This window comes from Thamnophis elegans, chromosome 6 (assembly GCF_009769535.1).
Source record: "Thamnophis elegans isolate rThaEle1 chromosome 6, rThaEle1.pri, whole genome shotgun sequence".
Lineage (NCBI taxonomy): Eukaryota > Metazoa > Chordata > Lepidosauria > Squamata > Colubridae > Thamnophis > Thamnophis elegans.
The window spans coordinates 68,921,532-68,976,899 of NC_045546.1; the positions used below are offsets into that span (position 1 = coordinate 68,921,532).

Genomic DNA, 55,368 nt, shown 5'->3' on the forward strand with positions numbered 1-55,368 from the left:
TTACATGTTATGTTCAATTAGACCATGGCAACATCTAATGTTTGTGTAGTATTAATTTCAGCAGACTGTGTTTTTCTATTGTTGTGAATTAGATGAAGTTCAGAGCACATTTTATGACCAATTCATACAAAACTCCATGTAATCCCAAGGGGTTCACATACTTTTTCTTGCAACTGTATATGCAACCATCAGTCTGGAAACTCTTGAACCCAAGACCCTTCAATGCCATATTGATGTTCCAGTTTCTGGATGACTGCTTCAGCCCATAAATGGCCTTGTTCAGTTTATACACAGTGTCAGCCCTTTTTTTACTTTCGTACCTTGGTGCTTGAACCATATAAACTTCTTCCTCTAATTCTGCATTGAGGAATGCTCTGGTTATATCAAAGTGCTAAATTTTATGGCTGCTGACAAAGCTAGTGCCAACTTTTCACTTTTTACAATTGGTGCAAACACCTCATCATAGTGCTCATTTTTCTTTTGCAAAAAACTTTGTGCCACTAAACTTGCCTTATATTGGACTTCATTGTTGGGTAATAGTTTCTTTGTGTATACTCATTTACATCCTTCAGCTTTGTAACCTTTTGGCAAAGTCATAGATGTGAACACTTTATGTTCATTCATGGATTTCATTTCTTTGTCCACGGCTTCTTTCCACTTCACTTGCTCAACTTTGAGTAGTGCCAATACTTCCTGACAGTTTCTTGGCTCATATCACACATTACACACTTTTATTTTACTAGCAGAATACCTGTAAGTGGAATTCCTTTGTTCCATCGCTCTGACCTGTGTGGCGTTGACTATTCTTATGTGTCAACTCTTTATTGTTTCATATCAGAGTCATTATCTTCTTTTTCTTGTCCTTTTTCAGCTTCTCCTCCCTGAATGCTGACACTGTCACTAAGTGATTCACCATCACTAAGTGGATCATCCCTAAAATTGGCATCAATTCTGCCCCAATTTTGCTCTGCAAAGCCAGCAGACCTGGAAATTACTATCCTTCTGCTCCCATTGCTAAAGCGATAGCCCTTTGAGCCAGGCTCATAGCCCATAAACTTTCTAGCTTTTCGTTGTCTCTTTCTCCCAATTGCCTTTGGAATATGCTTCCAAACACCCTTAAATGTGCCCGAGATGGCTTTCTCCCATAGCACAGCATATGGAATATCATTAATAGATGAACTCTACAGCCTATTGATCAAATAATTAGCAGTCAACATGGCTTCACCCCAATACGACCTGCTCAAGCCAGAATCCTTCAGCAATGAATCTTTCATTGTTTGTAAGACCCCATTCCTTCTTTCAGCTACGCCATTCTCAGCTGCCGTGTATGGAGTAGTGTGTCTATATGTTCTTCCTAAACTTGCTGACATGAATTCTGGGACATGGGACATCCTTCAGGCCCAAAGAATTGCCCATGCCACCACATGATGCACCAGCTGCAGCTTCCATATTGGAAAACCTTATGAATTGTTTCCTTCCGCGAGAATTGTATGATTTTCCTTTAGGCAGTGTATTTTACATTTTATATTAATGTATTTTATAGCTTCTCACTTACCAGATTAGATTTGCTACAATTACCACACAGGACAAATACTCATATAGGAACTAAAACATATGTTAAACCAATACAAATTTCTCAGTATATTATCCTAAACCAGTGGTGGCTAATCTTTTTGTTGTTGCATGCCGAAAGTATGTGCATGTGTGCATGCCAGCAGTTTCATATGCTGGAACCCATAATGCAATGTGCAGCCCCTATGCATGCATGCAGCCCCCACACACACCCCCTGTGTGTGCATACGCCTCCCATTTTGGACCAACCTTTGCTGGCACAAATGGCCTGATTTGCAGAGGCAGCAGTGGTTCCTCCTTCTCCTGCCAGCCTCTCGCTCTGGGCAGCATCCCACCAGCCAGCCATGCCAGCGGGCAGGACCACAAAGGAGCAAACCACACAGCCTGCTGATGCTGGCGTGCTACCCTTGGAGCAAGGGCCCACACTCAGAGGAAAACAGAGCAGCTGGCCGAGCATCAGAAAGGTGGCCCACTTCCCTTTGTATCTCATGCAGTGGCAGGAAGCCGGACATTTCCGGGACTCTTGAAGAGACCCAGCAGTCTTTGCCATTCTTGAGCAGGGCCAAGTAATGGCATTGTGGCTTGCAATCTCGGAGCGCTGCAGCTTAAACCAGACTCAATCGTGTCCACACCAAACACACAGTACCACAACACGCACCCTAGTTTGCAAATGCGGCCCTTGAAAGTGCCTGAAATTTGCCATGCTGGATGCTGCCCAGAGCAAAAAGCTGGCAGGAAGAGGAGAAGCCAATCACTCGCTCCTGCCTCCCTCCCTACCCTGCTGCCCCATGAGCTTGAGCCAGCTGGTTGCTCCTGCCTTTCCCCTTGCAGCTACAGCCACTGCTGCTCTTCTGTGGCCTCACTTCCTCCCCCCCCCAACCACTTCATACTCATTCCAAATTAGGCGTAGGGAGGGGGATGGTAAAGAAGGATTCCCAACCCTTCTTTTTCTCCCTCTGGCATTGAACCCGACCAACTTGCTTCCCCCAACCACGCATGTTTACCCTGTTTGTTATCATTTAGTTGCCGCTCGAATTTGTTGAAGTCCAACATGGCTAGGGGAAGGAGCAGCAGGAGGGGTAACGGCTGCCCAGCCAGCATATGCTGCCCTGCTCCCCCGAGCACCTGAGCCGGCCAGTCATTCCGTCCCTTTCCATTGCAGCTGCTGCTGCTCTTCTGGAGTGGGGGAGCTGCGCAGGAGGAACAGTGGAGACAGTGCGCCAGCCGGCCATTGCGACAACTAGTCTTCGCATGCATGTGTGCCAGAAACCAGGAGACCGTGGCCAATGTGCATTCACGTGCTGGAAACAGAAAGATCTTCCTGGAGTGTGCATGTGCAATGGGTGGGTGCTTTTCTGGTTTCCAGCACGTGTGTCATAGGTTCTCCATCATGGCCCTAAATGAACTAGTTTTCTGGAAATTCACAGCAACGTACATTAATAGACAATCTTTTATTTTTAGAAATTAATAATTTCTTAGTTACTCAAACCATGTAGATTTATAATGTAATTATATTAATTATTCTCACCTGGGATATATGCTCTCTTTCCTCCGATTGATTAGGAAGATCCTGGCAATCATTACGAATCTGTGGATTCAGCAGAGTTTTTTGATGCTCCATAGTAAAAACAGGAAAGAAAGGCCTAAGGAATTTAAACTCACTGCTCAGAGACCCATCAGCTAAGCACACTTCATAGCTGTAGGCCTGGGAAGATGCCCCAGTATTAGGATCCACACCCTTGTCTTGCAAATTTGGTCCCCCAGGAAAATTCGATGCAGAATGAGAACTTCCTATGAACTTCCTTCGCTTCTGAAACTTGGTTGCAAAAAACACAGTGACAGAAAGCAGAAAAATGGATGAGATGGCAACCAAGCAGATAATCAAATATAGTGTTAGAGTATGATCTCCCTCCTGCGGGACTTCATCCTTAGGATTATCCATAATTTTCATGTAAGGATCAGAGAAGCCGTCCACTAGAAGAATCCTTAGGGTCGCAGAGGCAGACTGAGGAGGATGCCCATTATCCCTAACTGCCACAATAAGAGTGTGTTTGAAACTGTCTCGGATGTTCACCGGCCTCATGGTTTTCACCTCCCCATTCTGAGTCCCAACAGCGAAGAGACTCGGATCTGTGGCCTTCAGCAACTGATAGGAAAGCCAAGAATTCTGCCCTGAATCTCTGTCCACTGCCACCACTTTGGTGACTAGGTAGCCTGTCTCTGCTCCCCTGGGAACCAGATCATTTGATGCAGAAGTGCTGTTCTGAAGGGGGCAGAGGACGAAGGGGGCATTGTCATTTTCATCTGTGATAAGAACTCGGACCATCGTTTCTGAGCTCAAGGGAGGTGAGCCCTTGTCTACAGCCCTCACCATCACCTGGAAATCCTGTATATCCTCATAATCTATAGATCGAATGGCATACAAGTTCCCAGTTTCAGAGTTGATGGAGATGTAAGATGATGCAGGCTCTTCTCTGATCTCTCCAAACAAAAGAGAGTAGGTTACTTTGCCATTCTGTTCTGTGTCCACATCCACAGCATGGACTGATCCAATGAGCAGTCCTGGAATGTTGTTTTCTCGTAAGTGCAAATTGTAGAAACCTCTTTCAAACATTGGAGGGTTATCATTGACGTCTGAAAGTTGAATGCTAATAACTGTCATTGAAGTGAGTCTGGGAGAACCTTGGTCGGTGGCTGTGATGGTGATGTTATAATGTGACAGTTGTTCTCTGTCCAATGGCTGTTGAGTCACAAGCTGGTAATAATTGTTCTCAGTCCGTTTTAATATAAAAGGCAGGTTTTTCTCAGTGTTGCAGTTAGTTCTGCCATTGTCTCCGGAGTCGTGATCTCTGATGCTAAAAAGTGCCACCAGTGTTTCCGGGGGAGAATTTTCAGGTAAAGGATTAGTGATGGCTGATACAATTATTTCTGGAGCATTATCATTCTCATCTTCAATGTCAACAAGAACTTTACAGTAAGCGGACAATCCTCCTCCATCTGTGGCTTTGATGCTGAGTTCATAATTATGATTTTCTTCATAATCAATTTTCCCTACGAGCATAATTTCCCCAGTATGATTGTTTAACCTGAATGATCGGAGTACATCTGCTGGTGCTTGGCTAAAAGTGTAAATGATGTGAGCGTTGGATCCAATGTCTTTGTCGGTGGCTTCAACTTTAGCAACCAATGAACCTGGATGACTATTTTCCATTAGCTGCACTTTATACACTGCTTGTTCAAATTGGGGCACATTATCATTGTTATCCAGAATATCAATAATTATCTGCGCTGTGCCAGTTCTCCTTGGGATCCCTCCATCCACAGCTTCCAGGGTGAGGATAAACTGAGGTATCACCTCGCGGTCTAATGGTTTTGCCAAAAGCAGTTCTGCATATTTCCTACCATTGTTTTGACTTTGTACGTCCAGCTTAAAATATTCGTTTGGGCTAAGTATGTAGTTCTGGATAGCATTTTTTCCTTTGTCTAAATCTTCGGCTGTCTCCAAGGGAAAACGTGCATTTATGGGAGTCTGTTCAGGTATTTCAAAAAGGAATTGATTCTGAGGGAAAATAGGGGAATTATCATTGACATCTTCTACCTGAATTTCAATTTTGAAGAATTGAAGAGGATTTTCCAGCAGAATTTCAGAGAATAGAGTGCAAGGATCACTCAGACCACACAAAGCTTCACGGTCAATTTTATCCCTCAATATTATATTCCCAGAACGAGGATCCAGCTGGAAATCCTGCCTGGAGCTCTTAGAAATCAACTGTGCTCTGCGAGCAGAGAGCTCCTTCACATCCACTTTCAAATCTTTTAGCACATTTGCTACTATTGACCCAGCTTTCTTCTCCTCAGGCACTGAATAGCGGAATGGTTCACACAACATACCAGAGCTACACAGAGAAATAAAGAACAAGACCACTTGCCTGCTAGTACGAGATGCTTCCATTTTCTCAGCCTCTTTCAGGGAAGGTCATACATTCAATAAGATTCTTTGTAAAGCAACTGCTGTAATTTCCATTATAGTTGTGATCAGAATCCAGTAGGAGTTATTTTTTTGGTATCCACACTAGAGTATTTTCTTCGGAAATTTCTCAAGATTTAATTGAAAGCTGTTGCCTTTTGTCCTGAGATTCCTTTGTCTAATGACTGGATCACTCTGAGGTAAACGAATCTCTCTTTTTACTGTTTGGTGCAATAGCACCACCTTGTGTCTAAAGTAAAATGTAGCACTGAATTTAGGAAACTCCTTTGAAAAGGGCATTTATTGTAGTGTATAGAATAGTGTGGGCATCTTTTCAAAGGAACAAAATGTTATACAATCCTGGTGTCTTTTGTCATATCAAAAAAATATTAATAGCTTTCAATCTAGAGAAAAAGATTTCTCCCAAAATATAAGAGCTATAATTTTTGATATCGTTGTGATATGAATGTATGTATAAAGTACCATAAATACAAGGAATCAGAGGAATATAATTTTTGTGTTTTATTTTTATTTGCACCTTTTCTTGTCGTACATTTATAATGACCATGTAGGTTATATTTGGATACAATCATGATTTTCACTTCCATTAATATCTAGATATTTCATATTTCCTTTCAGAAGGAAATTAAGCAGCCAGAAATTTAAATTAAAAAGATTCAATTTGCAGAAGTTGCCACTGCATTTCTTTCTTTCTTTTTTTCTTATTACTTTCTAGAGGTTTTTACCTCTCTTGTCTATCTAATATTTTGTTTTGGATTTTTTTTTCATTTTTGTAATAAATTTGATGTAAACAGAAGGACAGAAATGAACAATTGACTATCATGTTAAACCATCTTGGAAGAGTGATGGAGACTGTATTCTTATATTTTATATCTAACATTTCAGAAATTTGCAATGTATCTTTGAAGCTAAGGTGTAGACAGACAACGACCTGTATCATTTTTGAATTTCCAGAGGTATTTATTTAATAAATTATTTAGCAAATGTTTTAGGGCAACCACCTTAATATGTAATGTTGTATATCTTTCATGGCTTAGAGTTGACTTAATCAGTTCCATGGATTGTAGGTTTTTTTATAATAATAAGCTGACTGTGTGATGAATTATAATAATAACAATTGCAAGGGGTAATTTTCTTTGAAACAGCTTACATTGTGCAATGAAATTGTTAACACCATCAAACAACATCTGCCTATTCCAGCTTCTTGGGGGGGGGGCACAATAGGTGAATAAATCCAGTCTGATAGCCTGATAGCTGATCGTGCAACCAACCATGATAATAATATCAAGAAAGGAATATTTCAAGGAGATCGTTGACTACCATGTTTCTTATTGCACTGATTCTCCTGTCAACTATAGTGAAAAGATCAGACCATCATTATCAAACATCCAAAATATCTGCCAGACTATCTCATTTCCTTTACATGGTTGATATGAAGTTGGATGGAAAAGCACTATCTGAAATAGAATCATTGTTCAATTCTGTCCATATATAAGATCAAGATATTGCAATGAAATTTGGGCTCAACCAATGTTCCACCCTCACCACCAACAGGAGAAAAATGGTGAAAACCATTTTAATTCCATAGGGAATTAAGATGTCCTTTGGAAACTGCATCAGAGTCTGGACGAAGACTATCACTATAAATACCTGGGTATTCTTCAAGCTGATAATCTTTCAAGCACACTGAAGTTAAGAAGAAGATCAGAAATGAATACATCAAGAAAGTGAAGAAGATTTTAAGTCAAAATTCAGTGTAGGAAATACCATCAAGGCAATTAACACTGCGGCAATCCCAATCATTAGATTCATAACACTTGGAATAGTGGATTCAACTCAAGCAATCATAAAATAGTTGGATCATCACTTGAAAACCATGGGCATTGAAAAAATTACCATCAGTCAAAGCAGCTGTAAGGATGGTCTCTCCTTCTAGTTTAAGAAAAAGAAGACTCTTAAAATGAAGTATTTCAAAAGGAAGCTTTTATTAAGCAGAAGTGAAAACATACAGTTCAAAGCAATCTCTGAATTCTCTGAGCAAATATTTAAAAAATCATAAATTTATCCTCAATTATGGGCAGGAATTGAATCTAGGCCCCTTGTTCATTTAAAAAAAATACTCTCTGACACTGAACTGTTCTGGTCCTTCTCTAACTTGATACTAACCATGTGCACTTAGAAACTTATATGCTATTTTCTCCAAATCCAGGCTGTCAGTGTGGAAGTTTGATTAAACTTCTACGGGAGTAGAGCATAGAGATACAAAAGCTGTGCCTTTCAAGATGGTATCAGAGGTGGTAATTTGCTGGTTTGAACTGGTTTTGGTGAACCGGTAGCAGAAATTTTGAGTAGTTTGGAGAACTGGCAAATATCACCTCTGGCTGGGCTCCCACTCCTGCCCCCGCCATTCCCTGTCCTATATTCCCTTGTTTTTTTTTAGCTCAGCTGATTTATACAGCAGAGCAGATTGCTGCCTCTCAGCTGAGATAAAAAAAAACAGTTCAGCTCACCAGCGCTTTCATCAAAGACAGTCTTAGCTGCATGCATGCACAAAGCGCTCTCTCACAGAACTGGTAAGAAAAGATTTAGAATCCCATACTGGATGGCATGCACTGTTCCAAAGGACTAATGTTAACTTATAATGGGTTTCCCACTAGGGCTTCATAGTTTTTGAAACTGGATTACAACTCAGAGAAATTTAAATGAATGTAGAAGGCAACCTTGTCTTGACAAAATGATAGTTCTATCAACATTTGCTCTGACCTGTTAGAATTAACCAAAAGACTCTGATAGAAAATATAGCCTTTTACCCTTTAAACCAAATAGTGAGTAAAAACACAAGCTGCAGAATAAAAGTTCACCAAGAAACACTTCTTCCCACCTCTCAGTCTAGGGAAAGTGCTGGACAGACTGTCAAGAACCACTTAGCAAGTGGTGATAAGGAAAACTACAGGAATGCAGCCGGAGACAGACCCTTTGCTTTCAGCTAAAGCAATCATTATTGACAGGATTAACACAAGAAAGCTAAGGCAATCAGTATTGAAAAGATTAACACAATAGGCACATCCCTACTCCCTGGCTTTACATCTCCCTCCCCTTCCAATGGCTATGATTGACCACCCTGAATGACCACGCCCAAAGAAATTATCCCATCAAAAGGCACACCATCAGACCTTATTGAAATATCTGAATCACAAAAGCTGGAAAGAGTATAAAAACTCCAATAATTGCTTCACACATCAACTGGCTGGATCGGAACCCATTGTTGATGTCACTGGCTTCCTAAAATAAACTTCTTTCCAGCAGCTTGCTTCCTTGTACATTTGCTCTCAAGCGCTGACAGCTTCATCCCAGCTCGAGGGACAAATATGAATTTTTCTTCCACCAATTTGGCGACCACAAAGGGACTCCCAGCCAACCCAGCTATAGGAGGTACAGGGCCAATACTGTGGCTGTAACAGATCTCTTTTGTCTGTGGGTAAGCCACAGGGACACAGTGGTTCAGTGGCTAAGGCGCTGAGCTTGTTGATCAAAAAGGTGACAGTTCAGCAGTTTGAATCCCTAGTGCCACGTAATGGAGTGAGCTCCTGTTACTTGTCCCAGCTTCTGCCAACCTAGCAGTTTGAAAGCACATAAAAAATACAAGTGTCAGGTTTTCAAAATATGCCCTAATTAACTTATGAGCCTCGAGCCAAGTTCAAAAGAAATCCAATCATTTATTAGGAACAACATCTCGGCAATACCCATGTGGAGTCAGATCTAACTTCAGTATAATTATGGCTGAACTTTACCCCTGTTTCTCCCCTTCCCTCAGTCTGGGTCATAAATCACATTTGCCAATGAGGTGCTGCAGCAGGTTGTAAAATTTCGTGCCTCACAAGCCTGCTGTGATAATCTGAGATCTGAGTCTAGCCGAAAATATGCCTGGAATTCTCTCCCCCCCCCCCTTTCCTCCAATGTCAACTTGATAACAGACATGGAAATGCTTTACAAGTTGATAGCAAGTAGAAAATAGCTACCACCTTTGGTGGGAAGGTAACAGCATTCCATGCACCTTCGGCATTAAGTCATGCTGGCCACATGACCAAGGAGACATCTTCAGACAGCACTGGCTCTTTGGCTCTGACTTTATTCTGCTAGGGAACCAGAGTTCTTCTGGAGCCCCTTTTGGTCCAAAAAAATGACAGGTGGGGAGGCAGGTAAGTTGCAGGGGAAGGACCGGCTAAGCCAATTGAACCCCACATCTGAAGGAGAACAGGGGAAGCTATAGTTTGAGGATTATGCCCACGTCCCTTCTAGGAGACTTGTTCATGGCATGGGATGAGAGGTGAGTGCCCATCCTAGCTGGTATGAAAAGAAAACAAGCAAGGGAGATATGTAAGGACTGGGCTTTGCTTAAGGATAACCCCAGATGACAAATTTGGCCAGAAGCAGTACTTTTGAATATTCTAGGACAACCACAAGTCAGCACTGACCACCCCTCCCCTCCCTGATGACCAAAAGCAAAAACCTATGGCCTCTCTGCTGAGCAAGTCTGTAGCTGGGTGAGGAAGGGGCTTATAAATAAGAACAGATTCTACTGACCACATAGACAGCAATCAAAAGTAGTAGAAAAGAGCTCCTGGATCACGGGACTCATGTAAACCTAGCAGTGCTGGACCATAACTCAGAACCTATGACTACATAAAAGGTGGATCTCTGTGACCCAGGAAGGACCCAGAAACTGAGGAGTGGACTGTTAAGGACTCCTTTTGAAATTGAAGGAAATGGAGGAAGGGACAGCAAAGGGAAGTAAGGCAAAATATTGTAAGCTATGTTGTATGTTTATGTTCACAATCTATGCCATCGGGTTCCTAGAACCAAGCTTTTTTTTCCAGATAAAGGGAATGTTTGGGAGTACCTAGCATGAGAGATACTCAATATCACTGATTTTTGCCTAGCAGGATGAAGGTCTATAAAAGACATTCTGACCATGTGCCTCTTGGGATAGCATCAGGGCCACAGGCCATACAACCACATATTTCAGGTTAACAAGGTGGCCCCCAAGGTCCCTAGATGTCAAAGTCTTAACAATATTCAATTGACCTGCAATCTCACCGAGACCATTCTTTTAAGGCTCTCCCCGGGATGGTTCCTTCTGTGTGGGTTAAAAGCTTACTTTTAAGCTTCAAGCATTAATCCCCAATTGCAATTCAAAGGTCAAAAAACTGAATATGTAGCATTGGCTGCTTCGCTAGTGGGAGTGCCAGGTTTGAAGTACATAACGCTATAGGTCTTGAACACCCAGGCTTTAAGAGTTTAAATTCCACCTCCCATTCCCTATCCACTCTGACAGAGAGCTAAGGCAGGTCAGAGAATTCACCCTGGAAAATCAAGCAGCCACTGATTATTACAACACAATCATGACTGTGAAAAATTTTGTAGATTTTGTTGTTTTAATTTGACCAAAGACTCAGAGTAAATAGAGGAAGATATCCAACACCTAAAATAGCTGGAATGAAACACTGTATACAACAAATCCTCCCTGGCTCTTCTGTTTCATCATTAATAAATAAATAAGCATTTAGTTCAAGAATAACTGATAGAGCAAAAGGAATAGAGGGAAAATGAATAGGAAGAGGCTGAATTAATTGCATGTTTTTCCTCACCTCTTTCTTTGCGCCATTTACTGCAACCTGCTCAGAAGTATCTTGGATGCCTGAAGAAATATTACTGTTCCCTGGGACGTTAACATCTCCCACCGAAAAGACAGGAAAGAGAGGCCTGAGAAATCGGAACTCACTACTTAAGGATCCACCAGTCAAACAAACATCATAACGGTAAGTCCTGGAAAGCGATCCATTCTGTGAATCAGCACAGTTCCCTGGAGTATCAGAACTGGCAGTTGGGAAGTGGGGATGAGTAGTAGGAAATTGGCTTTGTGGGTCCTTCTTGAAGACTTTGACCACAATAAACACAACAATGCAGACCAGGAACACAAAGGAGACTGCAGCCAAGCAGATCACCAGATACTTGGTCAAGGTTTTATCTTCTTCCGGTTCTTGCACACTGACATCCACCCTCCTCAGGAAGGGATCCGAAAAGCCATCCACAAGAAGAACATTAAGCAACGCCGTGCTGGTCTGTGGAGGAAGGCCGTTGTCTCTGACCAGTATCACCAGCCTCTGCTTACTTGGGTCTCGCTCATTCAGGACTCTCCTGGTTTTCACTTCCCCATTCTGCGCTCCTATGCTGAAAAGGGCTGGGTCTGTGGCCTTCAGCAATTCATAGGAAAGCCAGGAGTTTTGGCCAGAATCTGCGTCCACTGCAACCACCTTGGTGACCAGATAGCCGGCCTCGGCTGACTTGGGAAGCAGCTCATTGTATGGGGATGTGTTGTTCTGGAGGGGATACAGGAAGAAGGGAGCGTTGTCATTCTCATCTATGATGTGGATTCGGACAAGCACTTCTGAGCTCAGGGAAGGAGAACCACCATCAGATGCCCTCACAGTGACTCTGAAGCCTCTTATCTGCTCATAGTCCAGGGATCGGAGGGCATACATGTTTCCAGTTTCAGAGTTGATTGAGATGTAAGAAGTCACCATGCCATCACCCTTCCCAGGCAGAACTAAGTAATTCACTTTAGCATTCAGCATTGTGTCCACATCCAGAGCATGGACTGAGCCAATGAGCAAGCCTGGAATATTATTCTCCCTGATTTGCATGTCATATGAAGACTTTTCAAAAAGGGGAGAGTTATCATTGACATCGGAGATCTGAACATTAATCAATCTTGTTGAAGTGAGCCTAGGAGCTCCCCAGTCAATGGCAGTGATGGTGATGTTGTATTCAGTGACCGTCTCTCTGTCTAGGGGACTTTGGAGCACAAGCTGATAAAAGTTGTTTGTGGTGGCTTTCAGCACAAAAGGGAGATTCATCTGCACAGAGCAGACCGTTTTACTGTTGTCTCCAGAGTCTTGGTCTCTCATACTTAAGAGGGCCACCATTGTGTCTAGGGGAGAGTCTTCCTTTAAAGTGCTGATCAGAGATATGATGGACACTTCTGGGGGATTGTCATTTTCATCTTCAACCTCTATCAGTATATTGCACTGACCTGGAAGACCCCCTCCATCTGTTGCTCTGATGCTCATGCTATAGCTCTTTTCTTTCTCATAATCAATCTCTCCCCAAACAGTTATTTCACCAGTAACTTCATTTAAATAAAACAAATTGCTTATTCTTTCAGGCACCTGATGGAACGAGTAGAGGATTTGCGCATTTGAACCCAAATCCAGATCTGTAGCTTCCACCTTAATCACAAGGGTGCCCTTAGGGAGATTCTCCTTTATTCTTGCCTGGTATTCAGACTTACTAAACAGAGGAAAGTTATCATTATGATCCAGAACATTAATATTAATTTGAACTGTGCCGGTTTTCTTTGGAACTCCTCCATCAATAGCCATTAGAATCAATTCAAGGTGTGGCATCCTCTCCCTATCTAATGTTTTCTTCAAAACAAGGTATATATTGTCTTTTCTATCTTCATTCTTTTGTACTTCAAGCTGAAAATGCTCATTGGAACTGAGAATGTAATTTTGGATGCTATTATTTCCCAAGTCATCATCCTGAGCTAATTCTAAGGGAAATATCATATTTATTGGCATATTTTCAGGAATGTCCACCTTAACTTCATTTTTCCAAAATTTGGGTGCATTGTCATTCACATCTTCTATCTTGATTTCAATATTAAAGATATCTAGGGGGTTTTCCAAAACAAGCTGAGAAAGAAGTAGACAAGGAACATTCTGGCCACATAAAGCTTCTCTGTCTATTTTATCATTAATCAACAGATTCCCAGTTTGAATATCAAGGTGGAAATATTCCTGAGTGCCCTCAGCAACTAAATATGCTTTGCGTGTGGTAAGCTCCCCTGTTTTCAGTTTCAATTCCTTCAGCACATTAGCCACCAAAAAACCCTTTTTCTTTTCTTCAGGGACAGAAAAGCGAATTGAAGCACACATTACTCTAAGGAATGAGAAAGAGAGAAGGACATACAGACCTTGCCTTTTCCAAAAGCAATTCTCCATGATTCCAGTCTCTTCCTTGTAGGCTCAAATTCTGCCCAAAAATTCAGTCTTTCTTTCCTTCCTTTATGATGAATGATGAATAGGTTGAAATCGTATTTAATTGTTCAGTTTTTTGCCATCTTATAATCTACATGTGTTTCACGATAAAAGAATCACATCCCTTTCTTTTTCAATTTTTTTAACTAGGTTTCTTCTCCCAATGTTGATCAAGAGGCAGAACAGACTAATTTTCTTTGTCAATATCGCCACCATGTGGCCAACCAGGCAAAAATGTATTTTAACTTGGTCAATTGCTTTGCGGTTGTGACTTCCCAACTTAGTGTCCCAGAAAAGCAATTCTTTTGTTGCTTTATTTACTGCAATTGGGCCATCTTGGACATAAATACACTGTAAGCTTTACAAGTGCATATATTATTATAGCTATGCATAGTGAAGTCATATACCAAGTAGAAATCTCAAAACGCACCTCAACGCAGACACTTGCAACAGCTTTAATCTTAATAATCCAGTTTTTTTCTGCTCTTTTGTAGTGCAAAAGAAATTCTAAACTTTAGCTTTACTATCGTGACTAAAACAGCTGAGAAATTTGTCTTTATTCTTTATAAACTGACACTCCTCCCTTTATGACTGGAATAGCCATAAAACCAAATAATTTAATATTCTTCCCAATGTGCGCTCCATCGAATGATTTGGTCATTACATCTGCTAGATTGTCTTCTGAAGAACAGTGAAGCAAGTGGGTTAGTTTATTTTTGATAACTTCTCTGACATTACAACGTTTATTGTCCACATACTTGGTTCTATTTTTCATTGTCACCTGTTGCCATTTTAATGCAAGCAGCATTATCTTCAAACACTGTTACAGCTTCATTAACTTCTATGTTTAAATCGTTTAACATATATACATACCAAGTTACTTCTGAACAAATTTCAGATACAGCAATAAATTCTGCCTCGGCAGTACAAATGGCTACAGTAGTTTGTTTTCTAGACATCCATCTAATTAAAGCTTCCCCAAATAATATTACAATCCCAGAATTGGATTTTCTGGTTTGCACATCATTGGTATAATCACTGTCAACATAAATGTTTAACTTTAAATCTTCAGAGACCTGTATTTGAAGACCTCAATTCAGAGTTCCCTTCAAATACCTGAGAATTCTTTTTAAACCCATCTAATGCAACTGTGTTGGTGCAGCAGTAAAGTGACTTAAGATGCTTACTGCATAAACTATGTTTGGTCTGGATCACTGTGACAGATATAACAAGCTCCCTATTTCTGACTGATATATTTCTTGATCACAGGCTTCCCTTTTATCCTCACCCAAATAATTGTGAAAATGTGTGGACATAAGTGTTGGAGCAGAATTACAACCCCTCATGTTGTATCTCTCCAACAGCAGTTCAATTCTCCTTCTTTGACTGAGAACATGACCACCTTTCTCCGTTTTTTTGTATCTCTACACCAAGATAGTTTTGTATTTCATCCAAATTTTTCAATTCAAACTTTTTCCCAACTGATTAGCAAATTTCTTCATCTGTATCAGATCTTTTGCAATGAAGCAAAAGGAATCTCCGCTGTGTAACCTTGCAGTATACAGTTGCAAGAAAAAGTATGTGAACCCCTTGGGATTACATGGAGTTTTGCATGAATTGGTCATAAAATGTGCTCTCAACTTCATCTATGTCACAACAATAGACAAACACAGTCTACTGAAAATAATACTACACAAACATTAGATGTTCCCATGGTTTAATTGAACATAACATGTAAACATTCACAGTGCAGGGAGGAAAAAGTATGTGAACCATTGGACTTAATAACTGGTTGACCCTCCTTTGGCAGCAATAACCTCAACCAAACGTTTCCTGTAGTTGCAGATCAGACCTGCACAACGATCTGGAGTAATTTTGGACCACTCCTCTTCACAAAACTGTTTCCATGAAGCAATATTCTTGTCATGTCTGGTGTGAATCGCTCTCTTAAGGTCATGCCACAGCATTTCAATTGGGTTGAGGTCAGGACTCTGACTGGGCCACTCCAGAGGCGTATTCTGTGCTGTTGAAGCCATTTTTTTTGTTGAATTACTTGTATGCTTTGAGTCATTGTCCTGTTGCATCACCCAACCTCTGCAGAGCTTCAGTTGGAGGACAGGTGGTACATTTTCGTGCAAAATGTCTTGATAAACCCTGGAATTCATTTTCCCATCAATGACAACAATCCGTCCAGGCCCTGAGGCAGGAAAGCAGCCCCAAACCATAATGCTCCCTCCGCCATGTTTTGCAGTGGGGATGAGGTTTTGATGTTGGTGTGCTGTGCCTTTTTTTCTCCACACATAGTGTTGTGTGTTTTTCCCAAAGAACTCAATTTTGGTTTCATCTGTCCACAGTATATTTTGCCAGTAGTGCTGTGGAACATCCAGGTGCTCTTTTGCAAACTTCAAACGTGCTGTAATATATATTTTTTGGACAGCAATGGCTTCCTCCGTGGTGTCCTCCCATATATTCCATTCTTGTTTAATGTTATCCTTACTGTAGATGGGTCAACAAAAATGTTAGCATGTGCCAGAGGTTTCTGTAGGTCTTTAGTTGACACTCTAGGATTCTTCTTTACCTCATGAAGCATTCTGCACTGTGCTCTTGCAGTCATTTTTACAGGACGACCATACCTAGGGAGAGTAGCAACAGTGCTAAACTATCTCCATTTGTAGACAGTCTGTCTTACCGTGGACACATGAACATCAAGGCTTTGGGGGATACTTTTGTAACCCCTTCCAGCTTCATGCAAGTCAACAATTTTTGATCATAGGTCTTCTGAGAGCTCTTTTCTGCGAGGCATGGTTCACATCAGACAGTGCTTCTTGAAACCAGTAAATGCAAAACAGGTGTGTGTTTTTAAAGGGTAGGACAGCTGTCAGCAACACATCCAATATCATCACACTGATTGGAGTCAAGGATGGCTCACTCCTGGCTTAGCTCTTGGAGAAGTCATTAGGCTAGGGGCTCACATACTTTTTCTTCCCTGCACTGTGAATGTTTACATGTTATGTTCAATTAGACCATGGCAACATCTAATGTTTGTGTAGTATTAATTTCAGCAGGCTGTGTTTTTCTATTGTTGTGAATTATATGACGTTCAGAGTACATTTTATAACCAATTCATACAAAACTCCATGTAATCCCAAGGGGTTCACATACTTTTTCTTGCAACTGTATATGCAACCATCAGTCTTGAAACTCTTGAACCCAAGACCCTTCAATGCCATATTGATGTTCCAGTTCTGAATGACTGCTTCAGCCCATAAATGGCCTTGTTCAGTTTATACACAGTGTCAGCCCTTTTTTTACTTTCGTACCTTGGTGCTTGAACCATATAAACGTCTTCCTCTAATTCTGCTCTGGTTATATCAGTGCTAAATTTTATGGCTGCTGCCAAAGCTAGTACCAACTTTTCACTTTTAACAATTGGTGCAAACACCTCATCATAGTGCTCATTTTTCTTTTGCCAAAAACCTTTTGCCACTAAATTTGCCTTATATTGGACTTCATTGTTGAGTAATAGTTTCTTTTTGTATACTCATTTACATCCTTCAGCTTTGTAACCTTTTGTCAAAGTCATAGATGTGAACACTTTATGTTCATTCATGGATTTCATTTCTTTGTCCACGGCTTCTTTCCACTTCACTTGCTCAACTTTGAGTAGTGCCAATACTTCCTGACAGTTTCTTGGCTCATATCACACATTACACACCTTTATTTTACTAGCAGAATACCTGTAAGTGGAATTCCTTTGTTCCATCGCTCTGACCTGTGTGGCATTGACTATTCTTGTGTGTCAACTCTTTATTATTTCATATCAAAGTCATCATCTTCTTTTTCTTGTCCTTTTTCAGCTTCTCCTCCCTGAATGCTGACACTGTCACTAAGTGATTCACCATCACTAAGTGGATCATCCCTAACATTGGCATCAATTCTGCCCCAATTTTGCTCTTCAAAGCCAGCAGACCTGGAAATTACTATCCTTCTGCTCCCATTGCTAAAGCGATAGCCCTTTGAGCCAGGCTCATAGCCCATAAACTTTCTAGCTTTTCGTTGTCTCTTTCTCCCAATTGCCTTTGGAATATGCTTCCAAACACCCTTAAATGTGCCAGAGATGGCTTTCTCCCATAGCACAGCATATGGAATATCATTAATAGATCAAATAATTAGCAGTCAACATGGCTTCACCCCAAGACGACCCCCTTGAAAGTGCCTGAAATTTGCCATGCTGGATGCTGCCCAGAGCAAAAAGCTGGCAGGAAGAGGAGAAGCCAGTCACTCGCTCCTGCCTCCCTCCCTACCCTGCTGCCCCATGAGCTTGAGCCAGCTGGTTGCTCCTGCCTTTCCCCTTGCAGCTACTGCCTCTGCTGCTCTTCTGTGGCCTCGCTTCCTCCCCCCCCAAACCACTTCAGACTCATTCCAAATTAGGCGTAGGGGGGGGGATGGTAAAGAAGAGGTGATGGCCAGACACACAAGGAGCCCAGCCCTTTTTTTTCTCCCTCTGGCATTGAACCCGACCAACTTGCTTCCCCCAACCACACATGTTTACCCTGTTTATTATCATTTAGTTGCCGCTCGAATTTGTTGAAGTCCAACATGGCTAAGGGAAGGAGCAGCAGGAGGGGTAGCGGCTGCCCAGCCAGCATATGCTGCCCTGCTCCCCCGATCACTTGAGCCGGCCAGTCATTCTTTCCCTTTCCATTGCAGCTGCTGCTGCTCTTCTGGAGTGGGGGAGCTGCGCAGGGGGAACACTGGAGACAGTGCGCCAGCCGGCCATTGCGACAACTGGTCTTCGCACACATGTGTGCCAGAAACCAGGAGACCGTGGCCAATGTGCATTCACGTGCTGGAAACAGAAAGATCTTCCTGGAATGTGCATGTGCAATGGGTGGCTGCTTTTCTGGTTTCCAGCACGTGTGTCATAGGTTCTCCATCATGGCCCTAAATGAACTAGTTTTCTGGAAATTCACAGCAACGTACATTAATAGACAATCTTTTATTTTTAGAAATTAATAATTTCTGAGTTACTCAAACCATATAGATTTATAATGTAATTACATTAATTATTCTCACCTGGGATATATGCTCTCTTTCCTCCGATTGATTAGGAAGATCCTGGCAATCATTACGAATCTGTGGATTCAGCAGAGTTTTTTGATGCTCCATAGTAAAAACAGGAAAGAAAGGCCTAAGGAATTTAAACTCACTGCTCAGAGACCCATCAGCTAAGCACACTTCATAGCTGTAGGCCTGGGAAGATGCCCCAGTATTAGGATCCACACACTTGTCTTGCAAATTTGGTCCCCCAGGGAAATTCCCTGTGGAATGAGAACTTCCTATGAACTTCCTTCGCTTCTGAAACTTGGTTGCAATAAAAACAGTGACAGAAAACAGAAAAATGGATGAGATGGCAACCAAGCAGATAATCAAATATAGTGTTAGAGTATGATCTCCCTCCTGCGGGACTTCATCCTTAGGATTATCCATAATTTTCATGTAAGGATCAGAGAAGCCGTCCACTAGAAGAATCCTTAGGGTCGCAGAGGCAGACTGAGGAGGATGCCCATTATCCCTAACTGCCACAATAAGAGTGTGTTTGAAACTGTCTCGGATGTTCACCGGCCTCATGGTTTTCACCTCCCCATTCTGAGTCCCAACAGCGAAGAGACTCGGATCTGTGGCCTTCAGCAACTGATAGGAAAGCCAAGAATTCTGCCCTGAATCTCTGTCCATTGCCACCACTTTGGTGACTAGGTAGCCTGTCTCTGCTCCCCTGGGAACCAGATCATTTGATGGAGAAGTGTTGTTCTGAAGGGGGCAGAGGATGAAGGGGGCATTGTCATTTTCATCTATGATAAGAACTCGGACCATCGTTTCTGAGCTCAAAGGAGGTGAGCCCTTGTCTACAGCCCTCACCATCACCTGGAAATCCTGTATATCCTCATAATCTATAGATCGAATGGCATACAAACTCCCAGTTTCAGAGTTGATGGAGATGTAAGATGATGCAGGCTCTTCCCTGATCTCTCCAAACAAAAGTGAGTAGATTACTTTGCCATTCTGTTCTGTGTCCACATCCACAGCATGGACTAATCCAATGAGCAGTCCCGGAATGTTGTTTTCTCGTAAGTGCAAATTGTAGAAACCTCTTTCAAACATTGGAGGGTTATCATTGACGTCTGAAAGTTGAATGCTAATAACTGTCATTGAAGTGAGTCTGGGAGAACCTTGGTCGGTGGCTGTGATGGTGATGTTATAATGTGACATTTGTTCTCTGTCCAATGGCTGTTGAGTCACAAGCTGGTAATAATTGTTCTCAGTCAATTTTAATATAAAAGGCAGGTTTTTCTCAGTGTTGCAGTTAGTTCTGCCATTGTCTCCGGAGTCTTGATCTCTGATGCCAAAAAGTGCCACTAGTGTTTCCGGGGGAGAATTTTCTGGTAAAGGATTAGTGATGGATGATACAATTATTTCTGGAGCATTGTCATTCTCATCTTCGATGTCAACAAGAACTTTACAGTAAGCGGACAATCCTCCTCCATCTGTGGCTTTGATGCTGAATTCATAATTATGATTTTCTTCATAATCAATTTTCCCTACGAGCATAATTTCCCCAGTATGATTGTTTAATCTGAATGATCGGAGTACATCTGCTGGTGCTTGGCTAAAAGTGTAAATGATGTGAGCATAGGATCCAATGTCTTTGTCAGTGGCTTCAACTTTAGCAACCAATGAATCTGGATGACTATTTTCCATTAGCTGCACTTTATACACTGCTTGTTCAAATTGGGGCACATTATCATTGTTATCCAGAATATCAATAATTATCTGCGCTGTGCCAGTTCTCCTTGGGATCCCTCCATCCACAGCTTCCAGGGTGAGGATAAACTGAGGGATCACCTCGCGGTCTAATGGTTTTGCCAAAAGCAGTTCTGCATATTTCCTACCATTGTTTTGACTTTGTACGTCCAGCTTAAAATATTCGCTTGGGCTAAGTATGTAGTTCTGGATAGCATTTTTTCCTTTGTCTAAATCTTCGGCTGTCTCCAAGGGGAAACGTGTATTTATGGGAATCTGTTCAGGTATTTCAAAAAGGAATTGATTCTGAGGGAAAATAGGGGAATTATCATTGACATCTTCTACCTGAACTTCAATTTTGAAGAATTGAAGAGGATTTTCCAGCAGAATTTCAGAGAATAGAGTGCAAGGATCACTCAGACCACACAAAGCTTCGCGGTCAATTTTATCCCTCAATATTATATTCCCAGAATGAGGATCCAGCTGGAAATCCTGCCTGGAGCTCTTAGAAATCAACTGTGCTCTGCGAGCAGAGAGCTCCTTCACATCCACTTTCAAATCTTTTAGCACATTTGCTACTATTGACCCAGCTTTCTTCTCCTCAGGCACTGAATAGTGGAATGGTTCACACAACATACCAGAGCTACACAGAGAAATAAAGAACAAGACCACTTGCCTGCTAGTACGAGATGCTTCCATTTTCTCAGCCTCTTTCAGGGAAGGTCATACATTCAATAAGATTCTTTGTAAAGCAACTGCTGTAATTTCCATTATAGTTGTGATCAGAATCCAGTGGGAGTTATTTTTTTGGTATCCACACTAGAGTATTTTCTTCGGAAACTTCTCAAGATTTAATTGAAAGCTGTTGCCTTTTGTCCTGAGATTCCTTTGTCTAATGACTGGATCACTCTGAAGTAAACGAATCTCTCTTTTTACTGTTTGGTGCAATAGCACCACCTTGTGTCTAAAGTAAAATGTAGCACTGAATTTAGGAAACTCCTTTGAAAAGGGCATTTATTGTAGTGTATGGAATAGTGTGTGCATCTTTTCAAAGGAACAAAATGTTATACATTCTTGGTGTCTTTTATGATATCTAAGTAATGCATTAATAGCTTTCAATCTATAGAAACATCTGTGGAGATTCTGAGTCATCGTGGTCATGGTTATTTCAAAGGTGCTTTTTCAAAAAGCAACTGAACAGTTTTTTCCATAAGGAAGAAGAAGACAGTTTGCTTCTCATCCAAGAAACCTCATCAGTTATTACATTGATTCCACCTTTCTGCCAGGACCAGTATGCCAGGATTTGCATAACTAAATCTACTTTCATTTTTCAGATCAACTTTGTCCTGGGATGTCTATGGAGATTCTCAGTCATCCAGGTCATACTTGTCCCAAAGGTGGTTCCCCCCTCCCAAAAGACAACTGGACTTTCTTGATTTTTTAAAAAAAAACATTTCACTTCTCATTCAAGGTTTTTCAGTTTGTTCAGGGATAGTGAGTATTCTAGCAGATATCAAATAGTGAAGCAGATATTGAATATATGAAACTTTTTCAATCACTGGATAGAGATGTTATAGAATAATATATGGCTGGTGCATTTTGTCAATATGTCATTCTCCCATTCCTGCATCACCAATGTAGCCACTATTAGAGTTATGAGCAGAAAATAAACAAATCCAAAATTGATGTACAAACCTTTCATAGATGCCTATCTCAGCTATTCACAGGGCAAATGCACTCTGATATGTAACTGCTATGACCATCTCAGTCTACATTTTGCAACCCAGATACTATAGTTCCTTGAAATCTGCACTCAATTCAGCCAAATAAATTTATCCAGGGAGTAGAGTGGAGTGGAGTGGAGTGGAGTGGAGTGGAGTGGAGTGGAGTGGAGTGGAGTGGAGTAGAGTAGAGTAGAGTAGAGTAGAGTAGAGTAGAGTGTAGAATAGAAGAATAGAATAGAATAGTTGGAAGGGACCTAGTTCAATCCCTTGCTCAGGCAGGAAACCCTATACCATTTCAGACAAGTGGTTATCCAATCTCTTCTTTAAAACTTCCAGTGTTGGAGAATTCACAACTTCTGGACACAAGTTGTTCCACTGGTTCTTTGTTCTAATTGTCAGGAAATTTCTTCTTAGTTCTAGGTTCCTTCTCTCCTTGATTAGTTGCCACCAGGCAGGAAATGCTCCAATCTTTGCTTCCAGTTTTGAACAGGGAGAGCTCATGTGTAGCACTTCTGCACAGAGCATCCATGATAATGTCAAAGGCGGGGGGGGGGGCAGAGCCTCCCACTGCCACCACTACAGGTTTGCCTGAACCGAGGCAAACCGGCAGAATATCACCTCTGGTTTCCATCCATTGCTTCTTGTCCTGCCCTCAGGTGCTTTGGAGAATAGTTGACTCCCTATTCTTTGTGGCTACTCCTGAGATATCAGAACATTGCTATCATGTCACCTCTAGTCCTTCTTTTCATTAAACTAGACATACCCAATTCCAGCAATCATTCTTTATATGTTTTAATCTCCAGCCCCCTAGTCATCTTTGTTGCTCTTCTCTGCATTCTTTCTAGAGTCTCAACATCTTCTTTACATCATGGTAATCAAAACTGGATGCAGTATTCCGAGTGTGGCTTACCAAGACATTAAAAAGTATATAAAAGCCACAATGGTGCAGTGGTTAAAGTGCAGTACTGCAGGCTACTTCTGCTGATTACCGGCTGCCATCAGTTTGGCAGATCGAATCTTACCAGGCTCAAGATTAACTCAGCATTCCATCTTTCCACGGTGGGTAAAATGAGGACCCAGATTGTTGGTGGCAATAGGTTAACTCTGTAAACCACTTAGAGAGGGCTGTAAAGCACTGTGAAGCAGTATATAAGTCTAAGTGCTATTGCTATTTCTATAAAGTGGTATTAATACTTTGTTGTGGCCTGTCAGCCATCGACTCATCCAGCAGTTGAATCAGAAGAGAAGGCAGTGAAGGAATCAGGGTCAGCATCAAGGCAACTTGAGAGATCCAAAGGGGAAGAGGGAATGGAGCTGGCAGAGAGAGAGAGAGAGACAGAGGCAGAGCTTGGGCTGTCCGTCAGCCCTCAGATGGAGAATCAACAGCCCCCAGGTCTGGATGTGGTTGATGAAAAGAGGAGGAACAGCTGGGTCCAGTGCCTGATGTGCAGCTACACAGAAGGCAGAGGAGAGGAGAGCAGTGGAAAGCCATGGGCCAATCCTGGGGAAGGAAGAGCCACCACTGCTAACCACTCTAGCTCTGGGGATAAAAGGCAGGGGGAGGAGATGAATAGATATAGCACACAACTATTCATCTTCCAGCCAGCCAGACTTGTTAGCCTGCATTGAAAGATAAACTTTTTGCCGGGGCTGCTGGTGCTTCTAGTAAAGGAATTTTTGAGTTAACTTCAGAGGGTTTGTCATGTTTGGAGAGCTGGGTCAGAACATACTTGTGATCTTGATTCTACCCTTCTGTTAATGCAGTTTAGAACTGTGTTGGCTTTTTCTGGCAGCTGTAGCACACTGTTGGCCATATTTAAGTGATTGTCCACTAGGACTCCACGATCTCTCTCACAATTAATACTATTGAGCAAGGTACCACCTATACTATACCTGTGCATTTTGTTTTTCTTACCTAAATGTACAACCTTACTTTTTTCACCATTGAATTTCATTTTGTTAGATAGCGCCCAATGTTCAAGACTGTTAAGATCCTTCTGAATCTTCTGAACTGTTGGCTATTCTTGACAGTCTGGTGTCATCTGCAAATTTAATGAGTTCCCCATCTATGCCCTCGTCCAAATCATTGATGAAGATGTTGAAGAATACTGGGTCTAAAACAGAACCTTCGGGTACCCCACTGCATACTTCCCTCTATGTGGATGCAGTCCCATTGAGGCCTACTCATTAAGTGTGGTTGGTCAGCCAGTTACAAATTCATCTGATGGTGATGTTGTCTAACCCACATTTTTCTATTTTATCAAGTAGTAGATTATGGTTTACATTGTCAAATGCCTTGCTGAATTCCAAGTAAATTATATCCATAGCATTCCTCTGGTCCATTAATTTTGTCAAAGAGTGGAATAGAATTTGTCTAGCATGATCTGTTTTTGACAAACCCATGTTGGCTTTTGGTTATGACTTTGTTTGCCTCTAGGTGTTCACTGATTCTTTGCTTGATAATCTTTTCCCAGGTATTGAGGTCAGTAGTTGATAGGTCTGTAGTTTCCTAGATCTATTTTTCCCTTTTTTGAAGATGGGAACTACATCAACTCTTTTCCAGTCCTCTGGTAGTTCCCTAGTGCTCCAAGATCTTTGGAAGATACACTATATTGTCAAAAGTATTCGCTCACAACTGAGTGGTTCTGAGATCACATCTGCCAGTTCCTTCAAAACCTTGGGGTGTAATCCATCTGGTCTCAGTGATTTAAATTCATCTAGGGTAGACAGTTGCTCATTTACCATTTTCTTATCTATTTTAACTTGTTTCTAATCTGGTTTTACAGTATTTTTTATTATTATTAATTTTTTTTTAGTTTTTAATTTAAAACAAGTACAACATCCTTCTTTACATGTTATAGAAAGTGTCTCAGTCGGTCACAAATAAACTTTGGTACATCTCCTCCACAGTCAACAAACATAGCTCATGTTAACTCAAGTGTTTTAACTCAGATATTCATACATATCACCATCGTCATATATCCATTTTCATTTGACTGTAATTATTATTTAAAAATATTGATAATAATAATACTCTTAAACAATACATGCCCACACCAGTGGGAAAAGAAAAAATAAAAAAAAAAGGAAAAAAAAAGACAAAAAGAACAAAAGACAAGGCAGGGAAGAAAAAACAAAAAACAAAAAACAAAAAAAGAAAAAACAACACAGGTATATATTATATTAAAAAAAGTATATCAGCTGGTTACAACATGTTTTTGTGCATCTCTTCCATTAATTCATATTAATTCAAATAACTTAACTCAAATGTTTACCATATTGCCATCATTGTACCTCCACTTTTAGTTAACTACAGTTATTCAAACATCCTTCAACCTTAACTATGCCAAAGAATTAGTCCATATCCACATGCTGACATTTCATTTACTTGTTTGTAAAATCCTCTATTAATATCAAATCCTCATATTCCATTTTAGCTGAGCATTCATAATATTTAATACCAAAAAGTCCATCTTCCATGCAGTATAGTTTATTATCATTCTCCCTTCTTTATGTAGTATCATATATCATAACATTTTCCCCATGTTAATTAATATTTGACTGTATATATTTTATTTTATTTTTTAATAGTGGTAATAGTGGTAATTATTGCAATTAATAACCTTTATATATAGTCCAAAAGTATTTCTAACCTTCCTTTCTCATATCCAATTATTATTTATCATCAACTCCACATTATATACATTACTATCAATATCAGTTATTATTCAGCTATATCTATTACAAATAGGAGTAATTAGATTTAGCTAGTTTTAAGTTGTATTCTTCCATCTGTCAGCCTATGTCTCTCCAATAACAAAACCTTTTCAGTCCTATTGCCATTCGATGAATAGATTTACCAAATGTTTTTATAAGCAAGTCCAAACAGGGATATCTTCGCACCTTTTTGCTCAGAATGTCTCTGATGAGATAATAATGTTGTCCCAGGCTTGTTAAACTTTTCAAATTAACTTTAATTCTCGAAGGTGGAATTATGGAATCTGCCAATGATGTTTCATAAAGTGTAGTTTCTTTAGCTCCCCCCCTTTCCAGCATAGCATTTCTTCCTTCCTCCGAGATAGAACAGACGTCATTTCTCACATTTTTCATTTGTATTTCAGGAACATTCAAACATTCAGCGTTCTCACCTTTTCCTTCAAGTTTTAATGTCAAATAATCCAATTAGACAAGAAAAGTGCTATAATCCATACATAGTGAATTTATGTAGAGGTGCTGTGAATGTGCACTAATAACTGACTGCTATATATGACTGGTATCGTCATATCTGTTATCTTATGACTGTATGGGTAGTTCATTGGTTTGCCTTTTCTTTGCTGGCTCTTGTATTTAATTTATATATGATTTCTTTTGTTTGGTCACTGACCAAAATATAATCTATCTAACATTAGTGAATTATAAAGATACTATTGAATATATCCATCCATTCACCTACCAATGCAAGAGAATTAATAACTTTTTAGTGGTTCCTCATAAAGGAAATTGATGGGAAGTTTTTTTTTATATAAAAAGTTTTTATTTTCAAAACAAACATACAAATCCTTCTTTACATACTGTAGAAAGTGTATCAGTTGGTTACAAAAGGCTTTTGTGCATCTCTTCCACCGTCATCAAATATAATTCATATTAATTCTAATATCTTAACTCGGATATTTATTATATTACCATCATCATACTTTCACTTTTATTTGACTATGATTATTTAAACGTCCTTCAGCATAAAATATACCAAGATTTAATACATAACCACATATTGGCATTTCATTTACTTATTTATAAAATCCTCCATTAACATTAAATCCTCATTTCCTGTTCTAGCTAAACAGCCATAATATTTAATACCAAAATTTTCTAATCCTCCATGTATATAATTTATTATATTATTCTTTCTTTATTTAACTATATCCTATATCATAACATTTTCCCCCATTAGTTAAAACTTAGCTGTGTCTAGTTTTATTGTTTTTTATTGTTATTGTTATTAATAACCTTTCTATATAGTCCAAAAGTGTTTCTAGCCTTCCCTTCACGGGTAACATTCAATATTCATATCCAATTATTACTTATCATAACAGCTCAACATTGTATATGTTACTATCATTATCAATTTTTGTTTAACTATACCTATTATTACTAAATTTAACTAAGTTTAGCTAGTTTTAAATTATACTCTTCCATTTATCAACTTGTATCTCTCCAATAGCAAAACAATCTTATGTCTTCTGCCATTTGTGGATCCAGTCCTCCAAACATCCTCTTGATCAAATCTGTATGGACTCCTCTTAGCAACTCCTTGTTTGTAGTATCTCTCATGTAATATTGATGCCCTCTTTCTGTTTCCTTGTCCAGCTTGTCTTTAATTATCAGCAGTGTTATCAAATATTTTACAAATAGTATTTCATAGTCCATAAATTCTTTAATGTTTTCTTCTTCTCCTATGTCCTGTCCGTTGAAATAAATTTTCTCTCCATTTAATTCCTCTTCCAATATTCCATTCCTTCCTCCCTCAGAAATAAACCAATTGCCACGAATATCAACAGACTCAATCTCTTTATATTCATCTTCCATTTCAATTTTTTGAATTTCAATCTTCTTATTTTGTGTTTGAAGAACATCTTCAGTTTTTTCATCATATTCCGTTGTTAAATGCACCAAATATTCCAATTTTCTCTCAATTCTTTCCTCTGTATCCAAAACTCTCTGAAGCGCTAAAAGTACTCCTCAGAGAGAGTACAAAGGCCCTGTGGATGCCATGTTCAAGTACGCAGCTGTATTTTTTCTTAGAAACTCAGCAGGACTAAAACACACACTCTGTAAACTCTCTGTAAACGAAAACAAACTTCAAAGGGGCAGCTGTAGAATCTTATTAGATCTTAAGCCAAACAGCCAAGCAATAAAGCTTAGAATGTCGAAGTCAAAACAATCCATCTGTAGCTTACAGAAAGTCACAAAGAAATGCTAGAAGAATTCGTCCATTTGAAAAGGTTTTGCTTAGATTCAATCCATGTAAATAGCATTTAGAAAGTAAGATAACCACTGCCCAGAACCATTACAAAAATCAAATTCACCGCTAAGTTCTTCTATTCTTTTATTTAAATTAGTTTTTAGATTTTATAGGCAGTCCATTTTTAAAAAAACAATAAAAGTTTCTCACCAGCTAGAAACACTTTCTCTTTCCACATCGTTCCATTCTGTTCTGAGGCCGCCCTGACTTTGTCAGTCTTGACAGACTGGAATTTTTATTACCAGCAGAAGACTTTTCTTTGCCTTTCTCAGAGATTTTGCGATATTCACGAGATCAGCAAGATGTAATCTTCCTGTTCACCATCTCTTCAGGATGATTTAGATCCGTTGGAACCCCTCAGCAATAAAAGTGTCGACTGCGATCTCAGAGCTTTAAGATCGCACGTCGTCTCGTCATGGCTTCGGCCCCGCCCTCCGAAATCGATGGGAAGTTTTGAGCCACAAAGATACTCTCCAACATTTTGAGTGCAAGGGTGAAGAAGAGGAAGGATTGTTTTCAGGTCTTCAAAGGACATAAAATTGGGGAAGACAGCTAATATCCCCAACAATATTAAAACCATTAAAATGCATGATTATGTAATTTTTTTTCTTTGTATCTGTAACTGGTCACTGACCAAAGCAACATTACACTGAGGTTTATTTAAAAAGAAGATAATTTCTTTATTATCTATTCTGCTCTCCAGATATATTCTTCCATTATAAAGGTAAAGGTTTCCCCTGTCCATTCATTTCTGAATCTAAGAGGCAGTGCTCATCTCTGTTTCTCAGCTGAGGGAACCATTGTCCAAATACATTTCCGTGGTCATGTGGCCAGCATGACTATATGACCAAGGTGCACAGAATGCTATTATCTTCCCACCAAAGTGGTACCTGTTTATTCATATTTGCATGCTTCCGAACTGCTAGATGAGCAGTAGTGTGGCAAGTAATGGGCACTCACCCCATTACATGGCACTCAAGTCTTGAATCCAGACTGTCAGTTTTCCAGATGATAAGCTCAGCCTCTTTAACCACTAAACCACCAACCCCACTTTCTATTTTATTACCCAGCAGAGGGCTAATATCAAAGTGCACAAGGAAAGGATGGACAAAAGAGATGAAGACTGCTGGTTACAACAATCAGATAAGCGGTAAATTGAAACAATGGCTATGTACTGTATATCATGATTTCATGGCCAGTACAAATAAACAAAGACATTTGATGCTTTCTTTATTTGAGAAGGGAACTGAAAACATCCGCAAGAAGAAAAAGGCTAAATCATGTGTGAAAACTAGTTTGTGAGAACCATGACATATATAGAATAACAAAGGAGGACAAGGTGGAATCAGCTAGAAAGAACCATATAGGAATTATTTGGTGCCCTTTGATCTACTTAGCTAATTGATAAGAAAAGACATATTTCCTTCACACAATTGAATTGACAAGTTTAAAGTCTACTCCCCTTCCCAAATTTCTGACAGGGCAACAAATTGCCCACAGAGGAGGTATCTGAATACGTTCAGTGGCTGGAAAACCATCAGCCATTTATAAAGCCTCTGGAGCCTGGGGAAGGTGAAAAAACATGCAAAAAGTGGGGAAAGTGCCTCTCATGCGCGCGGTGGTTGCATTTTGCCTGCGCATGACCTCCCTGCACTCCACCCTTTATGGCATGCGAACCAAAAAAGGTTCACCATCGCTGACTTAGAGAGTTGTAATTCCACTATGACAGGATTAATAATACGAACTAAAAGCCCAATATATTTAATATCCAACTTTTTAGACTACTGCAAAGATGTTAGAAACTTGGTGGAAAGGTAAACTTTGCCCCTCACTTTATAAGGTTCTGTTCATTTCTTGTCTTCTTGCACTTTGGCTTCACCAGGGCTTTGCAAACCACTGACCAAAGGTTTGCAAACAGTGGTGGGTTTCAAACATTTTTAGAACCTCTTCTGTAGGTGTGGCCTGCTTTGTGGGAGTGGCTTGTCAGCCATGTGACTGGGTGGGAGTGGCTTGCCAGCCATGTAACTGAGTGGGAGTGGCTTGCCAGTCATGTGACTGGATGGGCATGGCCAACTTGCAAAATGTAGTGAAACTCACTTAACAACGCTCTTGCTTAGCAACCAAAATGTTGGCTCAGAAACTCTGGCATTTGAAGCACGCAAGTCTTAAAGCTGTCAAGTTACAAGACCCTTGAACCCCTAACCCTTTAGAAAAAAAAACCCCAGGGGTGTTCAAACTTGACAGCTTTAAGACTTTAAGGTTTAGATAGGACTCTTAAAGGTGGGTGGGGTGATTGGTGAGCCAGCCAATCAGTGAGCAGCAGGCGGGGCAAGTGTGATGCAGATGAGTGGGGGGTGGAGCTGGAACCGGTTCTAAACAGCATGATAGATTTGTCAAACCTCTTCTATAGAAGAGGTTAGAACTGGCAGGGACCACCCCTGTTTTCAAATGACTGATCCACTGGTTCAGGGAGGGTATATCTGGTTCATGTTTGGGTAACTCAGGCATAGCATTAAATTCTTGCCCTATGGCTACTCTGAAAGTAGTAAAACCTGTGCTAGTAGTAGTTCGGTCCAGTTGTCCTGCTGTTAATTAATAAAACAGAGCAGGTACTGTTCCAGAACTGAGTTTCTTCATTCTGTGGCACTGTTTGAGGATGATGATTAGAACCAAGTCCCTGGTCAGTCCCAAGTAGATTCAAAAAAGCTTTCCAGAACTTGGACATGAATTGGACCCACCCACCCCCGTCTGAAATAATATGTCGTGGGGCCCTATGCAAGTGTCATATGTGGACCAAAAACAGCTTAGCCAAGGCTTTGGGTGTAGGGATCTTTTGACATGGGATGAAATGAACCTGTTTTGAGAAAAGATCTGTGACAACCCAGATCACTGTGTTTCCAGAACTCTCAGGCAATTCAACAATGAAATCCATGGAGGTCTCTCTCCATGGTGCTGAAGGGTTGGCCAGTGGTTGCAGTAGACTGAGGTTTTTCCCCTGCCTGAGTTTAGGGGAAGCGCAAATGGGGCAGCTTGCTACATAACTTTTTATGTTCTTTTTTAATGAAGGCCACCAGAATTGCTGTTTCAGTAAATGTAACATTTTTACAAAATGAAAGAGAGCAGCTAATTTGCAATCGTGACAAGCTTACATAGTTTTCAGCCTTTCCCTAGCTGGGACATACAGCTTATTTCCCAACCAAGCTAACTCATCTTTTATTATGCAAGTATGTTTATTGGCACTAAACCACTCATCCATTTCTAAGTCTTTTTTTGAAATCTGTGGTGGCATTGTCTAAGGTGGAGGGGGTCTAAGGTTCTTCACCTGAGAGCATGAGACAACCTTAGCTGCTAATTGAGAGGTTGGGGTCATGGGCTTAATTACTTCCACCATGACACTGTTGTGTTGCGGTAGTCTGGACAAGGCATCTGCCAAAAAGTTTTTACCTCCCAGTAAATACTTCAATGTGAAATTAAAATGTTGGAAGTACTGTGCCCACTGGACTTCTTTTGGAGACATTTTCTGAGGAGCTTTGAGTGCTTCCAAGTTCTTGTGGTTGGTCCATACTTGAAAGGTATTTTACTTCCTTCTAAGAAATGTCTCCAAGTTAGGAGATCCCACTGACTGCAAAAGCTTATTTTCCCCATATTGACCATCTCTGTTTAGTTTCCGTTTTTCCTAGAGATATATGCACATGGTTGTAATTTGCCTTCTTCATTCTCTTGGAGTAAAACCACACTGACTGCCACATCACAGACATCGGCCTGGATTACAAATAGTTTCTCTGGATCTGGGTGTTTTAGCACCAGTACAGCTGAAAAGAGTTGGTTCATTTTCTCAAATGCCGCTTGGCAGTCCATAATTTACTTTAGTTAGCTAGGTTTTGATTTTTCTCCCCCCTTGGTTTTTAACAGATTTGTAATTGGCAACGCTATTTGGGCAAAAGAGGTGATAAACTGCCTATAGAAGAAAAACAAATACAGAAAAAACAAGAGAAACGTAACATTCTCTACTCTACATTGCCTTCCTATCGATTTTAACATCTGTAATAGTGTAATAACAGTTGTACTAACAATTGTAATAATATATAATATATCACCATTATGTTTACATTATGGTCAATACTTTAAGTTTGATAATAATCCTATTTCTTGTTTTGGCTTCTGTTTCCTAGCTACTTATAAATTCTATTCCATATTTTATAATAATCCGATTCTTCTCTTTCTTTTAACGCCATGGTCATTTTGTCCATCTCTGCACATTCGAGTACCTTTCTAATTATTGTTTCATCTGCGGATGTATTGCTTTGTTTCCAGTTTTGTGCAAAAGCAATCCTAGCTGGAGTGAGTATGTGTAGTATTATGTATTGAAATTTATTGTCCATTCCCGGATCTAATATTCCTAATAAGAACAATTCCAGTTTCAGTTCTATCTTTTGCTCCGTAATTTCTTCCAGCCACATCTGAATTTTGCACCTATATTTCCTTGTGATGGGGCACATCCACCACATATGATAGAATGTCCCAGACTTGTGGCTACATCTTCAACATTTGGGGGATAGATTTGGATACATTTTGGGCAATCTCGCTGGGGCAAATGCCATCTATAAAACATTTTATAAAGCTTTTCTTTGTAGGCTACTTCTGTCATAAATTTATAATTTCTTTCCCACAGTTTGTCCCATTTTTCTAACTCTATATTATGACCAAAGTTTCTAGCCCAACTAATCATTGTCTCCTTTACTATCTCTTCCTCCGTTTTATATCTTAAAAGAAAATTACATAATTTGGTCATCATTTTCCCTCCCTTTCCTAATAATATCTTATTTAATTCCAATTGCTTCTCATTGTTCCCAATCTTTTTTGAATCTTGTTTTGATTTGTAAATAAGGCCACCATTCCATATTTATTCCTTGTAAACACAGATCTTGTATTGATTTTAGTTCCCCTTTTTCATCTAAGAGTTCTGCATAGCTTACCATTTTACTGAGATCTATGGTATTTGGATATATCATTGCCATCATTGTTGATAACCACATATGTATTTTCATGTAATGATTCTTTTTTAATTTTTCCCCAGACCTTAAACAGGCATCTCTTACTATGTGTCTCTTGAATATGAATGAGGAAGGAATGGTTCCTTCTTATGCCAGAGGAAGCCATGCCAGGCAAGTTGGAGATCATGGCTCTCTAGCATAAGAATCCTTCTATTCTTTTAGTTGAATCCAGTCCTTGAACCATGTCAAGGCTGCAGCCTGATAATAAAGCTCCCAGTCTGGGAAGCCAAAGCCACCTTTGTTTCTACTATCTTGTAGAAGTTTGTATTTAATAATGTGGTTTTTTCCCTGACCAGATAAATTTGGATATCATTTTATTTAGTTGTTCAAAAAAAATTCTCTAATTTAATCACCATTGTTTGAAAAAGATAAAATATTTTGGGTAGTATATTCATTTTGATTGTTGAGATTCTGCCTATTAGTGATATCTGTAGTTTAGTCCAATTGTTCAGATCATTTTGTATTTGTCATAGCAATTTATTGTAATTGTCTTCTTTTATTGTAATACATTTTGCCGACAACCATATTCCCAACTATTTAATTTTCTTGGTTCTCAAAATTTCCAATTTCTCCTCCAGTTCTTCATTTTGTCTTTTGGCTAGATTTTTTAGTTAATATTTTGGTTTTCTCTTTATTTATTTTAAGCCCTGCCACTTTACTTAATTAGTTTATATCTTGTAATAATATTAATCCAGTTTCTAGGGGTTCTTTTATGATGAATGCTAGATCGTCCGCAAAGGCCTGCACTTTGTATTCCTGTGTTTTAATTTTCAATCCCTTTATCTCCTGGTTCTGTCTAATTTGTAGCATCAATGTCTCTATTAAGAGGATAAATAACAGGGTGGATAAACAGCATTCCTTTAGTTATGCTGAAAGCTTCTGTTGCTTCTCCGTTTAGTATTATTTTTGCCATCTGATTAAAATATATTGCTCTGATCATCTCGTTAAATTTCTCTCTGAAGTTCATTACTGTTAATTGATTTATAAGAAAATCCCAATTCAGGTTATCAAACGCTTTTTCTGCGTCAATAGGGGTAGAGACGGTGGGAGAGAGGATTGGAAAATAAATATCAATGCTGCTTGTTTTTCTGGGTGTGTCTCGTATTCTAATATGTTCATTATCATTCGTATATTGTTTTTTATGTGCCTATTGGGTAGAAATCCATTTGGTCTGGATGTATGATTCTGTTTAGTATATTTTTAATTCTTTCCATCATTATTGTCATAAATATTTTATAATCAGCATTTAGCAGTGAGATTGGCCTATAATTTTGGATCTTTTGTTTTTCAATGTTGTCTTTGGGAATTAATGTTATTAGTGCTTTGGTCATATCCCATAGGTTTTGAGTGGTTGTCTGTTTTTTTGAAAATATATTTTATTCATTTTTCACATTCCATTTGCAATCACTTATATACAGGGTATTTACTATAAGAAAAGAAAAAAAAGAAAAAGGGAATAAAACGAACAAATAAAAAGGAAACACAACTCATCATTCACAACCCCACCTAACCCTTCCATCCTCCATACACCCCATCTACCCCCTCCAACTTTCCTTTCTCCCTCTAACACTCCCCTCCTACTTCCCTTTCCCCTCAAACCTTCCTTCTCCCCTTACTCCCCAGACACCCTCCTTACATTCCCCTTACTCCTTCCTTACTCCTCCCTCTTCTTTCCCTCTACCTCCCTCCTTGGTGTATGCCTTTATTCGAGTGTTGTTTGATCTGATAAAAGTAAAATGAACCAAGGAAAAAAAAAAAAAAGAAAAAAAGAACCACCGTATATAAATACATTCTTGTTCTTATTAAGACTATGTTAACACCCCCCCACCCCACCCCCACAAATCCCCATCCCTAATCCTCCCGACTTCCCAGGGACCACACCTGGCACTGCCTTCTGTCTAAAGTATCTTGTATACATATGGATTAAAAAATAAAAGTAATATGTCAAAAGAAAGAAAAACAGAAAAAAAAGAAGAGAGAAAAGAAAAGAGAAAAGAAAAAAAAAAGAAAAAAAAAGGAAACCACTCTTTGTGTTGATCTCAGCCCCCCATCTTTATCTATGCTTAAATAGTATAAATCATTCTATCTATATTTTATTCTCGTCTCTTACTTCTTTGCTATTTACCCCAACCTTCTGTAGACTCTCCCGTTCCTCTTCCTAAACCTCATGATCCCTTCCGATAAAGTTTAAGCAACGTGGTTCATGCCACATATTCAAATATGACTTTACAGAAGAGTAATCAAACTTTCCCTTCTAGTAAAATTTAAACAGCGTAAATGATCTTTCTTAACCTCCTTTTCAAACAGTAATTCAAAATAATCTAGCCAAGCTTCCCCTTCTTAGTAAAATTAAGCAGCATAGATCAAATATTACTTTACACAGAAATCAATTTCTATCTTAAGATAATTCCAACCGACTTTCTCTTCTAATAGGATTTAAATAACGTAGTTCATTCCACATGCATTTTACCCTCATCCCTTACTTGTCTGATATTTACCACTATCAAATTTATACTAGCATTTGTTTAAAATCTAACTCAAAGCAATTTTTCCCTTCTAATAAAAGTTAAATAGCATGGATCATTCCACATATTCAAATAATACTTTCAGCAAGAGTCAGTTAACCTTCTGTTTTAAAGTAGTCCCTTCTAACAAAGTTTAAGCAACATAAATCATTCCGCATTCTTTTTACACTTATCTTAAGATAATCCCAACCGGCTTTCTGTTCTAATAAGCTTTAAACAACGTAAATCATTCCACATATATTTTACCCTCATCCCTTGCTTGTCTGATGTTTACCACTATCAAATTTATGCTAACGTTAATTTAAAATCTAGCTCAAAGTAGTTTCACCCAGCTTTCCCTTCTAATAAGAATTAGTCCGCTTTTTCTACCGGAGAGAGGTCTCAAACCCCCATTCAGTCCTCAACTTTGGCGAGTATTTTGAAATGTCTAAATTCTCGGTCTCCGTTTTTCTGCTTCTCCGAGGGAGGAAGGGCTACCCCCTCCATCTTGCAGCCACATGGCCTGTCGCTTGCCTTCTCCATCCGCTTGTCTCTCCTCTCTTCCAAGCGAATCAGGAAGTCCCGCCTTCAGAGTCCTACAATAGAAATCTTGAGCCTCCGAAACAGAGTTAAGACGAAATCTTTGATTCTCAAATGTAACCGTGATACCGGCAGGGGCCTCCCATCTGTATCGAATCTGTTGACTCCTAAGCTCCTTAGTTTAAAAGGTGTAGTCCCTTCTTGCTTTCAGCATCTGGAAAGGAATATCTTTGAAGACAATCAGGTCCTGGTCATCAACTCGGAGACTGTTATTATGAAACTTTTGCACAATCGCATTTCTAGATTCTTTTGTAAAGAAATGTATAATTATGTCCCTCGGGAGCTGTCGCTGTTCCGCTATCAATGAGTTCTGGCGATAGATTTTCCGAATCTGCCAATCAAAGTTAAGTCCCGGGCTTCCCACCGCATGGCTGAAGGCTTCAGCAAAGGTCTGTTTCAAATTCTCTTGCTCCTTTTCACGGAATCCTCTGACTCTTATTGCAAATGCCTTCCTATTAAAATTTATCATCATAAGCTGTTCTTCATTGTCTCTAATTTTTTGTTGTAAAATTTGAATATTGGTAGTCAAATTAAAATTAGCCTTCTCCAAACTTTCCAATTTGTTCTCTATTTCAGCAGAGTAATCTGACAGGGCAGACACGGCTGCAAACGTGTTCGCCTTCATTTGATTAACTTTAGACTTTAAATCATCATATAGTTCCAATACAAATTCCTTAATTTCTTGTTTAAAGGCATTAAACATTTTAAGGAGATATTCCTGTGTTAAAAATTCTCCAGTAGAGGGCATAGGAGACAAAGGCTGTGGTTCCAGTAAAAATTCTTTAAATTCTTTAGACACATTTGTAGCAAGACGCTTCTTTGACCTAGGTGCCATAATAAATAAACAAGTAAGCAGCGCTTTGCTCCCCTCTATTTCCAAAGAAGAAGAGTTTATTTTGTTAAGGAGCGGTCTGCAGGAAGGTAAAACCGGCTAAGTACATCCACTATCAATCATCCACGGAGAGAAATCGCCATTTTGAAGTCCATTTAGACAAAGAAGTCTCTAAGACAAATGGTGCTGGTATTTAAGATAGTAATAAAAGCATAAATCTCACAGGGGTGGGACCCGCCCGTATCAATTCTAGCTTGAAAAAACTTTGTTTTGTCCTGGGGGGGGCTAGCCTGTCTGGGGCTGCCAAAAAAAAAAGGCAGCTGAGAAGAACTGGCTGGAGATAAAAGCTCCGCTCCGGCTGGATCTAATCTCTATCCACAGCCAAAAAAAAGAAAAAGGCTGTGGCTTACGAATAGACCCTCGCCTACAGAGCTACTCCCTGCCCCTTTCTTAGCCAAAAAGGGGTGCTATCTATGATCTTATTTAGATATACAGACCAGATCTCTGAGGAGCTCGGTGGAGCCCTCCTCGGCAACAGGCCACGCCCCCAGGAAGTCCCGAGTGGTTGTCTGTTCATTCCAGTTTTCCTCTAGGAAAAATGCTAATTCTTTTTCCACATATTGAACATAGTTCTTTTCTTTCACAACCCCCTGATTCATGGTCCATCTCTTTTTCCTTTTTGCCTCTCCTTTCCATTTGACTGTTAATGGGTTATGGTCTGCCCAAATGTTTGGTGTTATTTCTACTTCCTCTACATCCTTCTCCATTTCCATCCATTAGTGGGGTTTGAAAAGAATGTATATTGGTTCTTCTGAGGTTGATTTCTCTCCAGACATCTTTTAGGTTTAATTCTTGGGTCATTTCAAAGAATGCATTTGGTAGTGTTCTCCTTTCATATTTTTTTAAAAATCTTAGTCTTAGTTTTTTAAAAAAATTAGTCTTTCTTTGGATCTACCACTGCATTAAAGTCCCCTAGTAAACATGTGTTGTCCAGTTCCAATTCTGCAATCTGCTTATATAATTTACTGTAAAACCCTTCTGGTTTGTATTTGGTGCATATATAACTGCAATTAGTACTCTTTTTTGTTTATTGATATTTCAATTAATAGTGTTCTTCTCTCTTCATCTGCCTATACCTGTTTAGGCTTTAGACATTCCTTTACATATACTGCATTTCCCCTTTTCTTTGTTTCAGCCAAGGCCAAATATAATTTCCCTAACTTTGGAGATTCCAGGATACTACCCTTTCCTTTTTTAATATGAACCTCCTGTAGGCATGTGATATCCATGTTTTGTTTTTGGAGTTTAGAAAATGTTTGTCTTCTTTGTATATGTGAATTGTGACCAGGGGGGCATTTGCCCAGGTTCGCCTGGTGCGCCAGTTGCGACCCTACCTGAACCGGGAGGCCCTCACGACAGTCACTCGAGCCCTTGTGATCTCTAGGCTGGAATACTGCAATGTGCTCTACATGGGGCTGCCCTTGAAGAGCATCCGGCGACTTCAGCTAGTCCAGAATGTGGCCGCGCGAGTGATCGTGGGCGCACCACGGTTCGCCCACATAACACCTATCCTCCGCGAGCTGCGCTGGCTACCTGTTGATCTCCGGGTGCGCTTCAAGGTGCTACTTACCATCCATAAAGCCCTCCATGGTAGTGGATCTGAGTACTTGAGAGACCGCCTCCTGCCAATTACCTCTCTTCGACCTATTAGATCGCACAGATTAGGCCTCCTCCGAGTTCCATCCGCCAGTCAGTGCCGACTGGCGACTACGCGGAGGAGAGCCTTCTCAGTAGCAGCTCCGACCCTTTGGAATGATCTCCCCGTGGAGATTCGCACCCTCACCACCGTCCAGACCTTCCGCACAGCCCTTAAGATCTGGCTATCCCGTCAGGCCTGGGGATAAGATTCTAATTCGCCCCCACCCGGATGTTGAATGAAAGTTGTGTTTTATTGTTTTATTTTTTTCTCATTCACGTATTGTCTTATGTTTTGTCTTGCACTCCCCCTCCCATGAATTGTAAGCCGCCCTGAGTCCCCTCAGGGAAAAGGGCGGCCTATAAATCACAAATAAAATCTAAAAAAAAATCTAAAAAAAATTTAATCCATTTATATTGACTGATGTTAATTTCACTTCTTCCTCCATTCTATTAATTGTTTGTTGCCCTTGTACCTCTCCTTAGTTTTGTTTCCCTTCGATTTCTTGTCCTCACTCCTTCTCTTTCTTGAAATTCTGTATCATTCTTCTCTCTCACTTCTTGGTCTAATCCTTTTGCCTCTGTCTGCTGCTCCTCTTGGCTTTTGGTTTCCAACTCCTCTCTGCTGTCCAATTCTTCCTCTATGTAATGTTCATAGAATTCCTGGACATTATCTATGATGACAATCCTTATTTTCTTGTCTTGCCAGGATATTAGCATATCTTCAGGCATCAACCAGCAAAATATTATTTTATATTTTATCAGTTGTGTGGAGATAAATTGATAGTTCGGTCTTTGCTCTTTGATTCTCTTCGGTATCTGTTTGAGGGTTATGACTTCCTTTCCTTTATAGATCAACTGTTCGTCCCTTGTTCTTTTGTAGATTTTGTCTCCGGCAGCTTTTTTTGCAAATCTTATATGTATTTCATGGGGTAACCTGTGTGATTGTGCATAATTAGTATGCACTCTGTAAATTTCATCAACATTATTCTGCAGTTCACATTTTTCTATTTGCAGTGAGTCAGCTAATAGTTCCATCATGAGCTTTGGTAGGTCCTCTTCTTTTGTCTCTTCTATGTTTTGAAATCTTAAATAAAAATAGGATCTTTCCAATTCTAGATGGATTATTGTGTCCTCCAATTCTCTATTTGCTGCTGTCAGTCTTTCTTCTGTTGCTTCCCATCTCTTTTCAGTTTGTTCTGTCCTTGCTTCTACCAGTTCTATTTTCTGCTCATTTTGTTTCCTGTATCTTCCCCATTCTATCATCCAATTTCTTTATATCTTCCTTCACTTATCCTAGATCACCTTTCATTTCCTCGTGGTTTCTGGTTATTGACCAAGCTATGACAGCTGGTCTCTTCCGTGCCAGATTTCAGGGATTCCACCCTTTGCAATGGGGGATCACTCTTCTCCTTGTCACCCCTGGATTCTCCCCTCTCTATCACTGTCCCCTCCAAGGTCCAGATTTGCCATTGCCAACCTCCAGACATGAAAATTCAGACAGGGAGAATAGAGTGATTGAAATTAAATTAAATTAAGAACAAGTGATTAAATGAACTAGCTTTATAATTTGGTTTATCTTTCCCATTTGAGAGCTAACTACAATGCCATCTAGAGATGCAAATGAGATTGACAATGAATTTAATGAATTAAATGAATAAAAGCAACTGACCCTGACAAGACTGCTGAACTGATAAAGGTGTTTGGTCTAATAAACAGAGAGACTTGTTTTTAAGATTAGCTGGAACAGTGAATTCTTTGAAGTTCATAAAAGAAGAAATAACAAGAAAGAAAGATCAGAGACATTTCTTTTACTTTTACTTATTTAGGAGGTGGGGATATTTTCCCCTTTCTATCACCTGTTCTGTTTTTTTGTTGTCTCTTTTGTGTTGGGATAAAATGGAGACTGACAGAGGATTAGATTTATACTATAAAGCGTATGATTCTTTTTTGTTTTTTGTTTTTGTTTTTGTTTTTCTTCTATACTCTCTCCTTTGAGATAGATGTTTCTCTTTTTTTATTGGCTGTTCCTCTTTGGATTATTTGAGGGTGTGTTCTCTTCTTTTTATCTATATTTTTATTGTAAAATTAACAATGGATTAAGGTGAAAAGAACTTGAAGAAGAAGAAGGCATTTGGATTACATTTTTGATTTTCTTTTTTTGTTATTATATTATCTTTTTCCTCCTTTTTTGGGGTGAGTACATTTTTATATTTTTTTCCTTGGGGGATTTCTCTTTTTGCTTTGTTTGATATTTTGATATTGTCCTCCCAATGGGGTGGATTAAATATCTGGATTACAAACCGAGTGGATTATAAATTGCAAGATGACACCAGGACAATGCAAGATGTTACCATGATCTCTGCTGTCTGGAACTGCCCGAGAAGGGGCAGGTGAAGTGGGCTTTGCCGAGATCACAGTAACAGCATTTTTGGGTGACAGCGCCAAAGCCTTTGAATCAAGGCCTTTGAATCAAGCTAGACTGTACTCCATTACAGGTTTTTAACTTTCAAATTTAGCATCCTGAGAAATATAGTGTCTCTGAGGCACATCCCATTTGCAGGAGGAGGAGGAGGGTGGCATGTACAAAAGCCCCTGAGTAACTGGGAAAGAAAGCTGTGTTTTTTGAGTGGCAGTTTTCGGTAGGTTCCAAGCACAGCTTTCTTTCCCAGTTAATCAGAGGCTTTCATATACGCTGCCCTTGCCCTCCTCCTGCAAGCAAAAGGTGCCTCAGAGACTCAGCGTGTAGCTCATGGGAGACAATGGCCACGATGATTTCACTCCCCAGGAATGTGAGGAGCCTCCACCACCACCTAAGCCTCCTGGGAGCCGAGCCCAGTGGCATCCCCGAAAGTGAAATGTCTCCTTTCCAGCCACTGCAATCTCTGCAGCGCCCGCTTCACCTGCCCTTTCTCGGGCAGTTCCAGGCAGCAGAGATCATAGTAACAGTGTTTTTGGGTGGCAGCATGGCGATTTTGACCACCAGGAACTACCTGAGAAGGGGCAGGTGAAGTGGGCGCTGTGTGAGAAGTGTAATGCAAGCCCCTGCTCAGTCTCCCCTGTCTCCAGACAACTCAGGCAGAGGACAGTTAGCTTCTGCTCCTGGCTTGGGAGACAGATCTGGCCAGGAGGAAAGAGAAGGTGGGGAAGGAGGAGAAGGGCATGCTCTTTTTCCTCCCTTTTCCAAAAATGGGGCATGCAGAATCAGCCTACGACCGAAGCAGCAAAGACACAAGGGCTTGCTGGGAACAGGAGATGGATCTGGACAGGAGGAACACATGCCCCATTTTTGCAATCAGGGAAGAAAAAGAGCATTTCGGGTGATGGTCGGTTCCAAGCTGTGTGGATCGCAGCACAGCCTGGAACCGCCCGCCGCCTGAAATGCTCTTTTTCCTTCCCAATTGCAAAAACAGGGTGTGCATTCCTCCTGGCCGGATCCATCTCCTGGGCCCGGACCAGAAGCTGACTGCCCTCCACTTGGGTTGTCTGGAGAAGCGGGAGGCCGAGCAGTGAACCACCTTGCCTTATACCTCCTGCGCAGCGTCCGCTTCACCTCCCCCTTTTCCAGATGACCCAGGTGGCTACATTCAGAGTATAAGATGCACCCAGATTTTCACCCTCCTTTTTGGGGGAAAAGGGTGTGTCTTATACTCTGAAAAATACAGTAAGTCTTCAAGATACCTGGGGAGGAAGATATCTGAAGGAAAATCGATACACATTTTACTCAGGTAGACGTATGTCATGGTCCAGAATAGATATGATGTGGATGTCAACATATATATTAGCTAAAAGTCAAGATATAAACATTGAAACAAATACAAGGGCTGACCATAACCCAACCACAATGGTTTGGAAGGGACAGAAGAAAAGATTAAGATGGACATTAAATGAAACAATATTAAATGAAAAGGAGTTTCAACAACATATGGAGAAGGAATTTACTTTTTTCTTTAGAGAAAATAAAAAAGAAGATACCTCACTACAAAATGTGTGGGACACAGCGAAAGCATACATATGAGGGTTGGCAATGACTTATTTGGGAAAAAAGAATAAAAAGAAAAGACAAATTCAAAAAGAATTGTTAGGAGAGTATGAAAGTATAAGAAGTTAGAGATGGAATTACAGAAGGATGTGCAAAACAAAAGGGTTAAAAATCAAATGGATTTGAAAAAAATAAATTTAATTTAATTGAAGAAGAGGATTTGGCATTTAAAATAAAGACTTCTAGGTAAAATATCCTTGAGAATGCAAATAAACCAGGAAGATGGTTGGCATACAAATGAAAAAAGAGAAGAGAGGAAGCTAATCAATCAACTGATGAATGAGGATGGAACGATACATTATCAAAATGAGGAAAAGAAAAATTATACAAACAAGGAAGTCTTTGAAGAAAAGATAAAACAATATCTAGAAAAAGCAGAATTACCTAAAATACCAGAAAAATATAAAAAGGCACTTGAAGAAAAAATAACAATGATGGAACTAACAGAGGGAATTAAAAGAAAAACATGGTAAGACACCAAGATAAAACAAAACTCCCTTATACAAATGCTCATAAAGCACCTAATTAATTAGTTGCATGAAAGCGGAAACCCCTCCCACACTACATCATCGCAGGGAAACAGAAACAGAAACTTCATATACAGATCACTCCATTCCTTCCTCCCATCCAAATGCCAGCATCCCAGTAGAAATATCTGGGACCTGACAGAACCCATTCATCTCTGTGACTGCTTAAGTACTGAAAGACATGCCACCCTAATCTTTCTCTTTGTTAGGCTAGCCATAACCTAGTTCCCTAAACCATCTATGGTATGGTTGAGCCTCCAGACTCCTTATCATTTTTGTTGCTTTTGTCTGCACACTTACTAGGGTCACGGCATTTTTTTTATCATGGCAATCAGAACTGGATGCAGTATTCCAAATGTGACCTGACTAGTGTAGTATAGAGTAGTAGTATCATTTCTCATGATTTTCATGTTATTCCTCTAGGATTGCATTGGTTTTTTTACTGCAAAATCCCCATTCCCTCCCAATCAGCTGGGACTCAGGAGGCAGAGAATAGATGGGGGCATGGCCAGTCAGAGGTGGTATTTACTGGTTCTCTGAACTACTCAAAATTTCTGCTACTGGTTCTCCAGAACTGGTCAGAATACCACCTCTGATATACCCCATATAATAAAGTGAACAAAATAGGAGAGAAGAGGATGGGGTGGATTGGATTGGGAGTGGAAGATGGGGAAGTGGTGTGGTCATAGTCTGTAGCAGCAATCTCCAAACTTTTCCATTTTTGCAGAACAATTCTTTATCATTGAAAGCTTTTTAGGGATGCCTTATCAACCAGAAGATGGCAGTATGGTACAGTAATAATAACAACAACAACAAAATCCTGAACAGTACTTAGAAAATATGCACCTGTCAAAAATTTCCACCTGTCAATTACAAAAGGCTACACTGCATGAATCTGCACATATACTATGCCAATACATTACAGCATCCTAGGTTCTTAGGAAGAACTCAATATATAGAAAGGCCAACGCTAGCTAAAGAACTAGCAACCGTGATTTCAAATTGATGTATATATAACAACAGCAACATAATGACATGCATGATCTAATACATCCAACTACAAAACCAAATATTAATATTATTATTACCGGTATGTAATAATATTACAATTATAAATATTACACCATTTTGCTGTTCACAACTAGAATCTTGAAAGATTACAAGATCTCATGAATTTTTGATGCCCAATGGAATATTGTGAGATTTAGTAAGGGACTAGATTAATTGCATGGTTTTCCTCACTTCTTTCTTTGTACCATTATCTTCAACCTGTTCAGATGTATCTTGTGGGCCTGAAGAGGTCCTATGATTCCCTGGGATGTAAACATCTCCCATAGAAAAGACAGGAATGAGGGGTCTGAGAAATTGGAACTTGCAACTTAAAGATCCACCAGTCAAACAAACATCATAATGGTAAGTCTTGGAAAGTGACCCGGTCTGTGAGTCACCACACTTCTCTGGGATATCAGAATTGGCAGGTGGAAGTGGGGAACAGTCACAGTAAAATTGTTTTGGGGATCCTTCTTGAACACTTTGACCAAAATAAACACAACAATGAAGACCAGGAACACAAAGGAGACTGCACCCAAGCAGATTACCAAATACTTGATTAAGGTTTTATCTTCTTCCACCTGTTTGTTTGTTTGTAGATAAAATTGCTCATTTTTGCTCCAAGGTGGATTTTTGGAGGACAGAGTCTGGCAAGATGACTTGGGCAATTCTTGTGAGATTATCTGAGAATCTTTTGAGCTTCTTGTCTATTGAGATTTTGAGCTTCTGGAGACTCTGGATGTGGAAAAAGCCTTCAGTGACATGAGCTCACTTCATATAAGCTTGATTAATGGCCTAGTTGGCTTAATTATGTGGTTGAATGGTCATATGTGGCAGGATTAATGCCTCTTCAAGGGAGAAACTGGGGCAACCCCCCCCCCAAACAGATTGTGTGTTTAGCCAGCTATTTTGGGGCAAACTCCAAAGATAAGGAATGGCTAAAACACTGGAAAGAAAACCTATCATGTAGAGGACCAAGTGTAGGTAATTGGTTCTTTGTATATTTAGAAATATTTCACAGGGAATGCTTTGAGAAATAATTCAATTGTCTATTATATATCTTGGATTGCTACATTCTTAAAAAAGACAATATTTAAGAAAAGAAGGAATTTCAGAATCAAAAGAACCAAATGCTTTTCTTGGAGAAAGCAATTTCTAAATAATTTGTGATTCATTCCTAAACTAGTATTTAATTAGTTACTTAGATGGCATGTGGGCTGAAAAATGAGAACTAGTTCTGTAAGCTATTCTGTAATATGTAGGGCACAAGTTAGAAAATGAGGATGGCTTGTGGCAACAGGCCTCAATTTTTCTTACATATAAAAGACTACTTGATTACTAAAAGCTTTTAAGATAGCCTCTGGGAGAAGGATCTGACATTGCGATGACATGACGTGCGATCTTGGAGCTCCAAGATCACAGTCGATAAGTTTGCTGCTGGGTGCTCCTTTTGGACCCAAACTGTCCCGAAGAGACGGTGACAGGGGAAAGTACATCCTGATGATCTCAGGGACTCTGCAAAGTCCCTGATTGATCCAGGAGAATCTATTTTTGCCGGCAACAGAAGTGCAGCCATTGAAGCTGCTGAAGTTGGGACAGCTCCGGAACAGGAGGAAAACGGAAAGAGAAAGTGTGTCCATTTGGTGAGGATATCGTATTATTATAAAAGAGACTACTCCCCCCCAATAAAGCTAAATTAAATTTGAAAACAGAAGAGAACAAGCAGTGAAATTAAGCTACATTAGACAGTGTGTTATCCTTTTTAAAAAAAAATATTTTACAGATGGAACTTTTGCAAATGTTTCCTATTCTTTAAATTGAACGGATTAGTTTTTCTTCTACTTTTTAAATTCTTTTTTTTATACCTATGGATTAAAATCTTTTTCCTTATTTTTATAATGCTGAATTGGATGGGTTTGTTTTTTTGCTCCATTTAAGAATTTTGTTTTCTTTAAGTCTGGAATATAAAGAAGATATAAAAGGAATACAAAGAGGGCTGTAATAACAGAGGGAAAGGAAGTAACACTACCACTTGGAGGCTGGAGGCTTGGAAGGCTTGGAAATGTTGTTTTTTCTTTTTTTTCTCTTTGATCATTTGACTTTGCATTTCAAGGTTCTTCAGCTTGTTTACAGAGAGTGATAGTGAGAAGAGCATGGGTTGTTTATACAGATGCTCTTTGGGAGCTTTATTGGCAGCTGGAGTAAAGTGAAAACAAAGCCTTGTCTTGAAAGATTATAAATGAACTTGCTTTAAATTTAATAAAAAGTTTTGAATGTCAGAGTGGCAGTGTTTACAAGTTGGAAAAATGGTGCAACATGAAAAAGAAACCTTAACATTGCAAAAGTTTATGTTTGAAATTCAAAAATCATTAGAAGTAACAGAGAAAATTGAGAAGAGATTGGAGAACATAGATCGTAGAACAGTAAAATTTGATGGAAAAATTGAGGATGTTCACCAAATGAAAAAAGTGGAGGTTAGAGTTCTAAAAACTGTAGGAAAAAATAAACAAAGAGACAAGAAAATTATTGATACTGACAGTGAACTGAATGTGGTTGGAAATGGAAAGAGTGGAATATGGAAAGGGGAGATAGATGGACTGGAGCTCTACCCCAGATTTCAAAGTATAGAGGAAGAAAATAGAGAAGAATTGATGGAACTAAGCAGAGAAATCTTGTCAGAAGCACTAGTGATAACCAAAGATATGCTGATCGAAGAAGCAGATGGAAGGTTTCGAGTTTATACAAGATATGCAATAAGCAATAAGTTGTGAAGAGAAGTCCATACAAAACTTACTAAGGAAATAACCAGAATACTAATGCCACAAAGGACAAGAGACATAAGAATGCACTATTACTGGAAAGACACAGGTTGATGTAATGAAAGCTTATAATAAAAAAAATTAAGTAAAATGTAGTTAAATTTAGAGGATTATGTATAAAATGAAGTGATAATGGATATAGTTAAATAATTGATTGATAATTATAATAATGCATATATATGTATTGGTTTGATAAGAGGAAATTTGATATAAATTGCAAATGGTGACTACGAAAAGAGGTTTAGAAACTCTGTTATTAAATATAACCAATTTTTATTTAGAACATGTTATAAAGATGTAATGTTACTGGATGATATTGGGAAGAGCTAATGGAATGCCATTATGTGGTTTTGCTTTAAATCTGGAATATTTTATATAAAAGAACGTAAAAACAATTATAGTCAAATGAAGGTTGAGGTATGATGATAGTAATATATATAAATATATTTGATTTAAAATATATGATTTGATATAAATTGTAGGTGATGACTGTGGAAGAGATGCACGGAAGTTTTTGTAACCAATCAACACACTTTCTACAACTTGTAATGGAAGATGGTTTTGTGTTTTGTTTTGTGTTTTGTCTGTTTGTGTTTATTCAAAAAAAAATCTTTATAAAAAAAATCATCCCACGAATTAAATAAAATCCAAGCGAACTAAAAAAATAAAAGATAGCCTCTGAAGCCAAAAGTTGAAAAGAACTGCAGGTAATATTTTCCATGACAATAATGTGCATGACTGATTATAGCTTCCTATTAATATTTTTCTATCTCTTCCCCCTGCTGCAAATGCTGCATAAGCACATACCTTTATCTTAACCATATGGCCTACTATGTATAACATACTATGACATAGTTATTTATTAAAAATATATATTTAACACGACTTAATGTTTGTATTTATACTGTATAAAATGCTAGGCCCAACTAAATATCATGATCACAAGTGATGCAAAGTTATAAAAAGACAGTAAGCGCTATCCCAATTTATTGTACTTCATTGTTTTATATAAACAAGTCCTAAGTAATTAGAAGATATTCACAGAAAAAGTGATAGAAAAGAATATAGAAAAAGAAAGATAAGAAATCTGTACTTTCATCTAAAGGTTAACTCACCTCTTCCTTTAATTGGCTATCTGCACTCTGCTGAGCAGCATCTTGGAAATCAGAACATGTTTTGTGGCCCTGGGGGTTGTTTAGCTCTCCCATTGAAAAGACTGGAAAGAGGGGCCTGAGAAATCGGAATTCACTACTTAAGGATCCACCAGTCAAACAAACATCATAACGGTAAGTCCTGGAAAGCGACCCATTCTGTGAATCAGCACAATTTTCTGCAGTATCAGCTCTGGCAGGTATGAAGTGAGGAACAGCCGCAGTAAAATGGCTTTGGGTGTCCTTCTTGAAGATTTTGACCACAATAAACACAACAATGCAGACCAGGAACACAAAGGAGACTGCAGCCAAGCAGATCACCAGATACTTGGTCAAGGTTTTATCTTCTTCCGGTTCTTGCACACTGACATCCACCCTCCTCAGGAAGGGATCCGAAAAGCCATCAACAAGAAGAACATTAAGCAACGCCGTGCTGGTCTGTGGAGGAAGGCCATTGTCTCTGACCAGTATCACCAGCCTCTGCTTATTTGTGTCTCGCTCATTCAGGACTCTCCTGGTTTTCACTTCCCCATTCTGCGCTCCTATGCTGAAAAGGGCTGGGTCTGTGGCCTTCAGCAATTCATAGGAAAGCCAGGAGTTTTGGCCAGAATCTGCATCCACTGCAACCACCTTGGTGACCAGATAGCCGGCCTCGGCTGACTTGGGAAGCAGCTCATTGCATGGGGATGTGTTGTTCTGGAGGGGATACAGGAAAAAGGGAGCGTTGTCATTCTCATCTATGATGTGGATTTGGACAATCACTTCTGAGCTCAGGGAAGGAGAACCACCATCAGATGCCCTCACAGTGACACTGAAGCCTCTTATCTGCTCATAGTCCAGGGATCGGAGGGCATACATGTTTCCAGTTTCAGAGTTGATTGAGATGTAAGAAGTCACCATGCCATCACCCTTCCCAGGCAGAACTAAGTAATTCACTTTAGCATTCAGTGTTGTGTCTAGATCCAGAGCATGGACTGAGCCAATGAGCAAGCCTGGAATATTATTCTCTCTGATTTGCAGGTCATATGAAGACTTTGCAAAAAGAGGAGAATTATCATTGACATCGGAGATCTGAATATTAATCAATCTTGTTGAAGTGAGCCTAGGAGCTCCCCAATCAATGGCAGTGATGGTGATGTTGTATTCAGTGACTGTCTCTCTGTCTAGGGGACTTTGGAGCACAAGCTGATAAAAGTTGTTTGTGGTGGCTTTCAGCACAAAAGGGAGATTCATCTGCACAGAGCAGGCCGTTTTGCTGTTGTCTCCAGAGTCTTGGTCTCTCACACTTAAGAGGGCCACCATTGTGTCCAGAGGAGAGTCCTCCTTTAAAGTACTGATCAGAGATATGATGGACACTTCTGGGGGGTTATCATTCTCATCTTCAACCTCTATAAATATCTTGCAGTGACCCGACAGTCCTCCTCCATCCATTGCTTTGATGTTTATGCTATAACTGATTTCACTTTCATAATCAATCTGTCCCCTAACAGTGATTTCTCCAGTCCTTTCATTTAAAAGGAACAAGTTATTTATTTTTTCAGACACTCGATGGAATGAGTAGAGTATCTGTGCATTTGAACCAAAATCAGGATCTCTAGCTTCCACCTTAATCAACAGTGTGCCCTTAGGAAGATTTTCCTTTATTCTTGCCTTATATTCAGATTGAGAAAATTGAGGAGAGTTGTCATTTATATCTAGAATATCAATATTAATTTGAACAGTGCCTGTTTTTTGTGGCACTCCTCCATCAATGGCCGTCAGAGTTAATTGAAGATAAGGCACCTTCTCCCTGTCTAGTGGTTTCTGCAGAATAAGATCAACATTTCTCTTTTCATGTTCATCAGTCTGTACTTCTACTATGAAATGTGAATTTTTAGTGAGTGTGTAATTTTGGATACCATTTTTTCCTAGATCAGCATCCTGAGCACACTCCATCTGAATTCGGGTGTTCACTTGGACATGTTCTGGTATTTGTATAGTAAATGTATTTTTTGCGAAATTAGGAGCGTTATCATTCACATCTTCTACCTCTATTTCAATACGATGGATTTTCAGTGGGTTTTCTAGAACAATTTGTGAAAAAATTAAACAAGGCTCCTTTTGACCACATAAAGCTTCTCTGTCTATTTTATCATTTATCAACAAATCCCCATTTTGGGTATCAAGGTGGAAATATTTCTTAGTGTTGTCAAAAATTAAACAGGCTCTGCGAGTAGAGAGTTCTCCTTTTTTCAATTGCAAATCCTGCAATATATTAGCCACTACAAACCCATTTTTCTTTTCTTCAGGGACAGAGTAATGAACAGAAATACACAGTGTTCCAAAAAGACTGAGGAAAAGCAAAAGATACAGACCTTGTTTGTCCTTGAGGAAGTGATCTTCCATTGTGTAGGAAATTTCTTTAGCTTCAGTTTTTGCTCCAAGTGTAACCTTCTTAATTTTTATCCAGTGAAAATGCCTGCTGGCAAGAAAATCTGTTTTGTTTTGCAATGTTTGATTCCACTAAAATTTCACTCATATTCTGCTGAGTTTTTGTTTCATTCCCTAATTTCATCTGTAATAATCATTTCCTCAGCATTCCTCAAAGACAACATTCTGAGTGTCTATTAATATGTTAGCCTGTGCTGCCACTACATGGCCAAACAAGGAAACAAATCACTTCTATATTTCTAATTGTATGGTCCCTGATTGCACAATAGACCTACCTTGAACATCTGAGGTATAATACTTAGTTATTTGGAACAGATTATTTGATTTTAAAAGTGCAGCAAAAGTTAGTAGTTTCTGGAAAACACGCTTATGATCTTTAACTGAAAAAGTACTGAATGCTTTGTGCTATAAATATCCTGACTTTTATTTTCAGTCTCGCTACCTTTTGAATTGTCTTTATTAAGAAAAAGATAAAATTTGAAAATGGGATATTTATGTGAAATTTCCAGTTAAATTCTATGGTATTTTGTTGGTAAAGATCTTCTAAAAGTATATCTGGGAGCCTATTCCAGGTGTTTTAGTTGATACCATTAACTTTTCTACTAGCAGAAATAGTTTGGAAAGTCTAACCATAGAAATGTAACAAGTTACTTAGAATAGACAAGAAGAGCAAAATCATTAATTTCCCTCAATTTATAAAAGGAAAAAGAATATAAAGCATGTTAAAGTACCTGTATGTTACAATAACAAAGAAAAAGAGAAGCATTCTGAAGTCAAATTTATATTTTTAAGTATATTAAATTCAGTCTACACTTTCCACAATAAATTGGAACAAATTCAATAAAAAAAATAGTGCAATGGAAAATTCCCAATACCATTTTCAAATTCACCATAAAACAAAACAACCCCCCCCCCCCAAAAAAAAAATTATGACCAAAAGGTTCTGCAGATTTAATCTGGAGATTCATGTGAATGCTAGTAGGATTCATCAAAACAGGAGATGGGGGTCTGAGAAATCTGAATTCACTATTCAAAGATTCACCAACTTCCCATTACCATGTAGTAATCATTATACAATTCAGAATACAGATAAAATATAACTGTGATAAATGGTAATGACCTAGACAGTACGTTAGAAAGGTATATACACCATCTATCTATAATGTCATGTCATATGAATACATATGGGGCAAAAGGAAGAACAAAAACTATTCATTGAAATCCTTGGTTTGATTTTATTTATTTAGTGTATGGCAATTGGGTCGGTGTAAGCTCTTGATGGACATTTGGACACAATATGATGGATATTTTGTCGAGGAGCACCACAAGTCACACTGAGGGGTAGAGACAAGACCCAACTTAAACAATGAGTCCTGGCAGACACCATGTTGGGTACGGATCCTGTTCAGAGTTGACCAATGCTGGTGAGAAAGGTCAAAACCTGGCACCTTTTGTGTAGGATCATCTGTGTAACTGCCTGTATCTGGGCGTTCAGCAGCCCATTTGGCTTTCCACTGTGTCTTGATGTCAAAGTTGTTAGACAGCTGTTGAACGAGTGCCAGAGAGGGCTTCCTGGATTTAAGCCTGCCAATTGATATATGCAAAAGATCAGCGTGCACAGGAAGAAGTGGGTTTCTCAAAATTGTGTTGTACTCCTTCACTAAGGCTTCCTGCCTTCATAGAGCTGGTGGTGCAATGTGGTTCAAGATGGGCAGACAGCAAGTAGGAGTAGATTTTATGCAACCGCTTATGATCCTCATTGTATCATTTAGTCTAGCATCAATCTTGCTAGTGTGGCAGCTATTAAGCCAAATAGGGGCATTCAGCTGTGGAGTAGACCAACCCTAGTCCTGATATTCTGAGAGTAGAGGCTGAGGCTCCTCATCTTGATGCTCGTAGTTTCTGGAGTAACTTGTTCCTGGTATTGATTTTAGGGGACATGTTCTCTAGGTGTTTTTTATAGCAGAGAGTCTGATCCAAAGTTACTCTAAGGTATTTGGGATGAGGATCATAAGGGAGTAAGCTGTTATTCAGGTAGGTCTTCAGGGTGGCATTGGCGAGTTTGTTGTTGAGATGGAAATAGGTGGACACGGTTGTGCTGATATTGGGTATGAGTCTCCAGTCAGCAAATAATTTTCCCAGGGACTTCAGATCCTCAGAGAGGAGGCAGTCCAAAACTTCCAAGTTTTTATCTTGCGCTACTAGGGCCAGGTCATCTGCATATCCAAATTTACATCCTCTTGTAGCTGGCATATCTGAGATATAAAGATTGAACAGTGTGGGTACAGAACCTTGTGGAAGGCCATTGTTGAATCTTCTTAACTTGCTAACATTGTCCCCCCTAATGAACTGAAAGGATCTATCGCTGATCTACGTTGCTTATTAGGCAATAGAGGATTTTACAGGCGATGATATGACTCTATATTCATATATATTCCTGATACATCCACCACATCCACAAATAATACTCCTGGTATCATTGCCAGCCTGATGCAGATGCTTCATTCCCTTCATGACTTTATTTTTACTTTCTTTTAACTAATTTTTTTAAAATAGAAAAAAAGCATCGAGATTTTCCTGTATAACATCATGCAATTATTATTCTATTGCAGCTGATCTCCTCTATCTTCAAATCACCTCTGTGCCCCTAATCATTGAACCTTGAAAAATTAACAGATCAGATCTACTATGCACATCCTTTTTAAAAATGCTGTTAGGTATCCTGAATAACGCAACTCCTTTACTAATTAAAAAACAAGTAGTGAAAAAGATAATGGGAACATTGAAAATGATGGTAGTGGTACACAGTGCAAATACTCAATTTAGAATAAGGAATATTTTTCTGCACACACAATGGCTAGGTTTATACAATATATTAAATCCTTAACCAACTAAACTACAAATAAGTGCTGTGTTCACCCAAATGACTATACTCAAATGTGACTTTGAAGCACAAGCTGATAAAAGTTGTTTGTGGTGGCTTTCAGCACAAAAGGGAGATTTTGGGAAAGGATCAAAAAATGGCTGGAGGCAATAACAAGTGTTAAAATAGAATGGAAACCTGAAGTTTTTTTATTAGGAATAATGCCTGTGAAATACAAAAAAAGAAATCCAGTATTTAAATACTACATATAATTACGGCGGCAAGAATTGCTTTTGTCCAGAAATGGAAAAACAAATTAATTCCAAGCAAAGATGAAATAATAAGAAAGGTTATGGATTGTGCTGAAATGGACAAACTAACTAAAGAAATCCAGGGAAAAGAAGAATCAGAATTCTACCAGATATGGGATAAATGGTATAGGTGGATGGAGGAAAGAAACAAGAATCAATGAAGGAGTATAACAAAACTCAAAAAATAATAGTTATGAGTAAAATAAGAGGGTTAAGAATGGTGAAATCCAAATGAAATACAATAGAAGGGGAAATAATATAAGGTGAACGGTATTGATTGATAATTGCTATTAGAAAGAACAGGAAGCTCCTGTTCGTATTGTATTGTGTAAATGTGGTGTACGTCTAGGTTTTGTATGTGTGTATTTTATATGTTTGTTAATAAAAAATAAAAAATAATTAAAAAAAGGAAATGGAAGAGGTCACAGGAGAATTGCACTTCTCAAGCAAAAGTGAGTAAATTTCTTTAGTATTCAGCTTTGTGCCCAAATCCAGAGTGTAGACTGAGTTGATGAGCAAGCTTGGACTATTATTCTCCCTGATTTGCATGTCATATGCAGACTTTTCAAAAATGGAAGGGTTATCATTGACATCGGAGATCTGAACATTAATCAATCTTGTTGAAGTGAGCCTAGGAGATCAATTGCAGTGATGGTGTTGTTGTGCTCAGAGTCTCCCTCTCTGTCTAGGGGACTTTGGAGCACAAACGGATAAAAGTTGTTTATGGTGGCTTTAAGCATAAAAGGAAGGTTCATCTCCATGGAGCAGACCATTTGGTTGTCTCTGGTTGTCTCCAGAGTCTTGATCTCAAGACTGAAGAGGGCCACTACCTTCTCCAAAGCCGAATCCTCCTTTAAGATGCTGGTCAGAGATATGATGGACACTTCTGGGGCATTGTCATTGACATCTTCAACCTCTATAAATATCTTGAAGTGCCCTGAAAGACCCCCTCCATCTGTTGCTCTGGTATTTATGCTACAACTCCTTTCTTTTTCATAATCAATCTGTCCCCTAAGAGTGATTTCTCCAGATTTTTCATTTAAAAGGAACAAAGTGTTTATTCTTTCAGGCGTTCTGTGGAATGAGTAGGTGACTAGTGCATTTAAACCAAAATCAAGATGTGTAGCTTCTACTTTAGCCACCGCAGTGTCCGTAGGAAGGTTTTCCTTCATTTTTACCTTACATTCGGATTGGGAAAATCGAGGAGGGTTATCATTTATGTCCAGAATATCAATTTTAATTTGAACAGTTCCTGTTTTCTGTGATACCCCACCATCAACA

General features: G+C 39.3%; 4 protein-coding genes across 4 annotated transcripts; all 4 read right to left on the reverse strand.

Annotated features, from left to right (window-relative positions):
• Window positions 1-829: 829 nt before the first annotated feature.
• LOC116510769 (protocadherin beta-16-like) lies at window positions 830-5,510 on the reverse strand. Its single transcript, XM_032220417.1, has 2 exons — window positions 3,101-5,510; window positions 830-967 (listed from the first exon to the last, which is right to left on the reverse strand). The coding sequence occupies exons 1-2, from the start codon at window positions 5,459-5,461 to the stop codon at window positions 830-832; spliced, it is 2,499 nt and encodes an 832-aa protein (XP_032076308.1). The 5' UTR covers window positions 5,462-5,510.
• A 3,321-nt stretch (window positions 5,511-8,831) lies between these two features.
• Window positions 8,832-13,723, reverse strand: LOC116510770 (protocadherin beta-16-like). The gene is made up of 2 exons (XM_032220418.1): window positions 11,209-13,723; window positions 8,832-9,032 (listed from the first exon to the last, which is right to left on the reverse strand). The coding sequence occupies exons 1-2, from the start codon at window positions 13,624-13,626 to the stop codon at window positions 8,832-8,834; spliced, it is 2,619 nt and encodes an 872-aa protein (XP_032076309.1). The 5' UTR covers window positions 13,627-13,723.
• A 3,749-nt stretch (window positions 13,724-17,472) lies between these two features.
• LOC116510771 (protocadherin beta-16-like) lies at window positions 17,473-21,162 on the reverse strand. Its single transcript, XM_032220419.1, has 2 exons — window positions 18,739-21,162; window positions 17,473-17,763 (listed from the first exon to the last, which is right to left on the reverse strand). The coding sequence occupies exons 1-2, from the start codon at window positions 21,160-21,162 to the stop codon at window positions 17,473-17,475; spliced, it is 2,715 nt and encodes a 904-aa protein (XP_032076310.1).
• Window positions 21,163-41,707: 20,545 nt separating this feature from the next.
• Window positions 41,708-50,868, reverse strand: LOC116510772 (putative protocadherin beta-18). Its single transcript, XM_032220420.1, has 3 exons — window positions 48,563-50,868; window positions 44,706-44,820; window positions 41,708-41,887 (listed from the first exon to the last, which is right to left on the reverse strand). Exons 1-3 carry the CDS (start codon window positions 50,866-50,868, stop codon window positions 41,708-41,710), a joined length of 2,601 nt encoding a protein of 866 aa, XP_032076311.1.
• Between the last annotated feature and the right edge of the window lie 4,500 nt (window positions 50,869-55,368).

Bases quoted from the DNA above. Each gene is read 5' to 3' on its own strand.
- LOC116510769 (XM_032220417.1), bottom strand. From the start codon at position 5,461: ATGTTGTGTGAACCATTCCGCTATTCAGTGCCTGAGGAGAAGAAAGCT. The intron at 968-3,100 runs GTGAGAATAATT...CTGGCTTTGCAG, and splicing joins AAAGAGAGCATATATCCCAG to AGCAAAATTGGGGCAGAATT.
- LOC116510770 (XM_032220418.1), bottom strand. From the start codon at position 13,626: ATGGAGAATTGCTTTTGGAAAAGGCAAGGTCTGTATGTCCTTCTCTCT. The intron at 9,033-11,208 runs GTGAGGAAAAAC...GCTTACCCACAG, and splicing joins TAAATGGCGCAAAGAAAGAG to ACAAAAGAGATCTGTTACAG.
- LOC116510771 (XM_032220419.1), bottom strand. From the start codon at position 21,162: ATGGAAGCATCTCGTACTAGCAGGCAAGTGGTCTTGTTCTTTATTTCT. The intron at 17,764-18,738 runs GTGAGAATAATT...GGCACATTTAAG, and splicing joins AAAGAGAGCATATATCCCAG to GGTGTTTGGAAGCATATTCC.
- LOC116510772 (XM_032220420.1), bottom strand. From the start codon at position 50,868: ATGGAAGATCACTTCCTCAAGGACAAACAAGGTCTGTATCTTTTGCTT. The intron at 44,821-48,562 runs GCCCCTCTTTCC...CCAATTTCTCAG, and splicing joins AGTGAATTCCGATTTCTCAG to ACCCCTCATTCCTGTCTTTT. The intron at 41,888-44,705 runs GTGAGGAAAACC...GCCCCTTCTCAG, and splicing joins ATAATGGTACAAAGAAAGAA to GTAGTTCCTGGTGGTCAAAA.